The sequence below is a fragment of the Dendrobium catenatum genome, unplaced genomic scaffold (assembly GCF_001605985.2).
Source record: "Dendrobium catenatum unplaced genomic scaffold, ASM160598v2 fragScaff_scaffold_879, whole genome shotgun sequence".
NCBI lineage: Eukaryota > Viridiplantae > Streptophyta > Magnoliopsida > Asparagales > Orchidaceae > Dendrobium > Dendrobium catenatum.
This window is the reverse complement of record NW_021319341.1, coordinates 153,265-225,353: the sequence shown is the minus strand read 5'-3', so window position 1 is coordinate 225,353 and position 72,089 is coordinate 153,265. Positions and strand designations below refer to the sequence as shown.

At 33.2% G+C, this 72,089-nt stretch overlaps 3 protein-coding genes and 1 long non-coding RNA gene across 7 annotated transcripts; 1 reads left to right on the top strand and 3 right to left on the bottom strand.

The window, feature by feature from the left end:
* Nucleotides 1-11,881: 11,881 nt before the first annotated feature.
* Nucleotides 11,882-19,644, bottom strand: LOC110111666 (dCTP pyrophosphatase 1). The gene is made up of 2 exons (XM_028697120.1): nt 19,467-19,644; nt 11,882-12,268 (listed from the first exon to the last, which is right to left on the bottom strand). Exons 1-2 carry the CDS (start codon nt 19,605-19,607, stop codon nt 12,044-12,046), a joined length of 366 nt encoding a protein of 121 aa, XP_028552953.1. The 5' UTR covers nt 19,608-19,644; the 3' UTR covers nt 11,882-12,043.
* Nucleotides 19,645-23,764: 4,120 nt separating this feature from the next.
* On the top strand, nt 23,765-30,818 carry LOC110111657 (probable 60S ribosomal protein L14). The gene is made up of 5 exons (XM_020843633.2): nt 23,765-23,919; nt 24,031-24,132; nt 30,043-30,172; nt 30,391-30,503; nt 30,596-30,818. Exons 1-5 carry the CDS (start codon nt 23,917-23,919, stop codon nt 30,650-30,652), a joined length of 405 nt encoding a protein of 134 aa, XP_020699292.1. The 5' UTR covers nt 23,765-23,916; the 3' UTR covers nt 30,653-30,818.
* Nucleotides 30,819-32,340: 1,522 nt separating this feature from the next.
* Nucleotides 32,341-44,865, bottom strand: LOC110111646 (COP1-interacting protein 7). Of its 4 annotated transcripts, XM_028697122.1 has the most exons (12): nt 44,581-44,865; nt 43,854-44,033; nt 43,609-43,729; nt 43,482-43,518; nt 42,634-42,686; nt 42,489-42,550; nt 41,887-42,039; nt 41,308-41,549; nt 39,759-40,867; nt 39,054-39,524; nt 37,973-38,839; nt 32,341-32,826 (listed from the first exon to the last, which is right to left on the bottom strand). In XM_028697122.1, exons 1-12 carry the CDS (start codon nt 44,637-44,639, stop codon nt 32,521-32,523), a joined length of 3,660 nt encoding a protein of 1,219 aa, XP_028552955.1. In that variant the 5' UTR covers nt 44,640-44,865; the 3' UTR covers nt 32,341-32,520. The 4 variants fall into 4 exon arrangements, with proteins under 4 accessions (XP_028552955.1, XP_028552954.1, XP_020699270.2 ...); XM_028697121.1 differs by having other exon boundaries at nt 39,054-40,867; XM_020843611.2 differs by having other exon boundaries at nt 32,341-32,814; nt 39,054-40,867; nt 44,581-44,864.
* A 6,805-nt stretch (nt 44,866-51,670) lies between these two features.
* LOC114580240 lies at nt 51,671-59,328 on the bottom strand. The gene is made up of 2 exons (XR_003701571.1): nt 58,622-59,328; nt 51,671-52,103 (listed from the first exon to the last, which is right to left on the bottom strand). It is a non-coding gene; the product is annotated as an uncharacterized LOC114580240 (long non-coding RNA).
* Nucleotides 59,329-72,089: the final 12,761 nt, after the last annotated feature.

The following is a 72,089-nucleotide window of genomic DNA, read 5'->3' as shown; positions in this document are numbered from 1 at the left end:
AAATTCTTTTTAAAATTACTGCCAATGGTAAGTTTAGCTTCAAAAGGCTTTGGGAGCTCCTTAGAGATAAAGAGGAGATTAATCATATTTATAAAGCTTTTTGGCATAACACTATTCATGTTTCTTATTCTTTACTTACTTGGAGATGCCTTAAGGGGTATTTGCCTGTGGATACTAGATTATGGAACAAGGGTTTTTATATTGCTTCTAAATGTCAGTGTTGTGCTAACATTGAGAGTATTTATCACATTTTTATCAATAGTTTGATTGATCGGAAAGTGTGGACTCACTTCAGCACTTTGGCTGGGGTGGCTGTGAATGCTAATCACGGTGACTTAAAGGAGATGCTTGCTTTATGGTTTACTAAAGGTAAGGGCCATATTCTGAATCTTTTACCCATCTTGATTATTTGGTATTTGTGGAAAGCTAGAAATGAGTCCAAGCATGAGGGGATCAAAATGGATGAAAACCAGATTATTGCTAATATTAGGAACAAATTGTTACAGTTAATTTCTGTTAATCTGATTTCTTGCAAGAATTTTAAACATTGTAATGTTTTAGCTGATTATCTGGGGTTAAATGCTGCTGTTAATGTTGAGGTGAGGAGAGTTCGTATTGTTAATTGGGTGAAACCCAATTTCCCCTTTGTGAAGTTAAATACTGATGCTTCGGTTGGGATCAATTGTGTGGGTATTGGGGGAATTATTCGAGATCATCTTGGTAATCCTCTTGATTTGTTTTATGGGCCTTTGGCTGTTTGCTCTGTTATGTCTGCTGAGCTCCTGAGTTTGAGTTATGGGCTTGAAAGATGTTTAAATCTGGGGTTTTATCATGTTAATATTGAAGTTGATGCAACTTCTGTTATTAATGTTATTTCTGAGAGTAAGGAGGGAAACCCTCACAATTTCTACACTATTAGAAAAATTAAGTTAATGATGAGTGATCTCTCCTGTGTTATTTCTCATATTTACCATGAAGGGAACGCTTGTGCTGATTGGTTAGCTAAGTATGGGGATCAAAGTTCAATTTTTCAGAACCTGTCTGTCATTAATCTGCCTTCTCCTCTTAAGGGCATGATTCAGTTAGATAAAGTTGGTTTTCCTTATATTCGGCATGGTTAAGTTGCAGTTTTTGGTGCCTGGGGCGCAGTTTTTTCTAGTCTAGATGCATTTTTTCTGGGACTGGGTTTTCGGCCCTGAGATGGTTATTGGTAGCATTCTGTTTCAGGAGTTTCAGGACTTTTTTGGTTCTTCTTATTTTTCCTGTTAGACTTTCGGTAATGATATGATTTTCTGGGGGAATTTTAAGACCTGCAATGGTAAGGTGGACATGTTTTTGGTAAACAACTGGGCTACGGATGTTTTTTTGGCTAAGGTGTTTTTGAGTAATATGGATATCCTGATGTCCAGGGGGCAACTTTTCATGGTTCTTGTTGTTTCTTCTTATGTTTTTTATTGTGCTTCTAAGAACATTTTTTGGAGAGTTTTTTGCAGGTGCTTTTCTTCAGTGCTCCAAATCGTCCACAACTGCAATCTACTCTCGGTTAGAATTTTTTTGTGCACTTTAAATTTTGTTATTCTGTTTTGCAGGAAGTGTACGCTGAACGAGAAAACTTTTCACTTCCGGTTTTTGGGTTCTGCTGACTTGCAGACCAGCTTTTTATTTTGCATATATTGTAATGGTAGAAAAAGGAACCACTGGCTCGTAGGACTTATTTTTCCTTTTGATTGTAGCTCGTATGAGCGTAGAGAGCTGGAGGATCCTTCTAAGGACCTTGTAACTGTTTTTTATATTAACACGTAGGCCCGCTAGTGGGTTTCAACTAATATATATATATATATATATATATATATATGTATTATTTATCAAACATCACCATCTTAAGCAATTTGTTATAAAAATAAAATAAAAACAATTATTTAGAATATTAAACATATTTTTATTTTATATTAAAATATAAATAAAATAAAATAAAAATATTAAACATAATAATAAAGTGATCCCAAACAACCTCTAAGCTAATAATAGACCGTTGGACGACATCAAAGCCATTGTATTTGGTCCCATTTCTCGACCAGCAAATGAACCATCAAATGAGAAAAAATTACTATGAATATTTCTCTTGTAATGATGCTTAGAGATGTAAACCAATTTAGGATGCCACAAACAAATATCACGCGCGTTTAGCATTCTTAGTAATATCTAAAAATAATAATAAAATGTTGAAGAAGAAAACATAAGGAACATATTCAAAATATCTATAGTAACAACACATAGAAATCATTTTAATTGTCATGACTTGCAAAATTGTATCTATTAAAATAAAATCATTAAGGATAATTTGGCTTTTTTTGGAGTGTTTTTTAGCAAAGGTGTTATAGCCTAAGGAGGTATTCATGAGGATTAGTTAATGGTCTTTGAAATTTAATCTTGCTTTATGAATATCAAATTGTTTTTATTGGGACATCATTTTCAAGTAGGGTGTAAAAAAAGAATAATAGTTTGGATTCTGATCCAATCGAAATTGACCTGATCTAACCCAATTGATCTGAGTCCATTTAATAAATCGGTCAAAAAAAAAGCATCTAAACCCAACCAACCGACAACCTAAATCACTTGAACCCAACTTGATAACTATTTTTTATTTAAAAAAAAAAATTGCAACTTGTTAATTATACAGTTTAGGTTAATTGAACAAAAGTAAAAAGAGCTTGCCAACAAGCAAAAAATTTTATGAAAAAAAATAACTAATTAGGTCAATATCAAGTCATAATTAGGTCTCTATCTAGTTTGTGGGTCAACATGAATCTAACCCACTAATTAACATAATAGGATCATGAATTTCGGATCTAAACATGACATGCTTATTAAATGGGTCAAACTAAACTCAGATTTTTTTGGGTCAGAGCTGGACCAGATTATAATCAAATCATTTATTAACTCCTCTATACTAAAGCTTCTCTTGGTTTATTCAAACCATCCAATGTATTTTGTACTCTTTGTCATTTATTTGGGCATAAAGACTCCTTATGTACATGTGTAAGAAGTCACTTTCATAGAAATATCATTGATCATATAGATACCCTCCTCTGTCTCAAAGTCATCGATCCTCATTTAGGGACTCAATCTTTAATTCAACATAATCAAAGTGATTATAGTGACATTGCATACCATGAGATATCTACCCAATTCCTTATACTAACTCATAAGATGCCTAATTTTTCAAACCCTATTGAATCAACCTTTTGTGATTGTATTTTTCCATTAATAGATGTTGATCTCTCATCTCCCTTGCCACCTTCATCCAAAGCATGTCATAATCCTATTATTGACCACCAATAGTCTCATTCAAGAAATCTTCTTGCATTTAATGACTCTATAGCTCAAGAAAATTAAAATTTTTATCATAGAAAATACCAATGATTAAGATTATTATGACCCCTTAATTTCATTATCAATTATAAGAAATCATCATCAAAATGATTAGAGCTTTTATTAAATTTTTGGATGCTATCTTGACCCTAATCATTGCATTTAATCAATGAGCCACGAATCTTTTCACTTTTTTTTATTTTATTTTTTTTCATATATTTTTTTCATATTTTTATTTATTTTCCTTTGAGTAGGTTACCTATTTTTATATTTGTAATCTTAAAAATAAAAGTAATCTTCTTTTTCACATATAAATAAGTTAGCAAGGGCCCCCTAATGACCAATCTACTTACTTGTAACTATTAATTTTTTTAACATATATCTATCATGGCTTCCAATGTAAGGGCATCCTTAACCGAGCTGTAATCGTCCGTTTGAAGCTACCACAAGTCTCCACCCGAATCATAAAAAAAAAGGAGAAATTATTATGTGTGGACACCGAATGCCGTCCGGAGACCAATCAAAATGAGCCACGTCAATACCGCTCGGTACCGCGTTCAGTATTGCTGACGTGGTCATTCTGGTTGGTCTCCGGATGTAGAGCTGCGTTCGGCGTCCGCACAGAATAATCTCCTAAAGAGAAAAAAACGCATTTTTGAGGCTGTGAACAGTGCAACGCCCTCACAAAAACCCTTTTTTTATAAATATGAAGATGATAAAGAATTTGTATGGAATATTCTTTTTTAGTGTTAGGAATAGAGTTCCCTTGGAGATGAATTATTGTTTGATATGATTGTTATTAACTTATTGTATTTTTAAGTGAAAAATGAGGAGTTCGATTGGAGATAGCTCTAACAATGCTCAGAATAAAAAAGAAAACAGTTTATTCAGCCTTATATGTTGCTATTGTATTGTATTTTTCTTCATACGTTACTGTTAGGATGAAGCAGCAAAAAAAGAAATCAAGCCAAATCTATTTGACTGTGCTCCAACTCAGTGTAGGCTCTCTGTTCTCCAGTGGAGTTGCTTGAGAATGATAAAGCTGACGCCGGAAGATGATAAAGCAGCCATTGTTGAAATAAAAGTAATGACTGTTGACTTTGCTATTGTAAGAATAATTGGCTCGGAAGAAGACGAAGGAATCATGGCAAAGCTGCATTTACTGTTCATTTTTCGTATTCTCATCAGTTTTCATTATTTCTTATTACTATAGATCACTTTTGCTTGGATTTGTCGAAGCTTTTTGATGATTTTTAGGCTAAAAAAATAGCCATCAACAAAAACTTCATAAATCGGACAACTTACTTTGTTTTCTTTTTTCTTTTCAAAAATTATATTTTTACATAGATTACTTGGGGTATTTACATATTTAACACTTAAACTTCATCAGCCGGCCAACTCTTTGCTCGATCTGCCGGTTGTTCCACCCAGTTCTCCCTTCTCGAACAACTTATCCACCATGTCGTCGCTCTTTCCCCTCCTTCACATGTTGTTGGTCTTGTGAATCCTCTCTCGACAAGATCCCATCCCTACTTTTCTGTATGTTCTTTGTTCAGTATATATAAGTCTCATTAATACCCTTCCTAAAGAGCCCAACAAGATTCCGTATTGACTTCGGCTTTGTTTGGGACGGCTTTCTTACTGGTTCATGTTTCTAGTACAAAAATTAAAATTTTTAAAATTTTTGTACTAAAACGTTACTTTAAGAAGAAGAAAGAAAGTCGTCTCAAACGAAACCTTCATCTCTCAGGTTTCGAACAATGAAATGAACCAAATTCTCTATCAAAGAACTGCAAATACTCATTAAACGAGTAGGGTAGATGAGAGGTCAGCATCATTTTGCTGGTTCAGAACTATGAATAGATTAGTATGGACAAGGATCACTAATTCAGACAACTAAGAAACTATAGAAAGTCATTATAACTTGAGCCAGCAGCCTGTTGTGCAGGTTGGATCATTTGTAAGATCTTGGAATTGAAAATCTAAGTAGTTAGAAAAAGATGGTGGGCCTAATTTTAATTTTGGAAGCAATGACAAACTAGAAGCTAAGAAGCAACAAATGAGAAAGATACATATTGATTTTTTTTGTCTAGTAATATTGAAGAAAGCCTCTTCATATGTCTATAGGTTGTTGCAAGGGATGTTATGAATTTGGAATAATTGATAATTTTGGCTTCATTTGGGACAGCTTTTGATCACTTTTTTTTCATTTCTTTTAAAAAAATATTTACTAAAAAGTTTTGAAGAAAGTGGTCTTAATCTCCTAATTTGCAATATTCAAATTTTATAGGAATTAATGCCTAAGTTATGAATATGTGAATCAATTTTTCATTCTCCATTGAGCTACAAACTATTTTTTCTAGCAAAAATAAGCTCTCCTTAGCTTCCCCAAATTTGATATTTTACTATAATTTTTCAATCAATCGCATCACCAATTGATGTTGAACTCAACAAAACATAGAATCCAATAATTATACACTTAAGAATATTCAATTTTTCTTTATAATGATGCATTTTCTTACTCTTGCTGTAAAAAATAGCAACATCACCACGTTTTCATCAATTGCTGATTGTTAGAACCTCTAATTATCATGCATAAACTCCATTTCTCGTATATATAAAGTCGCCAAAATTTGGCTCATAGATATATTCATCTTCAAATTTCACTTCCTTATATTTATTATATGTTTATTGTGCTCTTTTTCTGGAGTCTAAGCAATTTCTTTTTTACTATTATTTCTTCTTACATTCAAAACAAATATATATATATTTTAATTTATCATAAAACTTGCCCTTTCCATGATTAATTGAAGGGGACACTGGCTCATTGGATCTCCCCTTAGCCTATAATAAAACTTTAGTTGTTTTATCATCTCTCTTCAGCTTAGCAATCACATGCTTTGAAATCCATGATTTTTTTACTTTCATATAACATTGTGTCCTAGAAGTTCTCATAATCCAGAGGGAGGTAAATAGCACAATATTAACAATATTTGATCCTCAACATTAGCAATCAAATCATTTTTATTAAGTCTCAGATTATAGAATTGAACTCATTCATTTGTAATTTGATTATCATCTCATCTTTTATGCAAAGTGAATATAATCCTTGCTTCTGATATAATTCATTGGAGAGAGTCTACATCATGTACAAAATTTGAAAAATTTATGTGATTTGTGAGATTGACCTACATCCACAACCACATATATAGAAAAAAAAATATCCTACTTAGCTTCAAGAAAGATTACATGAAAGATTTCTTTTTATTTTGAAAAATAATTTGATGTTATTGTTTTGATGAATATGGAGAACGAAAGACAGTTCTCCTTAGTGTTACCAAAAGTCAAGAAAAAAAATGTAATCATTTGTTCACTATTGGAAAAACATCATTTTGCAGAGGACCATTTATGTCGGAAAATGAACAAAATCTATCGATAATTTATATTTCCAGCGGATTTCTGACGAAAAATTTACCAACTGTAATTCACGCATCGGAAAATAAAGACCGTCAAAAAAATTCCGCCTGTGTCAACAAAACAAGCTTCCCTTTGGACTTTTAATCTTGAGGCAATCAAACAGTTTCATAGATCGCGATTCACGTCCTCCCTCTCTCTTCTTTTACTTTATAAGTAATTTTTTCTCCATATATCATATAATAGACGCCATCTCAAATTTTGAGAAACCAAATGAAAGCCTAAACTCTAATAAGATATGTTATTATTCTTGATTAAGTGCAAAATCATATATAACTATTATCATTTGCACACATTTAAGAGATTCTCAAAACATTTAAATTTACAAAAGAAAGAAAGCATTTTAGAGTGAAGCTCATATAAATAAAAACCAATCTCTAAAGTTTATTGATCATTTATTTAATTAAACTCATGCAACAAATCATTCATTTAAGACTAATGTCCATATGATAACAATCATAACATACAAACTTTTGTATGCCATTATGGCATTAAAGCTTTTGAACACAATTAGTCAATAAATGATTATTTTGCAAAAATAAAAAAATTTGATTCAATGTATTTGAAAATGAATATTAATATTAAACTCTATAAATATATTCAAAAACTTTCAAAGATAATAATAATTTTATTTTCACAAACAAAATAAATTAATGAAAAATAAATTTCTTCTCTATAACATAATTTCTATTTACAATCAACCAAATGAGCTATTAATCAAATAAACCATCAAAGAAGGCTATGGTCTACTATTATCTAATTGTGAAAAATATGAGAAATAGATGTTCATCTTCAACTCTTACAATAATTTACAAATATTATATATAAATAAAATATCAATTGTATTTATTAATAAGTTCACTATCTTTGATGGGATGGCATCAAAATAACATTGAAAGTTATAGATTTGACATAAGATGTAAAATATATCATTGTGGCATATTGATTAATTAGATAGTACAAAAAATAAAGACATGACATTATGTTTTAAATTTTATTATAAAATGGTTATAACAAAATTATTTATTTATTTTTTTGAGCTGTCATATATAGTAATCTTTGTTTTATTTTTTCTAACAAAAATTAAACAATATTTTTCTTATAATTGTTTTAAAACCGCTGTAATTACATTATGATCACAAAATATTTAAGAAAATTAATAAAATAATTATAACCAAATAAAAATATTACAGAGTTTTATAAAATAAATGGTTGAGAATTGCCAAAAATAATCCTAAAAAACAAAGTATGCATGATAGGTCAGTTACAATGATAAATAATATACTTTCTGAGAGAATTTCTGTCAAAGATAATTAAGGCTGTATTTTGAACAGTTTTCTTCTTGCTTTTTAAGACATCTTTTTAGTAAATAATTTTCTTGAACTAAAAATTTTGCACTAAAAACCGTTGTATAAAACAGTAAGAAAGCTGTCTAAACGAAGCCTAAATAAAGGCTCTTTGCCCACCTCTTTAATTTGGACTTAGGCACTGATTTACGAAGTAGTTTCTTAGTACAAAAATTATTTGAATTTTAAAAAACTTTGTACTATAAAGTTGGTTCATAAAGAAATAAAAAAACTGTCCCAAATGAAGCTTTAAAATTTAAGGTTTCTTTTAGGATAATTTTCTTACTGCTTTTTATTTTATTTTTTTAACATAAAAATTTCTTTAAAATAATTAAAAAATAATAATAAAAAACTATCCCAAATGAAACTTTAATTTCTAGCTTTTATGATTCATCAAATCAATTTCAAAGATACAAACATGCAGCATTTGAATAATAAAATATATAATTGTTAAACTGTAAGATTGGCTTCAGAAAGAACAAAAAAAAAATAAATGATGACAGTGGATGAATCAAAAGATTGATGAGTTGAATCACAGTTGTTTGACTATCAGAAAGAACAGCACCATTGGTGTACCTAATTCAAGCTGGAAAGGATCACTATCAATTGAATTCCATAGCGAAAACAATCTCATACAATTAGGCTAACTTACAATTAGGATAATTATCAATTCGTGGCGAATCACTGCGACCACTCAAATGATAGGTTAGGGCTTTCCAAAGGGAAAGCAACAAGCCATTATAAAGGGAACCAGCAAGAACCCGCCAGTGATGGTTGCCAACAAGACGTACCATCAGATAGCTCGCAAGCTCGCCGCATCATTGCCCATTCTAAAAATCTCGCCCACACCCACCAGGCTAACGAAAAACATGCGCAAATCGACATCCATAGCAACCAAACAGAGGAAGCCCAAAAAAGCTTATTTGGATTTCTGGCGACTATGATTTCTAACCAAGGCAAAATCATCATCCTTCGCCTGCACCTTATACGAATCCTGACCACCCTCAAAAGTGCTAGCAAAAACCAATGGTGTTGTTCCTTGAACTAGAAATTTTTGTACTATAAATCTGCTTTTAGAAAGTAGTAGGACGGCTATCCCAAATGAAGCCTAAATCTCTAGCAATTTGAGGAGATTTTTCATGATGTTCATTTTAGCTTCTATCTCTATGAATCATAAATTAAACACTGTCGTTGATAGGTCTCAAGTCCTAGATGAGAAAAGTGAAGGATTATGTTACGTAGCCAACATCCAGTATAAGACTTGTAGAATAATTATTAGAGACAGAATACGAAACATGTATATTCGTGAAAAGGTTGTGCGTAGTAGCTCCAATGGAAGATAAGATTAGATAGAGTCGTCTTAGATAGTTTGATCACATAAAACGTCGGCCTTCAAATGACCTGGTTATGAGAGTAGATCTTATGTTAAGAAAGATACAGATAGACCAAAAAAGACTTTAGAAAATTTTAGAATGACCTTTCTTTATTAAAATTAAATGAGACACAATGGAGAAAAATTATTCATATAGCCGATCTCATGTAGTGGGATAAATATTTGATATTGTTGTTGTTGTAGTATTAGAATTGTAGTCAATCAATAATTCTCTCTCTCTCTCTCTCTTCTTAAATATAAACATCCAAGTAATGATGTAATTGCTAATAAACTGGCCTCTATAGCCCCGATTTACAACCTGGCCCACCGGATCCATTGAATTAGGAACTTTCCACTCCCGGCCCAAAACCGCTGGGCGAAGCCTCAGGCCTTCTTCTTCCTCCAGAAGCTTGCCGCCATTAATCTTTGCAACACTTATAAAGCTGAAATTCTTGACTGATTAGCTTACTATATTTATCAATTTTAATATAATACTACACTTTTATCCTTCCATCATTATGAACCAACCATGATATGTTGAGCTGGAATGCTATGAATGTTGGATTGGTTGAGAATGATTCTGATCTAGTTCACAATCTCTTACTATTCTTAATATTAGAAGTAGAAGGCGCTCTGGCTCTAGCGAGATCGGCCTCACATACAGAAAAAATCTTGCAGTCAATTTGATGATAATCGAGTGACATTACTTCTTCGATTTGAACCAAGGAATCAATTAGATATGATGCAAAATGGATCTTGTTCCGTCGTTGATCATAAGAGATTTCTATACAAAAAATACGAATTGGAGTGAGGAAGGAGAAGGGGCCCTCCATCTGCAACAAATAGAGGAAGATTTCTTCAATCACTTAATTTGGGCTCCAAGAATATGGCGCTCTTGTGGCAATCTATTTGATTGTATCGAAAGGCCCACGGAATTGGGATTTTCCTATTAGATTGGGTCATTCGGGGCAAATGAATCATTTATCATGTAGAAGATGTGCTTAAAGATAATGATTAGAGTTCTTGCAGAGTGGAAACATGCAGTATCATACACGAGATAGATCTTCTAAAGAACAACATAGTAGAAATATTATGGATTTGAAGGCCCAAGATAGGGTGTAACCATGTAAGTGAGTCAACTTAACTCATGAGGCGGCTCGAGCTTAGCTTTATAATAGCTTATGAGCTAACGAGTTAAGGTTGAGTTAGTCTTGACTCGACCTGTTTTCTCACGAGCTAGCTCTTTTAAAAATATTACTATAAAATATACTTAAAATATATTAGAATTTAGTAGTTCAACTATAAACATATTTAAAGTATTTAAAAATCACATCATATTTTCTTAAATCAAGTGAATATTTATTATCTATTTCTAATTTCTCTTTTTTTTATATAATTTTATTGTAATAATTGTTAAAATCACAATAAGTTTCTCTTTTGTTATAAACGAATATGTTCAAACTCGTAGAATTAAACTTCAGCTTGAGCTCGAATTTAATTAATTAATCAAGCTTAAGCTAAAATCAGGGATGACTTGAGCTCAGTCGGCTCAAGGGTGAAGGCTCATCTAAAACTTCTGGAGAATCAATAGATCCTACAATTCGACCTTGAAGCACCATAGAAAAGCACAATGAAAATGGTTTTGAATTATCAGTTGTGCAATCATCTAAAACTTCAGGAGAATCAACTGGTTTATTTTAAATTATGCAAATTATAGATGTAACTATGATGAAAATATCAAATAAATATTATAGATAAGTAGATTTATATTTTTCTTACTAATATTTTAATTCGTCAAACAGCTTCAATAACATCTAATAAATTATGTCAAATTTAATAAAAATCTATAAATCCAATTGTGTCAATATATATTAAAAGTATTAGCATCAAACAAATAAATAATTAAATGACTTTCTTGCTGCTTCTTAAAGCAGCTTTATAATACAAAAACTTTAATTTTTGTTAGAAACTACTTTAAGAAGCAACAAAAAAGTCATCCAAAAGGAAGCCTAAAGCTTAATTCCAATTAGAACTCAATTATAAAACTAATAAGCAAGCTTAAGCAAGATTTTAAGACTTAGGTTTTGTTTTGGACGGCTTTTTTACTGATTCTCAAAGCAGTTTTTTAGAATAAAAATTTTAATTTTTAAACTAAAAATTTATATTAACAAGCAATAAAAAAGTCATCTCAAACAAAACTTTAGTTCATCTTCAATCTCAATTTGAACTTAATAAGAAACTAAATGAGCTGCTTTAACAATGAAGTAAATAATTGCATTGAAAAAATGCCAATTTCCCAAAGATTAAAGCACCAACATACTAAATATTACTTCATTATATACTAAGCATCATGTCCAAGCAACTTCCTCTCATTCAGCATACATAATACATTAGATAATCATAGTAAAACAGCAAAGCAAGGCTTGAAAAGAAGGTGAGAGCTGAGAAGAGCAATATATAAGCATCAAATGAGTGAAATTTATGCAGTCTTGGAAGGATATTTGATAGCATTTTTGACAATCTTTTTGGTTGCTGCATCTGCAAGATCAATTCCACATATATCTGCAAGCCTAATGAGATAGAGCAATACATCTGATAGTTCTTCACCTAGATGCTGCTTGTCTGATTCCTTCCAGTTTGGCAATCCCTTTGCCACTTCTCCTCTCCACATGAAAATTTCGGATAGCTCCCCTACTTCACCAACCTTCACAAATCCAAGCAGATCACAAGCAAAATTTTCTTAAGAGTTCATCAGCATCTTCAGTTAATTAAAGCATTAAAGATCATTATTATAAGCAGAAATCAGACAAGCATGGTTGTATATCATGTGCAGTAACTAAAAGTATTATTTTGTTGTCAGAAGCATCAGATTCCATGCACCATTATTTTAATGGCAATGAGCCTTTAGGTTGCTAAGGTCATACGGGGATTTATTAGGTCTCATAGCCCTGAAGCTACTTCAATGAAGAGGGTAATCGATTGATTTTGGCAGACTTGTTATCATTTTCCTTTTTTTTCATGTAATTTTGTTTACTAATAGTTTTCTTGTACTTTTTAAGGATAATTTTTGTGATAATGTTTGTGTAATGAGAGTACATTCCTTTTTGAAATTATGAATGTTTTGTATTTACGAATGGTTGATTTCTGGTTTTTATTATTTCTTATTCTTATGATGGTTCTAGAGGGCCGGGCCAAATTCTCACATCGAGAAGTTATTAAGTGTGAAGACTTCTTGAGAGCATGTATTCCTAAATCAATTTGTCGAAGTGTCAATATCATCATGCCATGCATTCCTAAATCAATATAGATAGTGACTTCACTAAGTGAATGTTGTGCCTCTTTTAAGGGCTAGGGGATTACCCTATAGAGGAGTCTGTGCATTAATTAGGCTTTTCTACAAACAGGATGACTTCTTAAGAGCCATTAGCACACCCTGAGAAGAGATTTTTCACTTTCGATTGAATGACTTCTCTTTTTTACTGTTATAATCCATGTGCTCTAACTAGTGTATATAGAGAAAACACATGTCACTTCTTGGTCTGTATTTGACAAAATGTCCTCTAACTAGTCTGCAAGTGGCCAAAGATACATAGAGAGCCTAATAAGGATAGTTGCGCTAGCTAACTCAGGACATTTAAAGTTCAAGGTGCAAGTTGAAAGTTGAGAGAGGTAATTGGTGGTTAAGAGCACATCATCAATCAATAATAACAAGGTGGTTTCAACTAACCAAACAACATATTTGTAGAAAGATGGGTTAACAAGGCAAATGCCAATCGAGTTGTTTATTAATCAAGTTTAATGATTTCCTCTAAATGATTGATCTATGTGGATAGCTCGTATGGCTTCAGTTACGGTGGTGATGGAAGAGCCATGTAAGGTTGACTTTTGTCAAGTATCCTTCATGAATTGATCAGGAGGGCTATTAATTGACTTTGGTCCAATTGTGTGATCGATCCGAACAAAAATCTCTTTTAAAGACGTTGGCTCATTTATATTATTATTTCTCACACATATGGCTCATATTTGGTACAGAAAAATAAGTCATAATACTTTTCCCCTTCATTTTGAACTCTATGAATATAGGCATTAAAATGGTAGTCATGCCCAATTGCCAATGGGTATTCCTAACTAGTGAGGCTCTATAAAGACAATTTGATGTGAGAGATGAATTGAATCATTTCTAACAAAAATTGTCATTATGTGTGTTTTTTTATAATTTTCCTTATTTGTATGGTCATTTTATATTATCGATGACTTTATCATCAATAGTTATTGGATGGAATATACCTTATCCATAAGTCAAAAGGTAATGATAACATGTTTTTACTCTCCATATTCTCATCATGATTAGCAAGTTAACGAGTTGTTAAAGGTGATGCATTCAACTCGTTCAATTCAACTCATTACTCAAACTCCTTATTCCATTGAAAAATATTTGTGATCCTCAATAGTTTATAGAATAATATGCAATTGCAACTAAACTTGGAGATAAGTATTTTAGCCCCACAATGCACCCAATGAACATAGTATCTTCTTCATTGTTCAAGGATAATGCATCCTTATCATTACTTTTTTTTTCTTTATCATTATCTTAATTTTATTGAAGCTAAGCTTTAGGCCTTGAAAGGTGAGAAGGAAGCCATTGAAACCTTTAAAATCTACTACAAATGTGCAATTGCTAATAAAGTGATCAACAAAAACTTCAATCTTATAACATTTTTTGTCCTTAAAAATTGTCCAACTTGCACTACTAAGTCACAATTTAGCTTTAACGACTTGACTTATAATAGTATAACTCATATTGCATTATGAAAGTTATCTTATGTGAGAACCCTTGGATTTTTTTTTTTTTTTTTTTTTTTTTTGTGCAGTTAGTCTGTACGAACTGAACAAGTGCAGGTTAGTTTGTACGAACCGTCAGTACAAATAGAACAAATTGGAGGTTCGTCTGTAAGAACCGGAATTCGTTTGTACGAACTGAACAAAAAATTTTGACAGAGCCCTTCGTCCAGGGACGAAAATCAATTATCGTCTGTATGATTTGTGTACAGAGTAGTTCATCCAGGGACGAATGGAAAACATCGTCCGTATGAATGTAAATATCTTTTCTCTATTTATGGACCGTTTGACATGTTTTGAAGAGAGAGAAAAGAGGAGAGAGAAAGAGAAGGAAAGAGAAAGGAAAAAAGTTTGATTTCGGAGGCCGCGGAGCTATTTTCATCTGTCGACGCAGTTGGAAGAATTGTTCGTCTCGCAGTAAGGAATCCATGTCCTATTTCTGATTTTGAAGATTTTGTATTTTGATATTTTTCTACTCATATTTGTATTTTTTGTTACCGAAAAACGTGCATATCTTTGTATTGACGAAACTTTTACCACGTAACTTTTTGTATGTTATAGAGAATATGATTTTGCACATTTTAAATATTTTCTGGAAAGTTTTCACCAGGTATTCTGAATTCTGAAGTATTTTTATCAAATAAAAAATTATCTGGATGTTGAAAAATATTGCTTCAGTTCAATAAAAGCTTTGAAATGATGTTTTATACGATCTTTGGTAATTTGGTAATTTTCTGAAATTGTGCATTTTACAACGACAACATCTGTCTATTGTACGATATTTTAAGAGTTTTCTAAATTTGAGCTAAATTATGTCTGTTTGATGCAATGCATTGATAAGATATAAATGAATGTGGATATATGACTAAAAGTATTGTTACATTACCGTGATATTACTGTGTGTGTGTGAAAGATAAGAAAAGACTAGTCGAACTGTTGGTATGAGACTGATTGATTTGTACAGGATGATGGGCCGACGGGCTTTCCTTTAAATATGGTTTGGTATTATCCTCTACTGATTCGCGTGATACTGATTGGGAGTTATAAGAAGATGATTATTGTGTCTACAGACAAAGAGTGACAACTCTGATTAATGAGCCAACGAATAATGATATAAGATACTAATACTGATAAAAGACTGAAAAACAACATAATAGCCAGGGCTTTTACTTGTTGAGAGTGATAACTGTAAAACATGCATTTCATCATTATTTTTATTACTGTACGAATTTATTACTACTGTATGGATTTATTGATATTGTACGAATTTGTCGTTACTGTACGATTTCACAGTTATAGCATACTGCTCATGTCACTAGATTATTACTGATATTGATACAGGCACTGATATTACTGATTTACTGTACTGACATTATGCATATGATATACTGAGCAAGTGACATGTGATTCACTGAACACGTGATATAGATTACTGTATTGCATGTGATACACTAAGCATGTAATATTGAATAACCGAATTTGCAAGTGTACATTTTGATACGACTTTACTACATTAGTTTGATTTCAACAGTCACGTACGATAGTATTGATTTGATATTTTATACCGACTGATATTATTAATACAATGATTTATTAACTGATTTGATTGCTATTACTGACACGATACTTTCTCTAGCAATTTGATTGAGGTCATAGATACAATGGTTCAAATAGAGATTTGATGTATGTACCAGATTATGGATTTAATTGATGTTATGAAAATGATGATTTTTGTGTACTGTTTATTGATTCTATTATTGTCGATTGTAGACTGTACTGTTTACGCATTGATTACTATTTATGCACGATTTATGAATCTGTATTGACTTAATGATCATGTGAAAGTGATTGTTATTATTTGATTGATTAACATGCATATTATTTCTGTACCGTGTTTTGATTTCAGTTGTAGGTATTTGATGACCTGCTGGGATTTTTAAGCTCATTATATGTGGTTAATAAATTCAGGTCAGGGCAAGGGAGCAGGAGTGTGAGATTGATAAGGAATCTTTTTTGTTCCTTTTGTTATAGTTATTCTTTTGTACTCAGGATTGAATTGATATGCGATCATTGTTGAAGATCCTGAATATTATAAATGACTTTTGGGTATTGAATAGAAATGTTTACATGATGTTTTAAATTATAGACTATGTTATATTGTTTATTACTGATGGATGATCATAGATAACTCTGGTAGTTGATTTTATAAATGATTAAAAGAATAATTCTTCCAAGTTAGATCTAGCGTCACATCTTAGTTCTATCCTTCATATGCATCACAAATTAATGGTAATTATCAAAAGTGTCAAAAAGAGCATGATTAGATAACTATTAAAGAATCAATAAAGCCATCAATTTGATGAAATGAGTAAATAACCTTAAAATATACTTGGTTCAAATTGGTGAAGTAATTATTGATTATATATTTGATATTCAAAATTTTTGTTGAATGATATTCGAGATTTAGTATGTATGTTGGACTTCCCTTTCAAGATAAAGACAACTTGACCTTTGTATTATTTGATCAAATGGGTCACCGTGCTAGTTAATGTTGATTTGGTGGCAGACAATATCAATGTTGACTCCATTCATATTAATTATCAACCACACAAAGAAATCAACATTTAATTGGAGACAATCAAAAGGCTATGCTTGTTGCACCTTTCCAAAATAGATGCTTATACATACTAATTGCTTTGGATTTTCATTGGAGACAATTGCATTAGCCATAGCTTCATTGGTTGTAAAACATAAGCCACTTGATCTCTAGTTGAAAGAATTGTCTTTCATGGGTAGCATTAGGATGTCTGGCTAGCGAGATACAACTCACAGAGTGCTCTCTCTCTCTCTCTCTCTCTCTCTCTCTCTCTCTCTCTCTCTCTCTCTCTCTCTCTCATTTCACATTGTTGCTTGGACTCCAAACTATGGTTGATTGTCGTAGGTGAAACATATACACCATGATTCAAGGCATATGCAAAACAACCTAATTACTTCTCTTCCATCCATCCTTAACTTTCTCACATTTTACTAATTTTCTTCTAGAATAATCTCACTAGCATGCTCCAATTGCCTAACTATGTTGAAGCATCAAGGGCATAAATATAGCATGCAAGAAAAGATGAAAACAATTTCCATAGTGCATGCCAAGTAACCATGCATTTTCTTAGTGATGAAAGCCTTATTTCATCCTCCATAATGATAACATTTTTAATTAAGCATCTCATTATCATATTTATGGAAAAAAAACACTAAAAGAAGACACTTATTATGTCCTAGTGGGTTTAATTCTCCTCTTCATTAATTTCTCACCTAACCCATTAATAGACAGCCTTAGAGCTTCCATCTTAGCTGTTCCACATAAAGGTTTCAATTTTTCCCAATAAAGGGAATCATCACTCAAAAGGCCAATGAGATGTGCATATTCTTTTGTGCACACCATTTATTGTTCTTTTGTTGTAAGAAAAACAGCCACACAAATTTTGTATTTATTATTTTATTAGCTGAAAAAAGGACTTTTTTTCTATTTTTCTAAAATTTATTATTTTGAAAAGCAAAATAGAAATTTTGATTATGAAAATTAGTTTTTAGAAATTTTAACAATAAATAAATAAATATATTTATTTATCATACAACATGCCTTTCATTTTGATTGATGTTGCATATCTTTTCTGACTAGACATAGGCTTCATATGGAATACTTTTCTTACTATTTTTTAAATGAGTTTCTTAATACAAACAATTTTAATTCTAAAACAGTTTTATTATTATTTTCTAAATTTTAGAAACTTTAGAAAAAAGTAAGAAAATTGTCACAAACAACATCTTAGGCTTGATTTGGGACAACTTTTTAAAAACTGTGGCTAAAAGCTGTCTCAAAGGAAGCCTTAAGAGAAGATTCTTTGCTTCAATATTGTTGCTTTGTCATTAATCATTACAAAATAATTATCTTTTCACATATAAAATTTATTGATTTTTTATTTTTTTATACAAATATGCAATTTAAATTGAGTTTGTGTGCCATAAACTAATATATATAGAGGCAAAGGGCAAAGCAACAACTAATGCATGCTCTAAAGGAGTAATTGAATTGACAAAATAATAATGTTTCAAATAAAATATAAAAACAGATTTTACTATTTTTTTTATTAATATATAAAGAAAAAATTATTTTTGTTGATATATAAATTATAAAATTTACAAATATAATCATGCAATTTCTTCAAATTTTTTATATAGCACCTCTAATTTTAAAATTTTATATTATATGACTTTTGTAATAAACTTTAGCAAAATATTAGTTAATTTATTTTATTTTTTATTTTAGCTATTAGAAAGATAGCTAGATGCAGACATAAAAAATTGATTAGAAAATATTAAAAAAGATCTTTCTTTTTCTTCTCCCTAATAAATATTTTATATGACATTATTTTTTTTTATTTTTTTTTCATAAGTTTTTTAGGTCTACCTCTATCTTTCTAATAGCTAATGTCATATAAAATCAAACAAATTATTAAAAATGATCTTTCTTTCTCTTCTCCCTAATAAAATATTTTATATGACATTATTTGTTTGATTTTTTTTTTCATTTTAAAATAATAAATTTGTATTTTAATCATCATATATATTTTATATTGTGTATTTTTCTTTAAAATTAATAACTTTAACCAAATATATATATATATTTGTGTATTTTCTTTAAAATTATATTGTGTATTTTTCTTATATATATATATATAATATAATATATAATATTAATCCAAACAGAAAATAAGAAATCAAATTTATTATTTTTTTTATAAGAAAACAAAATTTTCAGATGTATGATTGACCAAAGCTCTTAGAACTTCCAGTTAGGCTTCATTTGAGACATTTTTTACTTCTTTTTAAAATTATTTTCTAGTCCACTTAGGCTGTTTTAAGAAGCAGTAAGAAATCTGTCTCATACGAAGTTTTAATTTTATTAAATATAAGAAAAATTTTAACCATATTATTTAATAGCAAAATATTACCAAAACAAATGGAGAAAAAAAATCAGAAAGTTCAAAGAAGGAAGAGAAACACACCATAGCAAGAAGCAGATTCCTTGGACTGTGATATTGCTCCCAATCCCTCTCCTCTGCAAATTCCTGAAGCTTCTTTGAAAGCTCTTTGAGTCCCAAATCTTTCTTCTCCAAAGTCTCCATCTTCTCTTCTCCATCTCCCATTCTCTCTCTCTCTCTCTCTCTCTCTCTCTCTCTCTCTCTCTCTCTCTCTCTCTCTCTCTCTCTCTTCTTGGATTACAGATTGGAGGAGAAGAAGCACCTATTCTGCTGCGTTATAATTAAGGTGGAAGGTGTTTTTTATAGCAATTTAATCAAACAAGTCATGCAGAATAAGAACTATTTTAAGAGTAATTAAAAATGACAGACAAAGTTTGTTGGGGGAGGATACCACCAATGAAATGGCAAAGGGAGACATTTTAGAATATTTTTAATTAAAATAAGCGCATATGGCATGGATTAAAGGTTACTAATATGCCTTGTTTTTTTTTAGAAACTTATAATTTAAATAGTAAAATTAGATTTTATGATAAATATTTATAATGCTTGAGTGCTAGAAAATTCATAATTATAACAAAAAATTTTAAATTGTAATAATATACGAAGAACTTGTATACAAATAGATAAAACAAGAGTTGTAAGTGACACTAATGTTTTTACGTGGAATATTAAAAAGGGAAAAATCATAGGATTTGGCTCAGTCAAAATGATTATATTATGATATGACATTGATTATAAATGAGATTATTCCTTGTAATTGAGGAAGCGTTAATATAATGTACAAGACATTGTTTATAGTGAATTTATTCCATCGTGAGGGTTGTAAGCACCTCTATGCATTGGAGCTATCTTCAATAGGTTATTTATTATATGTTCGATCATTTGCCTTTGAGAAGAGAAGACCAAAAACTAGGAAGTCCAATACAAATTTTGGCAATAATGTAGAAGGAGTCAACGTTCATGCCAACGATGCATGGATCATATAGATAGTGGTGAGTGTCAATGTTGGTGGCGACGAAGGGCAACAAAGTTAATGCACTCATATAATCGGGTGACTATGGTCAGGATATCTTAGATGGGCAACATTAATCATGAGATTGTAGTATGATAATGATAGTTGGAAGATATTAGTCAAATGAGAGATTGGTATGGAGATTATATTTAAGCAACACTAGTTGGAAGATCATTATCAAGCAACGGTGGTCAGGAGATCATAATTAGGTGATGGTGGTTGAGATCATAGTTGTTTGATAGTGGTTGGGTGATCGTATTTGGGTAATGGTAATTGAGAGATTGTAGTAAGAATATTCATGACATTAGAGAGATAAAAAGTTTAACATATTAACTTTACATCAAGATGTAGTATACACATGAATAAGAGAGGGGTATAAGAATTCTAAAGACGCATGAGTTCTATAAGAAAAATGCCATACGGAGAAAGTGTTTACATCAATCAAGCATGATACCTTTCCTTGGAGGAAGGCATTGATATAATGCAAAGAACATATTAATTACCTGGTTTAAGTTTGAAGTAACATGTGGCACATGATCTATCTTTAAGAGATCATTTGCTTATTTGATTGGTTGTACTCATTTGAGAAGAGAATACCATAGACAAAAAATATCCAGTGTAAATCCCATTGTTGGCCTTGGTAGTCAAAGCTAATATCAATGATGTACATTGATCTCATAGGTAACAATGTGCTTTATCATTATTAGCAATGGTAGGTGACGTAGTCGTTAACAATCATTAGAGTAGCTAGGTGATAATGGTCAAAAGATTATGATGATGCTTTGAAGAGTTATAGTTGGGCAACAAAATGTAATAATCTGAAAATATGAAAAAGCATCTTAAAATGATAATCTGAAATTACTTTTGAACTGGAGCTCTTCAACGCTATGCTTGATAACGTTGCGGCGCTAGGCTGCTAACAAAATATTTATATACATTTTATTTTAAATACTAAGCACTAAAGCACCCCAACGCCCTCACCCCTCATTTTGGTTGGCTTGCCCTAGAAGAAAAGAGGGAAGAGAGAGAAAGGTAGATTTTAGTCATTTTCATATATTGCATAAGTTAAGAAAAACCTTATGATCATTGTAAGTAACCTGATCTCATTTTGGTCTTCAATAATTTTGAGTTTAATGAATTTAATATCTCTAGAATCGATAAAAATGTATTTTCACTTGATTTATCACATTTCTAGATTTATATGAACTTTATAGACATTTTAGCTGTAATATCATTGAATATTACATGTTAAAATTGAATTTATGACTTTCTAAAATTATAAATTAATATAAAGATTTTATTTTGTAATTAATAGATATAAATTTAGGGTTTTAATGCATGCACTTCAAAAGGAAATCTCTAAACAGTCCCTACATTCAAATTTCCCTTCTAAACTTCTCCCAAAACCTTCCTAATATGCTCTTCTTGTTCCGTTCGGTTTAATCGGCATGTAGGAGGCGGACTCTTCCACCTCTGTTGTTCGTAAGCCAGTCCAATATGGACTGGCTGGATCGATCTAACAGAAAATATTAATGAAACTACTTTGGTAGTTGCTCATTCCCTTATGTTGCATTTCATACATGAAAGAGATATTAATACAACTAGTATAAGAAAAATATGACATTTATATAAAAGTAAGGAATGTTGGCAGTTAATACTATAATTAATGTGAATTTAATGCTAAAATATATTACACTGCGTAAGTGGGTGGTCCGACAAATTTTTCTTTAAAGATGATTTGTGATGTTATAAATATTGTATCTTGTAACTGATAACTGATTAAATTGACGGGCAGATGATGATGAGTCTTAATGATTTATTGAAAGCCATATGTAATAATAATAATAATGATAAAGTAATGATACTGACATTGATAATGATGATGAAATAATGATACAATGAATACAGGTGAAAGAATGAAAATATAACATCAAAGTTGGATATCTTGCCTTATTGGATTATATATTGATACATACAAATATTAATAGCATTAATAGATGAATTATATATTGATACATAATTACATACATACATACATTAATAACATTAATAGATATATTAGTAATGTATATGCACATATATCATAGGAATGGTATCTTTAACTGATTTCATGTAATATATAATTGATTAGATGAACAAAACTGACGATATTGACACCTATATATATGTTCATGATCTGTACTTCTAATTTTTTTTTATCATTGATTTATTGATTACCGATGTATTTATGTTCTCGCACATGTTATTGATTTATAAATTTAAGCATGTTGATCTTTACCTTTTATTATTGATGATCATATCGAATCGTACAATTGATAATATTGAATGTTATTGATTTTATTAATTGAGAAGAGCATACATATTGATTCATTAAATCTTATATTGAAAGTTTTATTGAATTTGGAATTTTTGAAAGATTTTGTAAGCTCATTACATGATTTTAAAGATTTTAAGTAAGAAAAGTGGTCATAACTTTGTCTTGTGAGGTGGATTAAGATCTTCAGGTTTTCTCTTTTATTTTATTTTTTTTTATTCTATTGTAGTCAGAAGTCATTAATAGATTTATTAATTATTAACGATCTCCTAGTTATTATAAATGTGATTTTGATGAATACATATAGAGAAATATTATAATGTTTATGGTATTGCAATTGCTTTTACTGCATAGAATGGTTAATAATGATGGTTTATAGAAGCTCTAATAGGTTATTTAAAAAGATAGATTAGAAAAATTTTCCAATTTGATCTTGGGGTAGACATAAGTCAGAGGATCATAATTAGGATTATAATGGTTTGGGAATTGTCCTCAGGCGAGGATGATGTAAAGATCATATTTAGGCAATGAAGGTTAGAAGATCAAATTCACGTGATGGTGGTCGGAGGACCATAACATGCCACACAAAATATAATACAAAATCCTAAGTATTAGGAAATAGCCCAACATTATAAAAGCTCCATACATTGCATGACTTAATATCTCTTCAATAATATAATCAAATAAGAAAATATATGACAAAAAAAATATAATCATAAATAGTCGCAAACAAAAACTATCGTTGTGATCAGAAAGACAAAATAGTAAGAAATCTATTTTTGTTTTAATAATTATTAATATATATATTATATTATAAATTAAAGTTTTAATAAAAAAGTTATTATTTTAAACTAAATTAATAATATTAGAGGCAGAAACTGTTATGGAGAAATCAATTAATGTAATTTCTTTTATTGTTTTGAACTTTTGATCATTAGATGATCAAAAAATAAAATTTTGAATTAAGAAATTACGCTGTCACGAACGGTGGAGTTTTCTCCCAATGCGAAGATCTGACGGTCCAAAACGCGAAGCAAACCCCACGTTCCTATAAAGACGATAAAGCCTCGCGCCTCCAGCCGGCGAGACGTTCGTAACCCTAGCACAGTTGCTCCATTCTCAGTTCCTTCTACGAGGTCGCAGCAGCCATGGTGATTGCTAGCCCTTTTTGTATTTTTCGGCATCGCTTCGTTCTCCTTTATTTATGCGTTTTTCTTTTTTTATTTTTTCTTTGATTCATGTGTTCTTGTTTGTTGTTGTAGCCTTTCCAGAGGTACGTGGAGATCGGTAGGGTAGCCCTCGTCAACTATGGGAAGGAGTACGGGAGGCTTGTTGTTATCGTCGATGTCATCGATCAGAACCGGGTGCGGATCTCCTTATTTTTGTTTGTAGTTTTGGGATTGGGAATTAAAATTTTGTAGTTATATGATCTGCTTGGTTGAAATTTTGTGTTTTTTTATTAGAGTCTCGGATCTTTTTAACATTCATCATTTTTTTGCTTTGCACGCATTGCTATACTTAGCAGATTCTTTTTCTTAAGGAAATTGCTTGCTTGTAGATTATTTTGTGCTTTGGCATCATTTGATATTATCCGCGATGATGGTTTTTCTTCTTACCTTGATGTTCTCAAGAAAAGCGTGTTTTCTGTTGATGCTCTTGGTGGTATGTGCTTCTGAAATTAGCCATCTTTTTGTTTATATTTAGATTTTTAAAAAGTAAATAGAAGGCTTTTTTATGATCATACTACTGTAAAGCGTGAATCTTTTATCATTATGCCATCTTAAATTATGCTACTTGTTTTTACTATGATGGTCATTGGGCTTTCTTGCGGATAAGAAAACCTAATTACTTACCTACTTGCTGCTATGATTTATATAACTCTAAGGATTATATTTAGTAAGGACAAAAAGTGCAGATCTATACAGTTTTATTTAGTTTGGTTAGGATGATCTGACTGTGCTCGTATAGGTGTCATAAGTTGCAACAATGATTGAAGTCATTGAGCTTAATATTAACCTACATTGCGGGTATTTATTTGAAGGAGGTTACTGCTGATGCAACTTTGCAAGATGCCTAGAGGCATTGGTTGGGTGATTTTATATTTAGCTTAGTAGGCTTGGTTGGATCATTATCATAATCAACAACATTATCCCAACACTATTGGGGACTGGGTTTATGAATATTCATTTTTTATTTGTTTCTTTTTAGTGCTACTCAGGATTTTAAGTCTACTTCACGGATATCCATTTAGATAATTTCTATCAATATTGCCTCTGTGATGCCTATTCCTCTTTTAATCCTTTTTATATTAAGTTTATCGACTTAGCTTATTGGCGTATACTTTACTCTGTTGTATATTCCCGCTCCTCTAACTCTATTTTTCGCTATATTATAATCAAAATGTGCTAACTCTCTTAGTCCCTCTTATTTTAATGTCTCATCTATCCTTCCTAACTTTGCGCTCTCAAATTGTGCCAAATCTACTTAGCATTTTCATTCTGATGCACTCAAAAAAGCCATCTACTTCTTTTTTTGCTCAATTGAACAACACTTGAGACCTTATTACAAGCAATCTAAGTTTATTTTAATAAAATATACCCAAGTATAAACTCAATGATATGTTTTATCACATGGAAATCTTGATGTATTTCTCCATTCAGCAATCCATAATGTGCTCTAAAAGTCTTAACTTTAGAAGTTATATCCACATCTACATTCTCATTCTCTTGTGTAATAGATCCAATATACTTAAACTTATGGTATTTAGCTATCACTTGATCTTTTAGTAATATTAACTTATAATTATAAATTTCAAGCCACTAAAATTGTAGGTCGGACAATCAACTTTTATTTCACTAATTATAAGCCTCTTATCTTCTAAGCATTTTCTCTATTGTTTTAAATTTTACTTATTTAATAAATTTCTTGTCTATTAGCACTGTCATCCATTGATAGTATGCACCATATGAATATTTTGTACAAGCCTTGCTATGACCACTATAACAATATATTAGCTTAATGTTAATCTTTGGTAGAATATTTGTGATTGGAATCTATTTGATCATTCTACAAGTGGTTCTCTTTCAAGTCAATGTTGTCATATATTTTTAATAACTTCAGCTTACCATTTTCCTTGATGTTTAGAAAATTAGTTCCTATGATAATAAATCATATGATTTGTTAAGATCAATATAATCAATAAAATTTGATGGATATTTGTTATTTGTTATGTATGTTTTTTTCTCTTATTTTCCTTGGCTAAAAATTGCTTTCATATTATATCATCTTGGCATGAATGATAATTCAAATAAATTCTTTGATGCCAACTTAATTTTTCAAGTTTATATTCCATTACCCTCTCCTATAATCTATTGTACAACACATAAGTTGTATTCTATTATAAATATGACAATATTGAAAATGTTTTTTTGTTATTAAATATTCATACCACAATTATTTTTCCCCAATCATTTTTCATCTCCATAGTTTTAACATTCCGATGAAAATATTTGCTAACAGACTACCCCAATATCTTCTGACTTTTGAAATAACTCACTTTAGTATTACCTTTATGTATTCAAGGCTAAATCAACTTCATTGTTTTCAGTTATCTATTTGATTGTGTATGGATTTATCCATTTTTACAATTTATTTAGCATTATCAAAATCTTTAAATTTTTTATCCCTTAGCGATTTTATAAATATTATTTTCTCGTTCCTTAGTGTTAGGGTGTTATATAAACCTTTAAAAGTTATAAAATTAGTTTTACTAAGTATTCTCTTTGCAAGATTTTTAACTTTCTTTGCTATAATTATTGTAAACCTCAAATTATTATATATTTTATATATAATATATATATATATATATATATAACCTAAATCCTAATTAAAATGATTGAGATCACAACGGAATTCTTGGGCGAATATAATATGTGGAGTGTAGGATGCACATGACAGATTATATTATAGTCAAAAGAGGACTACAACCTTACTCACCCAAGACAAAAATCTAAGCAAAGGAATAATAAAAAAGATAAAGACCTACTAGTGTTTGATAAAATCAAGATTTTTACGAGTCTCCAAGGATCATTGTAAAGTTTAACCAACCCAAAATAAGGAGAGAACTTGATTAAAACTCAAATAACATAAGTAGATTACTAATTAGTGAGTTATTAGAGATTATTAATACTTTAGAACTTTTAATGACCTCCACTTCTTCGTAGAATCTTCCCTTTTATGCGTATTCTTCTTTTTTGATCTTCTTGAATATCAGTCTTCTCTGCTCTTGTTGATTCTGAGAGGAGTTGGGGGAGAGATCTCTTGGTTTTAGAAGAGAAATAGGAGATTCTTAGGCAAAGAGAGTAAGAGAGAAGAGAGAGAGAGAGAGAAATTTAGCTTGATTGATAATAGCCATATGTAAGTTATAGAATAAAACAAAACAAATCTATATAAAATGTAATTGATAACTTATTATATGAGTGATTTAACTTATATGATAATCAATCTTATGTAATCCCCAAATACATTAAAAATAGCTTTTGACTTGTCTTAAAATTTCTTTGGATCATGCCCTTGGATAGCCATACTTTTAGGGGATGGAAATCTTTATCTCTTACTCTGTGCAACCATTGCTCTTTTTCATTCAAATTGATTGTAGTTTTGACTCATTCAAACTTAGTTTACATGATTCTATTGACCCTTGCTTTTGTTGTTGATTGTGCACTTTGTAAATATGTTAACTTTAACTTATTAAACTTCATAAATGTCTTCACTAGTTCTGGAATCCTTAATGTGCTTGTCTTGATCCTTATCCTGAATCTTGTATTGAAATTAGGTTAAGTTGACATTGATGTAGGAGACTCCAAGATCAAATTTAACCACTTTTTAACTGTGTATTTTTTTCTTAATAAACTTATATAGTTTCTCACTCCATCTAGTCTCCTTATGTATGTTTTATTTATATTTTCTTAAAATTATTATTTCATTCTTCTTAATGCACTCAAATAACCTATGTTTTCCTATATCAAGTTTAGTTCAGCTTTATAATTTCAACTTTCCTACTTAAGTGACTTATCTTAAAAAATTAGCAACTTCTTCCTTTCAAATTTAACTGCCTTATCCTAAGTCTATTGTTTTGTTTGAATATTTATTTATGCAAGTAAGACTGATAATCTTATTCAAAACTAAAAATTTATTTGATAATTGTTAGAATTCTAATCAACTTAATTTGAAATTGATTTGCTTCAACTTGAGATTGGATTGGTTGAAATTAGTTCGATTCAATTGAAAATCAACTTGATGCATGCAAAATACATATGTGCGTGTCTTCATACATATTTATACAAAAATATAGATATCATAAGCATACTATTATTTATACTTCATATATACATGTACACTTTTATTTAACTTTGTTAAAAAGTTTTGTATAAATTTGTGTACTTAAACCCATTTAAGAATTGGTAAAGAAAAACTTTTAATGTAGAGGTTTTTGCCCAACTCAACTTGAAAATCGACTTGGAATCGATCATTTCAACTTTGACTTAAACTTAGCTTGTGTCGAAATAAATATTTTAATTTCAAGCTATGACCAGGTCGCTTGGAAATCGATTAAATACAATTCTCACTTTTAAGATTTATATCCATAACTGTTAATCTATGTTTTATGGTTACAACTTTATCTTGTCATCTTGTTATGGTTTTTGCAAAAATAAATGTCTTCCTTAAAAATTTACGAAAGTATATATTTGATTTGGTAGCTTCATTTTTGAAATAACACTTTATTCTTGTTCCATAAAGTACATATTTGCTATTGTTAGTTCATATACTATTGCAAAATCAAACATATATTCAATTATCACATTTGTATCTATTAATTTGTACCCATCATGAATTCTCTCATACCCACCCTACTAAAATGTACGTCTATTTAAGTGATTACCAATAGTTATCCTCTTCTTTAGTTATGCTTTGTGCATCCATCTTTTTTTTCGAAAATGATTTTTCAAGCCTCTTAATTTAACGTGAGAGGCATAAGCACCGGTCATATTATAATGTTTTCATTGATAATTACTTAACAACAATCAGTAGGTCATTAATCTTATTCACTCGTTATTTACTATTATTTTTATCCAATTCTTTATTTTAATCCAATATTAAATGGCCTTTAAAATCTACTTATTTCTTTTACTATTTCTCTTTCCATTTGGTTTCTTACAACGTTGGGATTCTCTTTTTTACTGTTACAAGCTCTTCGGTCTTCCCATTTAATGACCATAATTACATAGAATAATTTTAAATTTAATTTTGTACATAATTAGAACAATGTTTATTCTTGCACACGTTTAAACACAAGTGGGTCATGGTTCATTATTACGGGTAACTTCTAGCCAAGCTTTGCTTTTTTCTCATACTGATATTTGTTTTTTTCCAAATAATTTATTAATAATAAATAGAAAATTTTTAATGAATTTTTTGATTGACTTAATTTTTAACGTTGTTTTGTTTGTCTTTGGAATGATGCCATAGTGTTTATAGAGGCTGTAAACCGGATCATGGTTGGGGTTCAGCCCACTGTTTTCCATCTATCCTACGGTAGCAGCATGACCTGGATTTGGGTTCTCATTCTGCTTTGTTGTATAGGAGATTTGTAATAAGATTGTTATTCTTGTTCAAGCAAGGCCTTAGCTTTTTTTAGACCGGTCCATTGGATCAATCTAGCCAGTCCACATGGGACCAGCTTTAGACGGAACAGAGGTGGAGTCTTCCACCTCTCCTTTACGCCGATCGGACCGCAGGAGCCACTGAACAAGTTTAGGAAGGTTTTTTGAGGGAGTTAGGAGGGAAATTTGAATGGAGGGACTTTAGAGATTTCATTTTGGATTGTATGCATTAAATAGTTTGTTTTCCTAAGGTTAGAGAATTATGAATTTGGCTGAATTTTGAGATCTCTTAGGTTTTTTTTAGGCTCCAGCAGCGTCTAGAGATTTGGGAGAGAGAGATTCTCCTCTCGAATAGAGGATCAGTTGTATCTTGTTATTTCCTTCCGTTAGTTTTATTATTGCAAATCTACTATTTTTCTGATTTCATTGAAGTTTGGAAAGAGTTTTTTCGCAGTTTTGTTTGAAATTGATAGGATTTATTTGAAATCTTCAAGTGTTTCCTATCACTTTTCTAAAGATTCTAGATACCATTTTCTCAGCGCCAATCTTGTTTGGTACACCATTAGGATTTTTACTATAGCTAACATCTGTTCTTGGTTATTATTATCTCAGGCTTTAGTTGATGCTCCAGACATGGTTCGTGGTCAAATGAACTTCAAGAGGCTCTCCCTGACTGATTTCAAGATCGACATTCCTAGAATTCCGAAGAAGAGCAAATTGATTGCTGCCATGGATGCAGCTGGTCAGAGCACCAGTGAAACTTCTTGAACCTGTGTTTGGATTCTGGGAATTTGAGTGAAAAGAAATGAAAAAAAATATTGAAAACCAATTGCTGTAGATTCATTATTTAGATTTCATTTCATTTCTTTCTTTTTTCCAACAATCCAAACAAGGCTTTTTTTAATTTTTTTTTTTATTTTGTCCTGCGGAATAGGTGATTTTATGAATATTTCACTGCAGATGTGAAGAATAAGTGGGAGAAAAGCTCTTGGGGAAGGAAACTTATCGTGCAAAAGAAGAGAGCTGAGCTGAATGATTTTGATAGATTCAAGGTTATGTTGGCCAAGATCAAGGTCAGTCTTTTCATTATCATTATTTCCTAACCCTTAAAAATGGTAAACACAAACTCTTAATATTATTCTTCTGTTTGTTTCTATATCTTCAGAGAGGGCATTCTATCCGACGTGAGCTTACAAAACTAAAGAAGAGTGCTTCAAAGTGAGGTCCTATAGAATTACCGGTTAATGGTTGTTTTTTTCGGCTAGTGTTTGCTGTCATGTTCTTGAATTTCCATTATTTTACCTTTAGGACAAATGTAGTTTGGTCAATGCTATGAACACTGGATTCTTAAACTTTTGATATGAGCACTTTGTTTTATTTTTTTTGAATGATTTTGTAGCTGTGCTTTATGATTTAAATGAACTTGAGACTTAAGCTTCGTTTCAGACGGTTTTCTTATTGCTTCTTTAAACAGCTTTTTAGTTAAAAAATTAAAATTTTTGTATTAGAAAGCTACTTTAAGAAGCAATAAAAGCCGTCCCAAACAAAATCTTAAAGACTCGTGATCTCCTTGCTCTCTTAGCACTTCATCCCAACAGAACAGCAATATGTGAATGAAACCAGTTTGTGTGAATATGTGTAGGTTCTTAGAGAATATAGAAATGGAGAGAGAATTATGTGCGGAGTCTGGTTGTAGCTTTTCATTCGAACTCCAATGATGTGTTTACACGTTTATTTTCTCTTCTGCACACATCCTGCCTACAAGAGAATTTTTTTTTTTTTTTTGTAAATACGTGATTGGTGATTGGAGTTCTGATGCCGTCCGGACTCGCTCAATAATTTTTCCTAAAAATGAGCTTTTGATAGCTCAATGTTAAACTAGACAAGCTGGAAATTTCTGAAATTCCCCCAATGTCTTATTGAATTGATCTCTGGTTTGGTTTATAACTTCACATGGGATCTGTAACTAGGGTTTTGTGGTAATCCCAAATCAATGGGTTGGAGACAGTTTATCTAAATGAAATCAGTTGAAAGTATTGTCTTGTTAAAGTTTATTTATTAATTTGGTGATAGTGAAGTTTTGATTTTTTTTTTAATGATTTACTTGTTAATTTTTTATCTTAGCTGTGCTTAATTGAGGTTAAGTGATATGTTCAATATTAATAATGTAAACATTAAATATTATTGAAATTATAAATTTAATATCATTCAAATTATTTGATGAAATTTTAAATTTTAAATTTTTATTTATGATCTTTCAATTATTTAAATAAATATCAAGCAATTGCACTAATTTATGTATGGGGTGTTTTGGTTTGAAATAAAATCAGTATAAAATATTTAAATTGTGTGAGTTTTATTGATATTTGGTTTACAATAAAATATGCAATTTAAAATTTTAGTGCATTTAAAATATATCCTATAATATAAATTTGATGTATTTAAAAATAAATAGATTTAGATGATTTTAAAATATATTCTAATTCATTGTCATTTCTATTATCTTATATTGTTAGTTGACCCCCATTAATATCAACTACGAACATTGAATTGGTATCGCCGCCATCCACCACTACCGTTGCTGCCTACTCGTTCCTTCTACCGGTGTTGCTATCTATCACCCCTTCTACAAGAACTGCCATCATCGATAGCCATCAGCCACTGATCACAATTGTCTTTTAATTTTACATTATATTCATTTTACTTTAACAAAAAAAAAATGTCACTTATATTTATTTTATAAAATATTTCAAAAATAGTTCATTCTTTTTATATTATTTTTCTTTTTTTTTAGCCAACCAAACAGCTTTAATGAAAGCCCAAAAGGTTGAGATTCTGGAGATGCATCAAATTGGTCTGTTACTAAAAAAAACTCTAATAATACATACAAACGCAAACACTACATCCGAATTCACGTTGTAAGCTACTTAAATTCTCAATTTATGAAAGTTTATTTCTCTGTCTCACCAAATTGCAGATGAAAACAGTTGTACATGAGCTATAATTTTTATAAACAAATGAATTCAAGCAAATACACAACTTCCATAAATTCTCAACTTACACAAAAAAGAATCTTACTGTCATTTGGAGTCACGACGATGTCATTAGCTGAGAGTTGTGGCCCTTTCTGCCGAATTTCCATAACTTTCTGAGACCTTTTTGATTTTGCGGCTTCTCCACAGTTTCTGTCGTTTGGGGTAAGGGTAAAGAGCTTAAATATGAGGCCTTGATAGTCTCTGTAGTAATCATAGTCGTTTCAGGATTGGAATCATGGGGTGTTTCAGCATATTGAAGGATATCAGTAGCAGCTTCTTCTTCCAAGGATGATGCTCTTGCAAATGGAGCCTGATAAGGCTTCTCAGTGACAGCAGGTTCCAGCAACTTCTGAGAATTAACCTTCGAGAAATCAATAACAATCAAGACAAAAATATTCACCTATATATATATATATATATAGGTATACATATATATATATATAGAGAGAGATTCCATATATATATAGAGAGAGATTCCAATATATCAACAACAATAACAATAAATCTTTATCCCACAAGTGGGGTCAACAACCAACGTGAATGCATCAATCTTTTACTGAGGTTCTAATGCATCAACAACCAAAAATACGAAGAGGTGGCAAGCCGTCAGAAGTTCAGTTGAAGACAGAGGCGGAGCCACGCACGGGAGTCGATCGGCAAAGAGGCAGCAAGCTGGAGGGAGTTCGGTCGAAGATAGAGGCGGCAATCAGCGGCGGGTAAGGGGCTTCGGTTCCTTGCGGTTGTGGTCACCGGGCTTGGCGTCGCATGAAGGAGGTCGAAGTCGGAGGAGTTGGGTCAACGACCAAAGGCAGCAGCTGGTCGGAGTAGGAGGGAGAGGCAGGCTCTGTTCGGCAGGTATCAGGCGTCGATAAAGTCGGCTAAGGCAAATGGTGAAGGCAGCAGCCATTGCAATCGGGTCTAGGGCAAGGCGGAGGGCGGCTGGAGTCGATCGGCATGGTCGGCGTCTGGCGTCAGAGACAGAGGCGGGCGGCTGGAGGAGGTCAGAGATTGGCCAGGCCGGAGCGGGAGAAAGCAAGCGTCCGAGAGATCGAGAGGTAAGTTCCCTTTACTTCGATTCTCAAAGCGTGAGAGTGCAAAATAGGACAAGCAAGTGTTTTCTTTAGTGTGAGATCGTGAAGAGCGACGGTTGGAGGTCGTGGGATCATGGATACCGATTGTTTGAGTCGTGGGAGCCGTCCAATGGTTTCAGGCTTTAGGTCAACAAGGACCTCAGTTACTTAAGTGAGAGAGATTGTGAAACTCTTTAATTAAAAGAAAGTTAAACTCTTAAACATCGATGCGCCTTTTGGTGTAATTATTGAAATTTCTATAAGAAACTCCGTAATTAACTGCGCTCATCCTGGAATAATTTTGGGATGGTGTTGACCTCTACACTGAATAAAACAAAAAAGAGAGGATCAAGTCTTCGTACCTAGACACCGCTTCGCACAATCTCGAAATTGCGCAGATCTCACAGCCTAGGCGTCCTACGCCATCTTCGCACGTCCAGCGTCACCTCAAACACGACCTACCTTGTTGTTAAAACGAGAACGAGGCTAGAGGATTAGCCTCCTCTTCCAAAACCCCCATCTTTCCTTCTTCGCCTCTTCTAGCAAACCCCACGTCACCACCTTCCGAGCTCACGACCCCCATAGTGAAAAACCTCCATCCCCGCCTAGTAGCTCACGTCTCTACCTCTTCTTTCACTATGCCGCAAGACCTAGCGGAAGCTCTGATCTTACCTCCCTGTAGGCCGACCCCAGAGCCCCTTTGTCCGATTCTTTCAGCCAGTCGAACCTGGGCCTCAACTCCTAGCGTCCATCCCTCTTAAACCCAACATGATCTCCACTTTCCTACCTTGCCGAACGATCTCCTCTAGATCTAGAGCCATCCGACCTCCCCTCTTCAAAGCCAAATCCAGTCGAGATCCCCACGAACCAAAACCGAACTCCCCAGTGGAGATGCCAGAAATTTGTGGGCTTCGAAAATTTGGCCCGGCATCCCCTGTTGCTTTCTTCAGGGGAGTTTTAATGGAATAAGTTTTGGGGCCGAATTTTCGGAGCTCATAGATTTCTGGCGACTCCGCTGTGGATTGGTTTCTCTTTTCATCTTTCGCTAGTCGTCTAAATGTTATAGTAGCAGTAAAAAAATTAATGATAATAATGAGCTCTTTACATTGAACATCAGGATGTGACATCTGGTCCCTATATTCAAAAAGCAGTTACTGAAAGGTCCCGATAGAGGTAAAAGCAACCATCTGCTATGATGGTAAATCAAATAAATGATCAAGATATATACGGTGAGTATCGAGGTGAGACACTTGGATGCATATCAAAGAATCTATCGCTGAAAGGTCCCGACATAATAGAAAACAAATATGGAGACTAACTTCTCTTGAATATATATATATATACACAAAAGAATGGTGTGACATCTAGTGTGTATCCTTAGAGATCCTCCATTAAAAAAATTCATCAAAAGTCGGTCCCAAAGAGGACCCCTACAGATAATGTTCTCAATGGTCGACATCTTGGAGATTTCTCCAAAAAATTCCATCGCTTTTCAACTTTATCCTCTCAAACTGAAGAGGATTCTTGCCCAACCTTCATCAGTGCACTTCTGTCCGAAGAGCAAGTGGAGGAAATAAAGGAGCCCCCCCTGTGAATCCAGGGATTGCTTTGCTTAGACATACCCTGAGATGTCCGGCTTATCCCCTGATATAACAGTTTGTATATTAGCCATAAAGTCGGATGCAACGTATGTCAAATAAACTCCAAGTAGAATGGAATTGGAGATTGAGGAACAAGTGATTGCCAAAACCAAGAAGCTCATTGAGACAAGCTTCATTGGTGAAGAAAAATATGCTGATTAGATCGCAAATATCGTCCCTGTCAAAAAGAAGAACAACCAGATTCGTATTCGTATCGATTTTCAGGACCTCAACAAGGCGTGCCCAAAAGATAACTTTCCGTTCCCTATATCAGAACTACTAGTAGATAACACGTCCAACTACGACATGTTCTAATTTATAGATGGATCGTCGGGTTACAACCAGATCAAGATGACACATGAAGATGAAAAGCACACCTTATTGAGGTCCCAAAAATTTATCAGAGATCTACAACCATGATCGTACCGATGTACTTTTAAGTTATCATATGTATTTGTATTTTATTTATTTATGTTTGTATTTGCTTTAGTTGTTTTCCCTTTTTACCCCTTACTTAACGGTGGTCATGTGTAAGCCCAAGAGCGGCGTCATCTTTTATTTTTGAGTCCACTATATGAGATTATATATAGCCCTTATGTTCTATTTTGATGGTTAATGAATGAATAATAAATTTTTTCTATGTTTTAAATTCTTGCGACAGTGTGAGAGGTTTGGAGAGAGATCTCTTGGAGAGGGAAGAGTAACACCACCAACCTTGGAAGAGTCCGGATTGGTGGTTAGTCGTATCTTTTCTTTTATTTTTGAGTCCACTATATGAGGTTATATATAGCCCTTATGTTCTATTTTGATGGTTAACAAATGAATAATAAATTTTTTTCTATGTTTTAAATTCTTGCGACAGTGTGAGAGGTTTGGAGAGAGATCTCTTGGAGAGGAAAGAGTAACACCCACCAACCTTGGAAAAGTCCGAATTCGTGGTTAGTCGTATCTTCCCACGGTTCCTTAGCTCCACTGCCAGCCCTCCCCACTTCCCCCACCGTCCTACCCTTAGGTTCATCCCACCACCACCACCTCAACATCCACTCTCCCTACACAGACGTCGCCCCCCTCACCCCTACGCCTAGCCCAACCGCCGGCATCCAAAATCCTAGCTAAAGCCGCCGGCCCCTTTGGGCTTGTCCTCTATCAATGCTTGCAATTACTTCCTTCCTAATTGGGTTTTAATATTTTAGCTAACTCAATTACTTTGCAAGTTCAAATCTATTTGAATTTGAAATTGTTACTTAAAATACAAATCCTATTTTTGGAAATTTGCCAAATTTCAACCCTTTGAATTTTAAAATTAATTGGGAATTAATTAAGCCATTCCTAATTTAATAATCAATTTAAAGAAGGCTTGATTCTATTTCCCAAAACCCCCTCTCTCTTTTTCCATGCCGCCGGCCCCTCCTTGGGTCCCCACCTCCTAATTACTTTCCAACTTCAAACTATTATCCTTTGGAAGATTTTCAAATCCTCTTTCCTCCCTCTTAGCCGCCTCTCCCCTCACCCCTTTCCTCTTTAATTATTTCCAAAGTTAAGGATTAATTATAGGAGATAAATCTTCAAATTTCCCTCCAACCGAAATCCAAAATCTGAACCTAATATTTCCCTAAGCCTCCCTCATTGGGCCGGCCACTTCCCCTCCCTATTCACCACCTCACTTCGTGATAGAAACTTCTTTCTCTCTAGACGAGCCTTCAAGGGAAGCCACGACGAACGTCTTCAAACATTTCAACTCTTTTGAACCAATGAATGGTCGATCCCGATCTTAATTCCAGATTCATTTACAACGAGCAAGGAGACGTCAACATTCTCCGGTCAACCTTTTTCGACGTCAACTCAGAAGTCGATAGCTCCGCCGAATAATAATTGGACCGCATCATCTTCACACTATTTGAAGCAATCAAAGAACAACTTGTCAACGTTCAATGGCAAATTGTTTTTGGACCTCGACAAGGGTGAACTTCTCTATATTCATTTATCTTCTTAATCCACTAATCTTGTAGGTGGTGATTTAATTGCAAGGATTCGTGCTTCACCCTCTGTCTTTGCTTAGTAATCGTAGGTTTCGAGTTTACTTTCTATGTTTCTAATCTCAATGTTAATTTAGGGATTTTATTGAATGACTACTTAATTTGCATCTTGTTGAATTTCTAAATTAATTTGGTGATTCAAGTGCCTAGCTTGTGATTTGGCCTAAGCGTAGCTACCCCTCCGTTTTCTATCATCGTTTAGTGGCTAACAATTTTACTTATTATTTGTTCTTGCTTAAATCGTGCAAGTTCTTATCGCATTTATCTAAAACATACTTAATTCTGCATCAATTGGTCTCCTCGATTCCTTCCACATAATCTAATTTTATATGGAAGATCTGCTAAATTGTCTGGAAAGAGATGCCACCCCAAAAATGCACCAATTTAAGGAACATCATAGCAACAAAATTTGGCCGAACAATTTTATACGAACAGACAACTGCCCCGTTTATCTGAAACCAATTTGTTCATAAAGCTTAAACTAAACCCATCCTTAAATTTAATGTGATAAATTCCATTAAAGCACTAGCGGTTTAAGAAAAGAATCTAAAATATAACTCAGAAAGGCAAAAGAAAAAAGAGCCAATAGCAAAGATATCAGGTAGTTTCCTTTTGCTTAACACAGAGCGCATACCGACTCGATAGGCATTGTAGATCAGTTAATTAATCTAGTCAAATCAGTTAATTAATCTAGTCAAAGACTATAATGGTTGTTTTTTCACAGGGCATAAGTTAAAATGCTGCTAAATTTTTAACTTTACCTCAAAAGAGTTGATTGGATCATTCTGGTTTTCTTCAGTTTGATTTTCCCTTTCTACTCTACCAATGGGTGAAGAAGCACAGATAGCAGCATACCCAACATCTATGGTAGCACTCTCCATTTTGGTACCCCTGGGTGACTCAACTACTGCATCTATCCTCCCTTCGGATGTCTGAGCATGAAGAGCAGGGACAACTTCATTTTCAAGTATCACTACAGTCTTCTCAATCAAAGGATACTCGTCAGTGTGGCTAAGCTTTGGGTTCTTCTCTGGATTTGTTTCAGTGCAGTGACTTTCCGAAATCATAGAAATTCCACCTCCATTCACTCTCTGTTGCATGCTGCTTGACTTGTTCTGAAGTACCTCTGAATAGCTGCTATCTGCTGCTATCATTAGCTCTGGCATGGTTTCTGAGTTTTTTTTGTCTAGCTGTATCATTTTTGATCTAGGATCCTCATCTAATGCCTTCTTTATCACTTGACTAGAACTTGCTGATTTAGCTGGAACACCATGAACTCTGCTGCCTTTGGGTTCTGAAAGTCTTCTAATTCTTGCAGAAACTGAATACCCCTCTTGTTTCTCACTCTCTTTCAACTCCGCCAATGATAATACTCCATGATTCAATTTATTTGATGTAATGGTTTTAATATCTTTGTTAGAAACAATGGACCCTACTGAACCAGATATTGGCAACTTTTGCAGAGGCAAATTTGATCCAATTTCTGAGTCTCTAACTTTGGAGCTTTTTTCAAGGTTGGATTGTTGCGTGTTAGTTGATGATTGAAAAGCTCTTGGACCATTTCTTGAAGATATCCTTTTCTGTCGTTCTCTTTTCAAAGATTCCAATCTTCTTCTCTCTTCCTCTTCCTGGAAAAAATGAAAAAAAAACATATTAAAATACTTTAGATATGGAAAATTCCAGCAGCACAAACTATGCTCATTTTTGGGATACATGAATTGCTAATTTGTATTATATATTCCAGATCAATTACTTGAAACTTACAGCTCTATTTTTCTATTTAGCAACCAACAATAAATTAATGATGAAAAGCTATATTAAAGTGGATGGTTAACAATATACCTGTTCTTTCTTCAGCTTTTGAAGATCAGATTTATAGTTTCTTAACTTCTCTGCTCTCTTCTGTGCTTCAATCAGTGTGGTAGGCCTCAATGATGTCATCTTCCTCATACTTGTATCCTTTCTTTTCTTCTCCAATTCACTCTGAAGAGACTTTAGCTTTACTTCATCACTTTTAATGAAGGCCTCATTGGTGCTTGCTAAGACATCATCTTCTTCCTTCTTGCTTACTTGCATGGCAATAAGAGGAACCTGAATGTCATAATCTACTGTTTGATTATAGCCAACTAATTCACTCTCTCTTGTATGTTCAAGAATCAAGGTTAAGTCATCTGGCTCATAGCTGACCATACTTATAGCCTTGCTCAAAAAATCCTTTTCTTTCTGTGGAGCTGATCGGAACTCAGAATCCATGTCAATAGCAAATCTTGTGCCTACTCCAATCTGATCTTGGGTTCCCAACCTACAAGGAACCACAAAAGACTCATCAATGACAATTGGTGGGGAACTCTTATCAAATTTATTTCCTTTCTCATGTTCAAAATCCACTAGAGGATCTGAAAAAATCTTGTTGGGCATCTGCTTCTCCAGTCCATACATGATGAAATCATCACTTATAACTTTTCTGTATCCACCAACTCCAACATCTATTTCTTTGAACTCAGCATCTGCTTGACTGTTAAAGTGAACTCTACCTTCAGTAGGAACCACAAAAGACTCATCAATGACATTTGGTGGGGAACTCTTATCAAATTTATTTCCTTTCTCATGTTCAAAATCCACTAGAGGATCTGAAAAAATCTTGTTGGGCATTTGCTTCTCCAGTCCATACATGATGAAATCATCACTTATAACTTTTCTGTATCCACCAACTCCAACATCTATTTCTTTAAACTGCGCATCTGCCTGACTGTTCAAGTGAACTCTACCTTCAGTTGATACTAAAAATTCATCAGTAGAAACTGCCTGCTTGGTTCGGCTTCCCTTGTTACTAAATGAATCGTACTCCATGATACTTTCTTCCTGATAATTACCAGAATCCCTTGTAGAAAGGAGGATAGGATCAGGACCATCTTTATTATGAGCCTTTTTTAATGGAGGTTCCTTCTCACCAGCAAATATGCCTCCATCAATAGCACTGGTCACTTTCTCTTCAGCCTCCAGTAAAAAACTCTGGAATGCTTGCCAGTTTCCAGCTTCTGCTTCTTGTATATAAAGCTCTTCATTCTTGCCATGTGCATTTGAGGACTCAGTAGTTTCTTGGTGATTATTTTCTCTTTTTAAAGATTCTGACGACTTCTGTTCCCTCCCTCCATGGTCAAAAAACATTTCTATAATGTTGTCAGTTTCAGAGTCGGAAGTAGATTCTGATTTGTTTCCCAATACCTCATTTCTCTTAGCTGGAATATAATTTAAGTTCTGAATAACCACTACACCCTTTTTCTTTCCAGAATGACCAGCCTTTTGGTCTGATCTGCGAACTCTTGAAGGCTCTTCCTCATACTCTGATGTATTTTGACCTGTACCATCATCCGAGTAGGAACTACCATCTTTGCTATACTTAGAATGTTGCTTCTTTCCCTTGCTTTGATGAATATTTAACTTAGGATCTTCCATTGGAGGATATAGCGAATGGAGGAATTGACCATCCATTGGATAATTCTGATAGAAGGGCATAGCTTGCATTGGATATGGTTGAAAGAAATATGGATTTGGCTGAGAATGCGAAGGCCATTGTGAGAATGGTGGGTGCTGAATCTGTCCTTCATACGCAGGCTGTTTATGGGGCGCCTGAGGCTCTGAAAAAAGCTTTTTATCTGGAAATTAAAACTGCAATTGTCAGAGTTTCCAAATTTTATTCTCGCTATTAACTAGATACATATAATACAAAAATGTTTGTGGTGCAGACTGTAGAGTGTACAAAATGGGTCAATTTTACAAGTTGTATAGGTTAATGGTAGAAAAACAAAAGAAACCCCAAAGTATGTAAATGGCTTATACATCAGAAGAGGGGGCAGACAAGAACCCGAAGCAGTAAAAGCTTTGGTTTATTTATCTAAAACCAAACCATATAAACAAATACCAAAACTAGGCATTGCATGTGAAATAAACAAAATTTTTAACGAAGAGCACAAGATAAACAATGCAAAGGAAATGCTTAAAAAGATAAAATCTGAGTTTTGTATTTAAGTGCAATCGAGACATTTCATTTAAACTGCAAGAAAATTAAGTAAAAGAAAATATTGGTCCTTCTTGCCTCTATCATTGTCCAGGCTTGTTGCATTTCCATTGTTTTCCATGCTCACATCTCTGCCAGATGCAGACCATGCATCAATGAACACTTTTTGTTTCATGACATCCTCGGAAAAAACAATTCCAGCCGCATTCAATGGAGGAAACTCAGATCTATAGGACAATGCTTCTGCGGCTTCAACTTCAATCCATTGTCCACTGTCATGTTTTACCTCCCATAACAGCATATAGCGAGAGCATGCCTCCCTGTTTTAAGGGCGCAAGATCAGAGGATAGAAATTAAAGAGGATGAAAGTTGAATTATACAGATTAGCTCATAATAGAAGACCCGTAATGTGCGTCACTAGTAAATTTGTTCGCCAAGACACATTATTTATCAAGAGTTTATCAAATCTGACCAATATGAAGACCCAGCTTATGTATAAGATCATGTAACTCTTTCACAATTTAGTTATGCAGCATTCCTTTGTTGTTTGATTTTTGACCGTTGAATGAATCCCACATTTCAATGTTGTATCATTTAAATAAAGTGGAAGTATTCATTGAGAACAACCTACATCTTATTATCAGTTGAACCACTTACCTCAATCGGAAAGCACCAAAAGACTCAGCAAATGACATTAAATGGGCTATGTTTTCCATTTCAAAGCCAGCTGCTGCAGTACGTGCAAAGGCCATTGCCTGTTCCTTTTGCAAAACTTGTTTGCGGCTCTCAAGAACTCTTACAAGCTGAACTCTGCAGAAAATTTAAACAATGAATGACAATCTTAATTATAGAACTCAAAGAAGGGCTCCAACTGCAAGAATTCAAAAAGGGTTCAAACAAAGATTTTCCATTGTAGCATCAGAAAAGGAATAATGATGCCATGAGATGCTAATTGCATTAATTTTCAGTATGTAATGATTTTAAGCTTTACTCTTATAAATGTGATATGATAATTCATCCACTAGAATGTTAGTTGGAGAAAATTTTAGCACTTGTTCCATGCTCGTACTTTGTTTATGCAACCAACAAGTTACAAAAGAAAGTCTTCTTAGATACTGATTTAGGCTTCGTTTGGGACAGATTTCTTCCCGCTTCTTGAAAGCCGCTTTAAGAAGCAGTAAGTAAGCCGTCCCAAACGAAACCTTAATGAATATAAAGTATTCAAAAGAAAACATCTGCAGTGGACAACTTGGACATACTTAGAGTTCTCCTCATGCACTTTGGATTCATTAGTCACTGCTGGGTTTGAATGAGATCCAGTCTGCAAAAAATCACAAAGAATTTCCTTCAATTCAAATTCATAAATAAGACCACTTTTCTCAAAATGAAGATTTTTTCCACTACCTTAAAAAGAACTATCGCTTTTTCATTATCCACACCATTCATCTGCATGTTACCTAAAGGAACATTTCAACACAAACATCATTCCATAATCCACAAAAGAAGGGAATAGAGGAAATAGTGCCAAAATCACTGAGAATTAAGCACATATCAGACTGCATGAAGACGTGTTGATGCTATGGAAAACTATGACGAAATGCAAACATGAAACTCGATGTCTTTTCTTTTTTTTGTACTATAAAATCCCTCAACTTTTCTAGGTTGCACTGAAGGTCGTCTAAAATATGATACACACAAATAGAACATAGAAAAATTAGTCAAAAGAAACATTTAACTGTAACTTGAGAGCCAAAAAGGAAGATCAGAAGAAAAGAAGCCATAAGCAGGCTCAGTCACAGATTTCCCTGTATTTCTAAGTAGTTTCATAAAGGATGTTTTGAGAATTCTTCTATGGTTTCTTCAACCACCGTAGTAGGGAAGGCAAAATGGAATGGTATCTGAGATATTAGAGCTTAAAAATAAACTCCGAAATCAAAATCATAATGAAATCTATAGTAGGTCTTAACTGAGTGAAAGTGTATAAAATTTTTAATTTGACTGTGTTTATCTTCTTTCCATTGCTTTTGCTCTCAATAATAGAATTAGGCCTCATTTAATTCCCCAACAATAGCCATCAATCTTTCTAGTATTTGTGATAATTATCTGAATAGACTATCAATCTGTGCCTTTAAATGGAAGAGGTTGGAGTAAGTAGATAGAATGGAAGAGTAAACATTCACTAAAGTCATTACAGAAGTATAACAAAGCTGAACAACAATTTCTGCATGGAATTAAGAAATACTTAAAAGTACCTCCACTGCCTCCAAATGATCTTGGCTGTTCTTCCAACTGCCAAATCAGAAAGGGCAAATTGTCATCACAAATTATCACGAACTTAGCTTCATATAGGCCGCATGAACATTTACGTTCATTACTTACAGTGCTAAGCCCAAGATTATCATTCTCTTGACTTGAGATTGCCTCCTCGATCTGTAAAATTTCAGATTCTATGGTATTAACTCTTTCCAAGACCTCTGGTGTGCTCACAAAACGAACAAACCTAGGAATTATAAGAACATCAAAGTAAAGAACCTCCGCATGGTCGTTGTTAATCAACATAGAGAGCTCAAGCAAGATTCTTAAAAAAATCAAGCTGTGTTAGTGAATAAAAGAGGAGCATTAACCTCTCTACCGTGCCCTTCGTAAACCATGCCGCGTCACTATATGGATCTGGTTCAAGTTTGATAGAGTATCCACCTTTTCGAATTTGATCCTGAGCGGTCTTCAGATGGGAAACAAAAGGATTCAATAAACCAGATGCAATCTTCTCTGTTTTCCCATTAGCTATAACCACCAAATCACACCTGGTGAAAACAGGAAGGTTAATCCCCCAACAAAAACAGCTAGAACATTTCTACCGGCAATCGTCAATTGAAATTGCATGTTGAGATTTATAGATAGTTAAAGAAATGCTCAAAACCATTAATTAAACTCGAGAAATTAAGCTGGGAAAAAAAATAACATGTAAAAAGAACCGAAAAGAAGTTCAAGGTAAGAAAAATCCAACCATAAAAATGAAGCCCAATCATCCAAAAAAAATCTCTTTTCTTCTAAAAATCATTCAAATTAAATCAAAATCACTATACGTGGAGCAGCTGGAAGTAATCTACAGACTACCGACATAAAAAAACAGATTTAAAATCGGTAAATCACATACAAGACAAATTGAATCAAACAATCGCACAACATGCCAAAATTTCCAGCAGATGAACAAGTGATAGCTTCCTTCACTTAAAACTGTCAAAACAATCGAAAAGGAATCCGGCAATAACTCCAAACTGATCAACATTGTAAGACAAAAAACTTGAACAAGAAGATAGCTTTAAACTCGGCAAGGATCTTGAATTCGACCTAGTCCGAGTCGGCGTGAGTTGGAAGACCGCCGAATCCAGCCGCACCTCCGACCTCATTGCAAGAAACAATGGCCGCTTTCTCTCTCAACTTAAGCGAGGGACGGAGCGGAGCAGCCAATCAAAATCTTTACTGCCTCATCTGCGCAAGGTGCTCAAGACGCAGAAAGGAGGGTAGCTTCAAGGAGTTTAATGGCGGATAATATACATTTGGGAGGAGAAACGAATAAAAAGAGCAGGACGAAAGAAGCTTTGGCGAAGAAGAGAGAGAGAGAGAGGAGTTAGAAAAGGAAAGTGGCGGAGTCGTTGGTTAAAATTTTATTAAAAAATATTTAATTTCTTTTAGATTAATATATATACATTTTAAAGTAATTTTATTAATTCTTATTTTTATTTAAATTAAATTTTAATTAAAATATTTGACTCAAATATTTTATATATTAAACGGTTAGTTAATAAATTATTTGTTATATTAGTATAATATTTAGATGTATAAACTATTAAAAACTTTGTCCTATATTTTAATAAAGAATTCCATATTTTTTAGCTTCCAAATATATATCTTGGCTTAATTAAGAACGAACTTCATAACAAATATTATAAGGGATTTATAATTTTTGTATTGAGAAATAAACATCATAAAATTTCAAATAATATTTAATTAAATTTAAATATGTAAATTATTTTTGTTTTAGCTAGAAATTATTTTTTAACATAGGCCGAAATAATTATTTTGCCTTTAAATGTTTCCACTATACTAACATTTTAATTTTAATTAAAATTTGATAGTTTAACTATTTGATAACATGAAGTTTAATTCTTTAAAATTATGATATTTTTAAAATTTAAAAATTGGTGAAAAATCAATATGTTAAAATCAAGCAAATAGTTTTAAAATCCAATAAAATAAACAAATGCTCCTTCTCTATCATACAATGTATTATTAAATGTAATATAATATATTAGTTGCATGATAATTAGTGAATAAGATATAATAGCATTTATATTAAAATTTATATTATTATGTATGATAAGCATTTCAATGAAAGTAAACATTTGATGAAAATGTATTAATTCTAAATAGATTTTAAAGGAAATGTTCTTATAAAGGCTAAAGGGTTCCACTTAGTGCAAAAATATTATAATTATAAGGACAAAAAATCAATTTGTCATGCTTTACTCAATGAATTGATTAGAAAAATTTACTATCATTTTGTTAGATATTTTAATATAAGTCTAAGACTTTGTTTTGGACAGCTTTCTTACTGATTTTTAAAATAATGTTTTAGTATTATAATTAAAAATTTTATACTAAAAAATTGCTTTAAGCAGTAAGAAAGTAGTTCCAAATGAGGCCTAAATGACAATGGTAATATCAATTCGTTGTATTCAAAATGATATTTTCATAGAATAAAATATAAAATGATTTATAGAAAAAAATTACTATTGAAGACAGAGAAACAACAATTCTACAAGAAACTGACTGTAGAAACTTAGGGTTCGTTTGAGACGGTTTTTTTATTGCTTTCTAAAACGGAGTTTTAGTACAATTTTTTTTATTTTTGTACTAAAACTTCGTTTTAAAAAGCAATAAAAAAGCCGTTCCAAACGAAGCCTTAGTCTCCGACGAAAAAGGTAAATGCATTTTTGAAGAAAATGTATAATCATATTGATAATTTGGTCCAGTAATTAAAAAAATCTTAATTTGTAAATGAATAAATAAAAAAGTTATAAATTGTTATTATAGAATAATTAAATTTTTAAAAAATGAGAAAGAATATATACAATTTTTTATGCTAAAAATGAAATTATATTTAAGATGAATTACTATATTTGATGTGATTGTTAATATATTTTGAAGTGAGAAATGAGTTGATCGGTTGAAGATGGCCTTAATTTTAGGAACAATTATTAGGTCCAGTGACCGGACATAGCTCTACGTGCGGTCACCACTGAGATTGCGCCACGTGCTCTTACTCTTTACCGCGTGGTCCGACGACTTGATCTGGACTGAAACCCGGGAATGCTATGTTCGTGTATTGCTAGGTATTACTCGATATTTGGTCGGTATTATTAGGTATTGCTTGACAATAACGAGAAATACCGCTCTGTGAAGACCAATACCGAGTAATACCTAGAAAAACTCGGTATTGCTCGGTATTTGTCTTCACATAGTGGTATTTATCGTTATTGCTGAGCAAAATCGACAAATACCTAGCAATACCGAGCAATAACTAGCAATATTGGGTTGTCATGGATTTAAAAAAAGCACGTGCTACATACCCACTATTCGCCGGGTCGGGTTTGCGGTTTTGTGCTTGCTATGTGGTGTGTTCTTAGTGCTCGCCAAACATAGCTCTACGTCCGGTCACCGGACCAAATAAATATTAGAGTAGGGTTATCCAGCAAATTGGCATTTTTGTAATATCTATGATTAGCTGTTGTCTAATGACGAAATTACCTCAAAGTGGTAATGGTGGTTGTAGCGTTGCTCTGTGGACAAGCTGTCGTCGAACTGGCTTTGAGTTGACTGACGTTCAGGCGCACCTTCTCAAAAAGAGAAAGTGGGCCCCGCTATGTATGGAGACAGAATCCAAGCTGGCAGAAAAATTGCTCCGAGATTACCAACTTATTTACTAAATTGCCATCACCGTCGACGGATGTGCGCCGCACACGCAGTCCCAAACGGCATGAGCTCCTCACGTTGGGCTTTTTAAATAAATAAACAAAGTTAATAATGTAGATAATATTATTAGAGAATTATTAAAAGCTTATTAAGCCAAAATTGATTTCCTTTAGATCTAATTTGATTGCATAAAGGTTTCATTTTTATTATTTTCTAATATAAACATTTCTTACTCTAAAAAATTTTATATTGAAAAGCTTTTTAAAAACAATATAAAGAATGTTCCAAACAAGCCTAAGGCTTATTTGGGATGGCTTTTATATTGATTCTTAAAATAACTTTTTAATAAAAAATTAAGAGTGCATTTGAGATAACTGTAATTATAGATAAAGCAGATTGTGAAATTGTTATCCAGAAAGCTATTTTCTAAAATTGTTGTATAGAAATCTATAAATTTTGTTTGGATAATATAATTGCCGAATTGCTATACCGCTGCTATAAGACAACAAATTGCCTTGATTTTCTTACATATATGAAGAGAATAAAATTTGTTCAAATATAATATTTTTTTAATCTTTATGTTAATAGAAAAGCACCCCTCAAACTTAAGGGAAAATTCTATAAGATGGTAGTGAGGCCTGCAATGCTTTATGTTGCTGAATGTTGGCCATTAAAAGAGAAACATAATATTAAGTGTGGCAGATATGAGGATGCTCAGGTGGATGAGTGGCTTTACCCTTAAAGATAGGATACGAAATGAGCATATACGTGAAAAGGTTGGAGTAGATCCAATAGAAGATAAGATTAGAGAGAGTCGCCTTAGATGGTTTGGTCACATAAAACGGCGGCCTTCCAATGACTCGGTTAGAAGATTAGAGGTATTAGATTTGACTTATGTTAAGAAAGGTAGATGCAGACCTAAAAGACCTGGTTAGAAAATATTAGGAATGACCTTTCTTTATTAGATTTAAACGAGAATTTGACATTTAATAGGACACAATAGAAAAAAAAGGATTCATGTAACCGACCCCACGTAGTGGGATAACGGCTTGTTGTTGTTGTTGTATGTTAACAAACTAACAATTTTGAATTAAAATCAAATTATTTTATCAAAATTTTTATATAAGTTTTTATGTATAAATACTATAAATTTTTATTGATATTGTACTATCATACTTCAAAATAATTTATTAAAACTTTAAATTTTCTAATATAACTTTATAATAAAACATTTTCTCGTAATAATACAAATATATTTTGATTGATATTTTTTGAGAAATTATATCAACAAATTGCTTGAAGAGATAATTTTGGGGCATCAAATTTTTTTTTTTCACTTAACTATGTACAACATATTAAATATCTGAAATCTAATTTACTTTGAGGCATCAGATTATTTGGATAGAACAAACCTGACAAGCTGGCAACTTGTTGAAGCAGTAAAATGTATAATTAGAATTCTTTCAATTAGCTGATTTCATATTCACCACTAGCCTGGACTTCCTTGACATGCTTCTCTTTCTCTTCTACTTCCTCTTCCTCTTCCTCTTCCTCTTGTAATAGATTGCCTGTGCTATTTCAATCAAATCCTTTGGCAAGTTCTTCAAGAACCATAAATTGGATAACAACATTGGAAGAGCTTCTTTTCATTCTGAAGTAAAAAGTGGTTCAACTCCAGGTCACATGGCACGATGGTTGGTACAGAGAACATGTGATTTAAACATGGTTGTAAAAATCGGACCGAACAACGAACCAGAAGAAGGAGAGGTTCAACCGGTTGAACCGGGGTCAAACTGGATGACGTAATAAATAATAATATTATTAAAAATTATAAAATAAATGATAAACTTTCCTCTAATAAATTCGCTGTACATTCCATTTTATAATTTATATCAAACTATTCATAAAGATAATGAAGTCAGAGGAAGATGAGTGTTTGCAACTCCACAGCTCTCATGCATTTGCTGGTTTAGAGAATCCTAAAGATTATAAGAAAAATTAAGATCCATTGCAACAGAGTTAAAAGCTTTCACGATCTCCACTGGCAACAAAGATCATTAAACAAATTTTCTGGAGCCAAATATATTCTTCATTGAAAGTGATGGCCATGAATCATTCCATTTTGTTTAAACAAAGATAGTCATTAAACATGGCATCTTCAGTTCCTATCATTCAACAAGATAGCATTACATAACAAAGGCAAAATAGAAACGAGAAAGAAATTACAAAGCATGATCTTGCAAGCTTATATGGAAGACGATGAATAAATGATTAAAAGTTTAAAAAAAAATGGAGAGAATCAGAGAATAGAAATCTCAAACACATACTTCAGATGCAAGTCCGAAATCCCAAACAAAGGCTGCGATTGTCCAACTAAAATGAGAGAATCAGAGAAAAGAACAAGAAATGAGAAATCAAGAGGACTCACCAAATGACGACGTGTGCACGAAAGAAAGCGTCGTTCGTCTCTCGGTCTCTCCTCTCCACTACGCCTCGTTCGCCGTTCGTTCGACTTCGGAGCTCCTAGGGCTTGTGAGAACAACTGAAAGAGAAGAGGTAAAAAAATGGGGTTTCGGGCTTTCGACACAGAGCTTATTCGCGAAACCTATTTCTGCAGTCCTTGGATGTGCGATCAGCGGCTCAAATCAAGCTTTTTGGAAACCGGCCGGTTCATTTAAAAGCGTCCAGTCAAGCGGTTCAACGGTTCAACCGGTAATTTAATAGGTTTTTAGGCGGTTTGATTGCAAGCTGGTTCTAAGAGTTGCATCGGACCGGCCGCTCGACCGGTTCGAAGTTCAACCAGTTGAACCGACCGGTCCGATCCGGTTTTTAAACCGCTGGATTTAAATACTTTTCCATACCTTATTAACAGTGAAAAATAAAACACATCCATTTTAATTAATCATTCAAAAGAAAGATTACATAAAGGAGAAATCTCTGTCTATACTTTTCATTTGTTTGTATTTGTGCTTTTAAGATTGTCATAAAGCCACATAAAACAAGTTGTTAACGTCAACTAAAGAACGGAACATACAAAGTATTCTTATAAATGGATCATCTCCTCAGCACTTTCACCATCTCTCAAATCATTATTTGTTACATTTTTATCATTATCTATTAATGAATGTCCAATTCGACACTCGTATGCTTCTTCAGGTATATATGATTGATCAATATCACAAATATTAAATTCTGAATCGACTCAAGAAGGATGACAACATATGTAATTGTGTAATGTCATCCTAGCCACCACTATGTTCACTTGCTTATTAAATGAATAAGTTGACATATCATGCAATATGACCCATTTCTTCTTCTACACACCAAAAGATCTTTCAATTACACCTCGTAATGACGAATGTTGCTTATTAAATATTTCTTTCCTCCCACGAATTAATTGATTACCTTTTCAAAATCTAGAATATGATAACTTGTTTTTGAAAATGACTTTAAAAACCCATGTTGCATCAGATATAGTGTGCACAAGATAATATTTACCTGTTTGAAAGTGTACATCAATTTGATAAATTTCATTCAACAATATGAAGCTTTTAAATATCAACAATTAACTTGCAGATAGAAAAGGAAAATTATGATCATGATTATGCAAAACAAATTTGAATACACAACTGTCATGTGCACTAACCTCCAAGCTTGCCATTATAAATGTGAAACACATATTGAAATCACAAGCTGCCATAATATTTTGTGTCGTTGAACTGCATTATTCTATATATACCACATTCTCATTATTTAAAACACGTGCATGTACATGTATTCCATCAATTGCTCCAATGCAATCGTGATTGAGAAATCCTTCTTAAATATTATATAAATATATAAGCATAATTCTATTGCTCAACATACTTACCTTGAAATATTGCATATAACAATTATCATATTGTATCTCTCCGTGTATTTCAAAGCATGAGATCTATTGTCTTGATAACTTTACGTGATAAACTCACTAATGAGTTCAACCCAATTGAGAAATATTAACTAATTGTCTCTATTGAATGTTGAAATCGTTCACAGGTTGACCTTATCGATTCGTTATGTGACAATATGTACAAGGTGATCACTAATAATTCTCTCGATGTAGTCCTTGACGAACCGTGAAAGCCATGACCAGTTTCTATGTAAAAGATCCATAAATACTAATCGAGATATACGAAACATATTATAAAAACTATCACGATGACCAGATAATAGTTCAACAATCCATTTATCTCCACTATATGATGAGGTCATACATGAAGTTTTCTAAATATATATTTCATAATATTCATTTATGAGACATATAGCCGCTATAGCTATTGTCCTGCGCCGATCATTTAGTAACAAATCATTTCCATACACATTACCAGTAATACCTGGACAAAATACAACAAAGACAGTAACTACTCATAGTTAAAAAAAAAAAAAAAAAATTAAAAAAAAAAAAAAAAAAAAAAATTGAAGGAAATTTATAAAACAGATATATTTTCACAAGCTACATCACACCGCTATAACACAGCCACCAATTTGAACTTCTGTATAAATAACAAGCTGCATATTGGTAGCTCATCGTTACCTGCATATCTTCAAGAGATCCAACACAGTAACACTTTGATTACAGGTTCACGAAAAATACACGTGATGCATACGTATTTGTGCAAGTAACAGTATAAGAAAAACTGATTGAAATGATATTTATGAAACATATAGAGATGAGAAAGACTGGAGCTATCTAATTGAAAATGGAGTGATGCTAAGGTATATTTTCCGTGTACCTGTAATCAGAATGTTACTGTGTTGGATCTCTTGGCCAAATTCAGCTAACGGTGAGCTAAGTAGATGCTGCATAAATATCTTTTGAAATATTCAGCCTTGAACCCCACCAGAGAGGGAATCCCCGCCTTTTTCAAAACCCAACAGACCACGTTACCATGAAATTCAATATGCACTTAAATCTTTATAAAGTATAATTTTCCATTTCCATTTAAAACAAATAAACATCAGAAAAGAACAATAAATGAAGCAAACTTCACAATCTGTTGCAGCAAATTATGTCTGATATCGTTACTTTGTAATAATGTCATCTTAATACAAATCACTTTCACTATAAATGAATCTACAGGAAATGATGCGACTTCATTTGATTGTCAATTAACAAAACAGAGACGCAGAAGTGCAAGTTTGAAACAAATAAAGGACTTTAAAAAATATAGGTTATATATTTTTTTATTTTGTAGAGAAATAAAAGATTTAAACCATTGCTTTCAATCAACTTATCTTTGCCCAATTACCTCATGTGATAAGCATTATGACAATAATTATTTCCACCACACAGTACAAAGGTGGAAATGATTTAATGGTTCTTTATTTGGAGTACAACTGTTCAATCTAAACGAAACAACATGTTTAAGTAAAAAAAGTAGTCTGGATGAAGTAAGAAATTGCATTAAAGAGCTTAGTAATCATATGTGAAATTGATAAACTATGCATCCCGATTTTCATAACAATAATGAAGATAATGAATTCTTCGCTCAAGCAACATAGACATGATCTAATCAAGCAGTTTACTTGCATCAGAAAGTAACGGAGAGTAGGTTGTTGAGAGCGATACATTTGATACTGCCCCAATATTTGTGCATGCACTTACAAGTTCGGTAATTTGATTTAGTAGGAAACCTGATCCTTTTTTTTTCTTATGAATTGTATAAATTGAAGTTGCTTGACGTTTTGAGTGGTTGCAATCAGTAAAATCATATATTTTTTATAAATGATCTTCAGAATAATCAATAACATTCTCTAATTGTTAAGAAACTCCCCCAACAATATAATACCCAAAAATGTTCAATTATGTAAGTAAAAAAATTCCCTATAGCACTTAATTTGACTTTTAATTTGGAGTCTCATTGAGTATTATAAAAAAAAATTATTATAGGATAATAATATGCCGGTAGAAATCATTAATTAAAAGTCATTATTGCATTTTACTGTAGATATTCCACTTAGCCACCCATGCAAGCGTTGGATGGAGATCAAGTGGCTGAAATGATAATGGAAGTTTAGCGGAATGTTAGTGGAAAATGCACTACCTTTATAATGATATTTTATTACATTTTAAAACACTAGGATAATATATTTTCCTTTCATTTCTTCCACTGTCGGATAAACAACAGTTAAGCAAATTGGATGAGGCATAGGGTTCGGCTGCTGGAAGGCTAAGAAGTTCTGATTGCATAGGTTGGGAGGATCTAACTGTTAACTGTTGGCTGCTGCTGGCTGCTGGAAGCTGAAACCATTTGTTGAATCAGTTTTTCTTAGGAGAAACAGGGAAGGGGGGAGAAGCTAGGACTTGTTGGTGGTGAGAGAGCAGGGAACTGAAGGTGGCGGACTATAGTGTGGGGGGTAAACTACAGTTTAAGTGCTGATTTGCACAGGTAATAAATCTGAAAGAAACATTAGTTGTTTATATGGTATTTTGTGGAATAGTGTGTGAAATCAAGAAGGAAAGAAATGAAAGAAAAGCTGAAATTTAGTCATAGTGTGTGAAATCAAGAAGGAAAAAAATGAAAGAAAAGCTGAAATTTAGTAATAATTGTTGTTATTATTATGGCTGCTATATTGCCGGCTAAATATTTGCTGACAAATGCTAGGGAAAGATTTTGGTGAATGAAGAAACATACATTTGAGACTGTTTACAAAAGGAAAGAAAGGTAGAATATTATAGGAGAACCAATTGACGATGAGGTGAGATACCCAAACAAAATTATAAGAATTAGTAAATGTTTTATTATTGCACTTCTTCTTGATTATGTTTATGATCACATGTATTCTAGTTGATTTTGGTTATTTTGTATGAATATGATTGTATATTTATGAAATTGTTTATGTAAAGGGTAATCTTTAGCAATGTGAATGATTTCGTAAGCATAAAAGGGTACATATTCATAAACTAGTAAAGTGTACCAAAAGCAACCCTAAAGGGCACAAAGCGCACCTAAAGTGCACTAAAAGCGCACACAAAGTGCACCAAAAGCGCACCTAAAGAGCACAAATCACACCTAAAGCGCACTTAAAGGGCAGTAAAAGGGCACTTAAAGAATACCTAAATGACAGTTAAAGGGCAACAAAAGAGCAGCTAAAGCACAACTCTGTCATGAAAAGCATATGTCATTAGGGCTAAAAAGGATGAATATATGAAAAGTGAAATAAGTTATATATGGGGGATAGACCCGCACAAGTAAAGGCGAAAGACCTGATGAGGTAAGCCTACACTCTTAATTCTAGAAGTTGAGAAATTTGACTCAACCCTGAATGAGAGAACAACTTCCATTCTAAAAGTTGAAAAATTAGACCCAACCTTGAATTGGAAAGTTGAATGGTGCAAAAGCTTATAGCCATTCTATAACTTATTTAAAGATGTGGAATAGTTTTGAAAAGATGAATAATACTGTTAGGCACTTTCAGGCTCAATATAACATTTCAATATGTGTTTTAATTATGTTAGCATAGCTATGATATTTCTTAATGGTTCATTATTATTTCTTATAAATTGCTTATGTATTTCATTGAGCCCTAGATCATTAGCAGTGGTTATACTGTAGGTAAGGGAAATGAGCCCGTAGGGAACTAGGCGAGAAAGAGGTGATCATTCGTTTTTGGTGTAAATATGTTTTGGTGTACGAAGATATCTTAGAGGAGATCTTAAGGTTAGCTGTATAAACCTTTTGGTATGTAAGTAAATTTCGAAAGTTTTAGTAGAGCTCTGTATTTGTTTTAATTATGTTTGATGTTCAGTAAGATATGTTACATGTTTCCTATTATTAAGTGTGGAGTTTGATATGTTGTAGTCCTTCTCTGTTATACTCCAATTTATGTTAGAGGGTGAGCCAAACTGGGGTGTGACAAACAGTATGCTGTTTAACATCTTCGCTAGGAGCTCATGCATGAGCACCAGTAGAAACCATCCCATGATCATCATGTCGAGCTTATCCTCAAGTTCGGGATCTACACCATAATATATGATTTTTTTTTGCATTTGTAATGACCTATAAAGCGTAGTTAATTGTATATGTTAGAAATTGAAAAAATGAATTTGAGGATAAGATACATATTTAAATATATAATAATTTTATGATCACCTGTAATTTTTCTTTCTACCATTTATCTGGGGCATCAATAGTCTTCCTTCTAGGATCCCAACCCAATCTAGTTGATCTTTGCTTCAACTCCTTCCATAATTTCCAATCATTTTTTAGTTGATCCCATTTATTTTTCAATTGTGTTTTGACATACTCTCTACTTGTTTTCTCTTGAAAAAATTTCATTAAATTCATCCAACCATCCCTATTAAAATGCGTGGTTTAATCTCCTTCAAACATAAATCGCAAAAAATCAATTTAACATCACGCTCCCAAGTTGTAGAAGCTCCCCCATCCTTAGATTTACCCATTGTATGACCTTATTATTAAAAAATAAAAAAGAGAATCAATAAGTGGATTCAATAAAATGAAACCCGAATAACCAGAATTTTTACATGTAAAAAAAAAAGAATGCAACAACATCAACAAAATGACTTTTGTATTCAATGAAGGCCACATATTGAAGTGTAGAAATATAAAACTACACCACTGCAGTTGAACGTGTTTTGAAATGCTTTTGCATTGAATAGACCAAGATGGGATAAGGTAACAGAGGTAATTAGCAAACAAATTCAAAACATTATGTTTAGTCCTGTTTGATTGAGAGACTTAAGGGGTGAAAAATCAGTGAAAAAAAAATCATAATGGTGTTAGTTTCTTTTACTCGGAGGGCTTTGAGACATCTTTAGGACTGTGATGGTATATATGATTCAAATGAACAATAACTATAAAACTTCTATTGATTGTTCATCCTAGCTCAAAAAACAACATTAAAAGTTATGCGTAATGGTTAATTGTATTAAAACTCCTGCAGGTTAAATGATTAGTTTCATGGCAATAGGGATGGGAAGGAATGGCAATTGTTTGGATAAATGTTAGGGTATTTACTGTAGTTGTATGAAAAAAGAGCTACTAAATTAATCTCTCATTGTAATTCCACATATAAATGAAGAGAAAAAAAATTTAACCTACCGATTGAAGAATGTAATTTTCAGGAAAAAAAAAAATAAAAGGAAAGAAAATTAAGCGAGAGCTGAGCTTACTAGCAGTGCAAAAATGCTACGGAGTACTTATCGTAGGTAGGAGTTGGAGAAAATCGAGCAACTTCTAATCTAACAGAAATTTGAGGTTCGACTTATGGAAGTGGTGAGATGGGCCACAAGGAAGGAAAAATGGAGGAGTGGGCTGATACGACCGAACTTGGCGAAGAGGTAGAAGACGACGAGGTATTTCACACATAACAATAAGGGCATTTAAGTCTTCATCTTAGGATGGAACAACGGGAAGTAGGCGAACGTGGGAAACTTCCTTCGGACAGGAAAAGCAACTGAGGGACGCAAAACTTTTAGGAACGGAGCTTGACCTCGTTGCCCAAACAAAATCTCTGTTGAATTTTCTAACGTACAACAGCAAAAACGTTGTCCAAACACGCCTTAAATTTTTTGTACCATAAAACTGCTTTAAGAATCAATAAGAAAGTCGTCTCAAACTAAGCCTACGTATTTATTTAAAAATTTCATAAATCATTTTGAAGTTATTTGTATTTTGATTTTAATTTTTAGTTGAGATAATATATTTTAATGAGATGAATTTAATAAGATAAAAAGCATCTATATTATAGCTTAAATAAAGCACTAAGAAATATAATAAAAATTTATCAAGTACATACAAGGATAATCTACCATTGAATCATAGGCACTTCAAGTCAAATCAAGCATCTAATGAGATGAATTTAGTAAGTTACATAACAAGCAATTCTAAGAGTTTTGAAACATTACTGTAAAAAAAAAGTTGAAAATATATAAGGGGTAATTGGATCATTGGTTAGGTGTCCAAAATTATAATACAAATAATTATGGTGCCACTCGTGAAATTAATAAATGTCTTTTTTCAACTTATTTGAATGATTAACATAGATAAAACACGAATTCATATAGTTCAAAGCTCTACCACTTATCGCCAGATTTTTTATGTTCCATGTCAACCATATGATGATTGACGACGATTGATATCCAACATCTATTATGCCACATACCATAATCTAATCTAAAAGAATTGTCTCTTTTAAATATTCTAATTTACTACCAAAGACACTAATAAGCATCTATGTATGCATACGGAACACAATGAAAACAAATTTCATTTCATTTATCATTAAAACATATATATTTCAATTTCAAACGAAACATATACACTATCCATGAATACGTCCTTCAAATCATTATACCTCTTATACATTCATGGCTACAGAAAAAAAAAAAATAAATATAGACCAACAATCTTGATCAATATCACACTATCGGGTCTTTATCCTCCTTGAAATTATATAAACCACATAATGAGCAAAAGCCAAGTAGATTATTAAACCTACATTGAATCTAATACACAAAAATGTAGAATAATATGTATTTAATCATTCAAATCATATCACTATCATCAATTCATGTAAGCTAAAATATATCAATATGAACAATGGAATAACAAAGTATAATAATGTGATGGATTAGTGATCATTGACTCAATTATATTATGGGGTATTAAAAAAAACGTTATAGGAAAGCTATCATATGCATAAATAAATTAATACAATTTGTATATTAGATCTATCAATTATCAGGTAGTGTATCATGTTGAAGTTTATCAATACCCATGCCTACACATGTGTATTACGTATATTTACCTATATCAGTGACATTACATATCATGTTCATAGACAATAATGACTTATCTATATTTGTGTTATCATATGGAATCATGTCAAGCATGCATTTAATGTCATATTTATATTAAGAGTAAAAGCTCAAGATAATCCCTTAATTATTGATAAATATCCAATTTAGTCTCAGAATTTCATATTGCCCCAATTTAGCCACTCAACTACTAAAGTTGAGTCAATTTAATCCCAATGTTTAAAATAAGAGTTAAAGTTAACTCCAAAATTAAATATAAAGAATATTTTTGAGATTACAACCGTATATAAGATTACATTGCTTATATTACTCACGAAGTCTCCAAGTAGACACTACCATAGCTAAGCTAACAATTTTTTTATTTTAAGTTTAAATGTTTTATATAACTTGTATGATAAGATAAAATTTCAAGAGAAGTGCTCTAGAGAGTTCTAGAAAGAAAAGATTTAATAATGCTTATATTCAACTTATTATGGATATGTATGAGAAAGACCATCAGGTTTTGCTAAGAAAGTATTCAGCTCCAAGCAACTCTCCAGTTGGTATTACAACATTAGCACAAAAATACTGCAAATTCCATAAATTTTGTCCTACCTATTTAAGAAGGATTGCATAAAAGCTTGCTTCGGTGCTTCCGGTGACCTTACAAATGCAGTCCTAATGAAGTCAGGTCCTCAAAAAGGTCAAATGCCAGCCTCCATCCATAGTAGAACTTAAATTGGTGTAAACCTGAAACTTAAATCAACCTAGAGAAATAATCCAGAGTTCTACAAAACTAGTATGATTACCACCAAAATTTAAGTTCTTTTCAGTCATAGAAAGCCAACCATTCAGTCGCATTCTGGATTATAGAAAACTAATCACTGCAGTAAAAATGATGAATATGAAACTCGATAACTGGACATTCTGGATTCTTTCCTCAAGTAGAACATTTGTTGTGATGAATTAAAATAAAATAAAAACAGCAAAGGCCAAAAAATGCTTTCTGGTGATAAAATAAACCAGAATTGAAGGTTTACTTCCTACACTACCATACACGATGAAACCTTTCTTACATTCAGTTAAAAACCTCCTACAATAATCAACAAAAAAAGTGAGAGCTAGCTGATTGTTCATCAAATAGCCGAAACTCACTTCACATCAGAACACTGCAGAGCAGTTTTACAGGCCAAACCAATATAGGTATGCATATTTGTGTTTTTCTTGGATATATTATAGAATGATTCTTGAATGCAAATGAGTAATAGTTAATGCCATGAGCTTGCTATATGATAGACAAGCCAATCAATTGTTTTTTATAAACAAATATAGAGTTATTATAAATAGTAGGGAGAATAATGAAAAAATTTATATAGATAAAAAATGATGCAAGTTTTTCATAGAGAAAACGAGGGAAGATATTTTTATATGATGGCTAGATAAATAGTGTTACAATAATAAATCTTCTTTCTAAATAATCCAAAATGCCCTACCCTAAATTAAGCACTCCTTGCTCTTTCCTATGTCATCTCAATTTGATTGGTCAATGTTAAAAAAAGCTGTTTGTTTCTTCTAAAATAATGAAGTCATTAGTCATATGATGTGAAATAAAATATTTTTCAATGAATAAGAAGAGAAGGCATGTGGCATAAACATAATGACCAAACATACCAAAAAAAATTTTGTGAATGCAACTATCTAACTAAGAACAACTATACCAGAGAATTCCAACGCCTTAATTAGCCTAGATGCCAAATCATCAAGGCATCATGAAGTGACTCTTTTTAAAAAGAGTTCAAGAAAATGTAACAGAGAAAATTGAATATGCGCTTTCACATCACAATGCACAATGCACAATGCACAATGCACCAAGTAACCCATAAGACAAGCTCAAAACGGTCGTAGGCCTTTACGCTCTACGCAAGCAGGCCAATTGAACAACAAATGAAATTATGCATATAATTATCCATGGAGAATAGTGGCTTTCACCTACACATTTTGATGGATAATAATATGCATAACTTGATAGTCACGAGATTTCCCCTCATTCAATATATCAACATTCAACTTGAATGGGGTTAATTTGATGTGGGTGTTAGTTCCCCACGGGTGCAAGCCCCTGTAGTTAATTACATCTTATACTTCGAACCAAGAATACTCTCGGTTAAGGATACTATATAATTCTCTTCTTAGTTCGGTGCATAATAGGGGTTCCTAGGATCTAATAAAAAAGGAATAACCTCTTCTCTTCATATTCAATGAGAATCAAGTCTTTTAAATGTATGAAGACTAGATTAAAAATTTAAGTTTAAAAATCAAAGATTAATTTACCATCTTAGGAGAAACGACATATTCAGAATTTATCAGAAGTTAAAAGAGACATACTGAGGGTGCATAATCTAGGCTTATGCTTGCCTGGAGTGAGCTATCAGTTAATTATATAAGCACAATCAATCGTCCTATATATGCAAGATAAAGCTCTATCATAAAGAATCAAGAATTTTGGTTCAAAGATTTAAATTAGGGATACACAAAATATGCAAATAAATTTACCTAGCATGATAAGATCTTTTATTCATTTATTTGGAACATAAATACAATCTCGGGTATGCTAAAAAGTAAGGTGGCTAAGCTCCAACATGACATGCTTTGATTTCTACTCTTATGAAACATATATTTAAATATATTTGTTTATCATCTTTTAGCTCCGGATCTTCTATAAGATTCCAAAAGAGAACACCCTAAAAAGAAGAAATTATCTTTTGTAGCCCTATATGTATGTGTATAAGCAATTTTTTTCAAACCCTTTACAGCATAATGACGCTTTACAACTCAATCTATATATACAATCTAGATACTTTAAATTTACATTTGACTCTTGCACATATATTTGCATCTAGGTACATTCTAATTTGAATCTTCTTTTACAAGCATCCTAGGAACATTCTATTTTGCTCTTCTTTTTGCATTAAAGAAAATAACATAAAAAAGTGCATATGTAATGAATGTATAATATGACATCCAGAGTGTGTAAAATAAATAAACAAAGATACCGTTCAGAAAAAGATATCCGCATCACACCAAAACACACTACGGCTTAGCCTAACATTAGAGTCAGTGGCCGAAGCAAATAAATTCTAGTGTGTGAAAAATTTCATGTTCTGGATATGTTCTAATTGGTACATTGTTTAAGTTATTTAAATTTGAAGTTATTTGTTAGTTGTAGGCCAAGTGAGATGTTGGTTTGAATTTAAATTTTGATAAGAGAAAATGTTATTAATATTTTTAAAACTTATTAATGATTTATTAAGTATTCTAAGATACATGCCTTATGAATCAAATACATATATGCTCTCTAAAAGGAATCAAGCATGACATATGAAGGCTTTAAAGTATTTTTTTTATTACTGATTTGAATGACTATTTATTTAAATTGAACAGTAATCAACTTTGTTAAAAAATGGCTATGAGATTTATTTCACTTAGGTTACCAAATAATTACCTTGATTAATTATATTTGATTATCTGTTAAATACATTGAATTAATTATTTATCGAAGGACTTTAGAATCTAATGCACTTATGTCTTCAAAAATTGAGGCAAACATAGCACATGAAAACCCGATTAATGATTTAGAGGTCCTCTAATCGAATGCATGTATCCTCCAAATTCAATTAAATATAATGCATAAGAGACTTCTTGTTATTTAAAATTGTTAAGGATCTTTTAAATTCAATGCTAATGTGCTCTCAAAATGAATAAAATATAAAGCATGAACGTCCTTTAGTTATTCATATAATTTTTTAGTTAATGGATTCATAAAATTAGATCAAGTTTAAAAATTTATTATTGTTCGCTAAAAAAAATAGCACAAAGGCATGAATCTCGTTTTACAGCAGTGGGATTCCATTTTCTTTAAGTCATATTGCAATTAACCAGATTTTTTCTGAGGGTAATGACAGGGTTTAATTAGATTTGAGATCCTTACTTCCCATGAGTGCAAGCACTCATAGTTAATTACCCATCTTAACACATAAGAGAGAACTCTCGATTAAGGATGAATTTTTTTTTAGGTAGTTTAGTCTCAATTGTGAGGAAAATGGAGGTAAACGATATCAAGATTCCATGGTTCCGTCGTCCCAGGTATACCATAGTTCTAGTCTACCAACACTAACAATCATTGGCCGTAGTGTCCAGGGAATCTGATTAACAATCATGGGTTGCCTCCTCTCAGGGATCCCGAGTAGACTGAAGTGGTTAGATATGATTTTTTTTAGTTTTAATTTTGTTGGGTGTTTTGGGGTTTACATCTATTAGAATACCCATAAATTGATTTATTTTGAGATTTATGACTTCCTTTAGAAGTAACCAAGGAGTTTGGATTTGAGAGGGACTTATGGCTTCTTTAGGAAGTAGCCAAGGTATTTAGATTTAGGTTGGAACTTACGGCTTTCGTAAAAAGTAGCTCTGAAATTTAAATTTAAGTTAGGACTTATGACTTTTTAGATTTAGGTTGGGACTTACAACTTTTGTAAAAAATAGCCCATGTATTTGATTTGGAATGGGGTTTACTACTCTATTTGTGAGTTGCCCAAATATGGATCTTACAACCTAACTCTACAGCACGGTTACCCAGGGATTTTGTTTGGATTTGAGATATGTCTTATTATTTCCCTTAAGAAGTTGCTTGAAAGCGAGTCTTACAACTTAATGCTTTAGACTAAGATGCCCATAGGTTTGAATTGGATTATTTGGGATTTAGGATCATTGCTATTTATTTAGTAATTTTCCTAAAACGTAGGTCTTATGACTTCACTTAGAAGTTTCCCCGATAACAGGCCTTATAAACTAAACCTATAGACTAGGATGCCCATGAATTTATGTGTTTTTATAGAAGATCTTACAATAGAAATTCCACATGCTTTTAGCATAGGATTAGTATCATAATTACTATATTTCAAAGTATTATTTAAAGGTGAAATTCTCTCTTGAGACTTTTGCCTTGATTTTTTTAACAAGAGTTGTCTGTATAATTAGATTTGGATAGGGACTTATGACTTTCATTAGAAAGTAGCCCAGGTTAGTGTGACTTACGACCTTTACTAAAGGTAGACCGAAGGTTTTAGTTGGGTAAGTCTTATTGCTTCCTTAGGAGTTGCCTTATGATGGGTCTTACAACCTAGCCCGGTAAGCTAAGTGGTCCGAGTGATGGGTCTTACAACTAAGCCCTATAGACTAGGATGCCCAAGTGAGAGGGCTAGGGTTGTATTATCAGTTAAAAATTTTCCTCTGAGGTCGGACTTACAACTTCTATTAGAAGTGGTCAGTGTTTTAATTGGGGGTTAGGGATTACGTCAATTTTACCTAAAACTTTCTCCTAAGGTCGGGGCCGTCGGGCTTACGTCTTTCCTTTGAAAGTTGCCTGGTAATGGGTCTTACAACCAAGTTCTTATAAACAAGGCTGCCCATTGATTTGAATTTCATTGTGTTTATTGAGATAATGTTATTTATTTAAGATTTGTTACTTGGAGAGTTTGAAAGGTTTGTGAATTGGTTTGAATTTGTGATTTTGACACTTCGGAATTTTGACACTAGCGTCAATGTTTTAGTTGTTCTGTGCTCGTACTTTTTTCTACTACAGTGGTCCACTACTCTACTCATTTTCTAGCACTGTTACTTTACTAATTTTTTAGTACTTAGCTTTCCTTACTTTTCCAGTATTTTGTTTTACCTACAATAACTAGATTTATTATTTTCCAACATTGATTTAATTTATTTATGATGCACTGATTCTTGTTTACTTGTTTGCAGGTAAGTGATTCCTGCAGCTGTTCAGGGAGCTCACAGATAGTTGTAGGAGACACTGTTGAGTTGAAGCTTTGTTCAGGAACACTGGAGAGCTTATGATCATTGAATTGACGAGGAGTTGTTGAGCAATGTTTGAGAGTAGGAGAGCTGTTGTTGAGAGCATTTGATAACAATTGTATATGTTGATTAGTGAAAAACATATTTTATTACATTTTTTTTATTTTTATAATTGCTCAATTCATTAATAAATTAATTAAATCATTTAAATTTCAAAGCTTTTGAAATATTTTTTTAACTCTCAAATTTTAAATGCTCTCAAATTTTAAATTTGCTTTTTGGATTTTAAATTTGTTTCTCAGTTTTTTTTGTTTAAATTAATCAATTAATTAATTTCAATTAATTTTAATTAATTTATTTTAATCAATTAATTATTTATATTAACCAATTAATTAATTCAAATTCAAATTGATTTACTTTCCAATTATTTCAAAAAAATGAAATTTCAATAATTTTAATAAAATTTTGGCAGCCCATCGATGTCCCCTCTCTGCCTAGGGAGTGGATATCGGTTTTAAATTTGCTTTTTGGATTTTAAATTTGTTTCTCAGTTTTTTTGTTTAAATTAATCAATTAATTAATTTTAATTAATTTTAATTAATTATTAACCATCAATTAATTTAAATTCAATTGTTTCTATTCCAATATTTCAAAAAAAGAATTATCAATTTTCAATAAAATTTTGGCAGCCCACCGATGTCCCCTCTCTGCCTATGGAGAAATCGAGATGGCATCTGCCGTAATTTCTTCCTACTCAGACCTAAGGTCGACAGCGTAGGGTCTTCAATTTGGAACCATACTAGCCGGATCTAAGATATGACGGTCCAAAGTCTTCAAATTTAACCATTATACCAGGATTAAAAATTGACGGGGTACGGTCTTTGAATTGGAAATCTTCCTACCCGGATCAAATATCGATGGCATAGGACCTTCAATTTAAAAATCATCTGTCCGGATCTAAGATCAATAAGACGGGTCTTCAATTTAAACATTTCTGGCTGGACCTAATGTCAACGACACATGTCTTCAACACTTGTTTGAAAGTCTTTTCTCTCTTCTTTTTTTATTATTATTTCTCTCTTATTATTATTATTATTAATAATAACGTATATAATATTATATATAAATAATACCACTACAGGAAAAATGGCTATTATCGGCGGTTCTAACCGGAGGTTCATGGACCGCCCGGTAACAACCGCGGCGGTTTTAGCCGGCGGTAAACCGCCGTGCTGTTAACGGCGGTCCTGCGGTGTTTTTAATACGTTTACCGCGGTCAAACAACCGTCGCAAACCGCCGGATTCTAATATTCACCGGCGGTTTAGCGGCGGTCTGGACCACCGTTGATAAGTGATTGTACCGGCGGTTTGGACCGCCGGAAAACCGCCAGTTAGTGCCCTAAAACGACCAGGCCCGCAACTCACATTTTCATTCTTTCTCGTTCTTTCTCTCTCGTTTCCCTCGCCTCCGCTAGCCTCTGCTCGCGCACACCCGCGACCAGACGAACGTTCTCTGACCTCGCCGACGAGACTTCTTTCTTCCGACCGCTGACCAGATCCGACCGGCACTCCGACGTCCGACCTCGCTGACCCAGTCCGACCCCAAACCGCCGGGCCGACTTCAAGTTTTCAACCCTAGATTTCTATTTTAAGGTATATTTTATGTTTTTCTTTGATTCCTTTTTCCTCAACTAGACATAAGCAAGTGTTAGAGTATTTTGGAATGATTTAGATAGTAAATGTTGTATATAATTTTGGTAGATCTAATTTTTTTTTAGGTAGAACGAAATTGTTGTTTGATACTAACTTTAAAATGAATCAACATAATATCTAAGTGTTAAATTTGGGTATTAAATTAATATCGATGGCGTTCATTGATCTTATAAGTGATGGACGTGTTTGCACTTAATAGCGATGATTCATTGATCAAAGATGTAACACAAATCACTTCCAATTATATTTCTAGACTTTGAAAGCAATAAATTGAGCTAAAAATATGCAATTTAATGGTTTCAACCTGAAAACAACATTGACATCTAGAAACAATATTAAAACCTTTTCATAGAAGTCTTTAGTCAACTGGAAGGAAACTGTTAAGAAGCTACCATGTGAAAACTGAATAAACAGTGGGAGTATTAATGTTCCAATTTTTTTCAAAAACTATGGATTACAAATTTAACTCTTTATGGTATTCCAGACATCTTTAGGGGAAAAATCCATATATTTAGAAGTGCCTTAAAAATCATAATGTCAGGGATGTTATCTCCAAATAAATATTCAAAATCCTTCAGCCACTGGAATAGGAGAGACCTCAATCAAACTGTTATAAAACCAGTTCCCATTACTAAGTAAATTCAAAAAATTTCAAATTGGAAACAAAATGAGTGTGTAAAATATCATCTAAAGAACCAAAACCCAACCATTTATCTTGCCAAAAGAAACAGTTCTCCATACCAAGACCATATTGCAAAAGATTCACCTAGCCATTTGAAACTTACACAATCTACTATGCTAAATAGGGGATTTACTATTCTTGAAGAAACAACATGAAGAATGATTCAAGCTGTAATACTTCTTATTCATATAATTAGCCCATAAGTAATTGCTAAATATATAATATTCTCCTATGCTCAATTTTATGGTTTTTGTTTCCTTCTGGTTTCTTATTTCTAATGGTTGCACCAACCAGCGGGGGTTCCCTCTAATAGTTTGGCTACAAAATCATGCAAATCTTATTGATCATGGCTTTTTATCCAATGTTAAAAAAGCCTCATTCCTTCAAAGATGTAGTTTCTAGTTCATCCTTCCACTTTTTCCTTCCCAAATCTGAAGCCAACCACTCACTATGATATGACTTCTTTGTGGATCTTTGAAGATGAAGTGCTTGCTTTGGTGGTTCCATTTCAGTTTGCTCTTTTAGGGAAGTTTATAATTCGCAAACCTAAACTTGACTTGATTCATCAATTTTTTTCATTCTTAAACTTTCTTGAGTGGTTGAATGGGTGGCCTCAAAGAGGTTAGAGAACCACTGGTGAAGGCTTAATGGTCGTGGTCCAATGGTGGCCTTATGGTGCGTGCTTGAGTGGTGCTTTCAATCCTTAGAGCCTCAGTGCTTATTTCAATCTCAAAAAAGAGTTAAATATCCAAGTTCAAGCCCGTTTCTTATCTTTCATGTAGAGAGTGAAGAGCTTATTTATGGTTATTGAGAGTGTTTATAACCCGTAAATATGGAAAAAATTAGAAACACTTCATGGAGACTGCATGTATTTTTTCCTTGATCATAAAGTGCACTCAGGAAAACTGGCTATTACCGCCGTGTTACCGGCGGTTTAGTCTTATCAAGTTTAGATTGACATCCATAATTCAAGTTTACCTTCAACCTCCCCTCTCTAGTCTTATAAACTAGAAGAATACGCATCAAAAAAAGCATACAGATTGTTATATTCTAATAAATATATTTCATAACTATGTAGGGTGAGTTTGCTTCAACGTCCAAATGACTATCCAAGAAGACAGATATTGGATGTATAACAGATTGTTGCCGGTCGAAAAGGATTGACAGTTGAATTTATAGAGGGAGTTGAAACTTTCATTCAAGTTGCATCTTAACTGCCTTCCTTCAGTTTGATAAAATGTTAGATGTCCATATTCGAAGCATAAAAATCTAGCATTCCTCAAGCCCGATGATGTGAAGCTTGATTTATATCGTAGGGGATTTCTTCCAAACTATTGGATTTGGACATCACATGGCGAGTACGAGCCACATAGAGATGCTCATGCCGGTTCATCTACCAGCTTATGAAACATTTGATGAGATCAAATGAGTAGACCCTATGAAGACCTTATTTTTGATGTAGCAGGTCATAATTTAAGTCTGATGTGGAAGAGCCACCAAATGCAAGAGACACAAAATCTTTGAGTTATTACATTCAGCTCAAAAGCCATTGGGAAGTTGCAGTACACATTCAGAATTAATTCCATGAGCAGGATGCTAAGTATTAAAACTGAGTATAATATTCCCCGTGAGTGTTTTAATGACGTTATTGGTCTTATGAAGGAAACTAATCCAGCTGGCAATTACTTATGATTGTGATGAATATAGCGGCGTGTTGCCCAACATATGATTGTGATGAATATAGCGGCGTGTTGCCCAACATATATTACTCTTTTTGCAGGTTTAGACTTTAGGGTGAACCTCCCTCAAATAGAGGGGATGCTGTCAATTTTTTTTTGCAGGTGCTACAGGTTTCCGGCTGCTAACCCGGCGGTTTGGCCGCCGGAAACTACTATACCAGACGGCCAATAATCAGCCGCAGGTAATGGCATTACACCCGTCGGTTTATTACCGGCGGTTACCGACGGCCACCGGCGGTTCTACGGTGGACATCCGGCGGTTCTGAGCGTCGGTAATACCGACGGTTAGACCGCCGGCTATCGCCGGTAAAGTAACCGGCAGTCTACCGGCGAAGGCCGGCGGTTTTAAAAAACAACGACGGCCAACTAAACCGCCGGAGATACGTCGGTAAAAAGAACCGTCAGTAGGATATCCGTCCCGGTCAAATAACCGGCGGCGTCACAGCCGGAAAACCGCCGGTCCAAAATCCGGTTGAAACCGGCGGTCGGAGCCGCCGGAAAACCGCCGGCAACATAAACCGCCGGTAATAGTTTCCTACGCGATTTTTTCCGGCGGTGCAAAAACCGCCGTAAAGCCGCCGGTAGTCAAAAAAACCGCCGGTTAATATAGGCTAACCGCCGGAAAAAACCGCCGGATTTCGACGTTTTTCCTGTAGTGAACAATATGAATATTATATATTATAATATGCATTTAAAAGAGAATTGGAGAAAAGGTTTTAGTCGGGTCTGCTCGGGCACTTGGATCCGGTCAGAGGAGTATAGTCGAACAGTAACAAAGGAACCAAAGAATCCATTCATGTAATATCTATACCTATGATGAGAGTCGAATAGCAACTAAGGGGCGGAAAAAGTGTCTCTTGCAATCTTTATTCCTCTTGCAAAGCAATGAAGTCGGACAGCAACAGAGCGAAAGAAGCATCGCGTGCAATCTCTCCCGTCCCGTGAACCAATGGAGTCGGACAACAACGAAGGAGAGGAAGAAGTGTCGCGTGCAATCTCTCCTCCTGTGAAGCAACGAAGGAGCGACCGTGCAATCTCTTCATCCTGTGAAACAACGATGTCAAACAACAATAACGAAAAAGAGAAGATGGAAGTGAACCCTAGATGTCTCCTAAAGCAACGAAGGTGAACAACGATGTTGGGGACGAAGTAGGACAGTAGTGAACGAGTCGAAGAGGCGACTCGAGCAATCTCTCCGCCTCCTGTAAAGTAACAAAGCCGAACAACAACGAAGAAGTTGAAGGAGGTCGGGACGTAAGAGCGAAGATCGCAAAAGCAACGAAAACATAGTCATGGAATGAACATAAGTCCACCCTTTGTCCATTTTTTTTTCTTTTAAACGACCAAACTACCGAATGGGAGTTACTCTAGCGAAGGAATATGACTCCTGGCTATCAATCGTTTGAGTGGGGTCGACGGAGATAGTTGCTTTTCATCCGTTCAAAATTTCTTTTCTTATCATTTTTGTTCTTTCTTTTGTTAGTCAATAAATTGCCTCCCAAAGAATTTGTTGGGTGATTTTCACACAATGAATTCATTGTAATATCTATGGACATTTAGCATTTATGTTCAACACTATTCTTTTTTCTTTTCTTTCAATCATTTAGACCTTATGGAAGAATATAAAGAAGAAGGAATGAAGGAAATAAATAATGCCATAAATATGGAGGTTGTCTACATGGTGAGACATGTAGACGTTGACAATGAGGATGCCTACTACGACCATGGTGATGGAAATGACCGTTGGCAACCCCATATTATTTGAGCAACTATCGAATTCGTTAGTGCACTATAATCCACTTACAGAAAACAAAAATAGTGCACGACAATCTAACTGTATGAAATGGACAAATAACCATAATACAACGCCTCGCCACCGGATCTGCAACAACCATGCAAGCGGACAGATGACGTTTACAAATATTTCAAGAATGCCCCCGCACATGCACCATAATTTGTATACACATAGGTAGACAAAGGGGTAAATGTAATCAAACACCCACATGGGCCCTGGCGAGCGTGTTTTGGATACACACATGATGTCTAGAGATGTTGTGCGGGTCAATAAATGAACGTAGTTCGAGCCTGATCATTCTATATTAATAGATAGAAGTTGACATGGCTCAAATTATCAAGCAGATATACGGTCAAGATGTCGATCGAAATATCTATTTTATGCGTTCATATAAAGCTTTCAACAAAGAAAACTCACCAATAAAGGTCGGAAGCCTATAAAACCTGACCATCTATCGACAGCTCGATAGAGTCAAAAAGGTTCAACCCATGAATGTAATGACCTCAAAGTCACCCAATGATGGCCTTGTTGAACAGAAAATCTCAACCGGAGGAGTTAATTTCAAATACTCAAAATGCCACTAAAATATCAACAAAATTCAAAATCCCAAGGATCCAAATATATTTAAAAAAGAAATAAACCTATCAATGCTTAAAAAAAAATTCATCCACCATTCGTAACAGTTTGTCGAGATAGACAAATTTGAAAATAACTTTAGCTTACAAAGAGCTAATGCCTAGTCGAAAATATCACTATGATCCATTCTCAAATAATCTCGTGCTAGTAAGGATGTGGTATGTATCCTCTAACTGGCAATTTTGCCACCAAATGACACCGCATAATTGTGGGATCCGAAAATTCGACCCTGGCCTCCCCGCCGCGCATTGTTGATGCTTTTGTTTTTTGGCGAGGGAGTTTTAACGGAATAAGTCCGAGGTAAATTTTGGAAGGCAGATGGATTTGTAGATAAGACACTACCCAGAGATTTCGCCCTCATTTTGGGAGGACTTTATGATATGAGTTCTGGTTTCCTATAGGCGCAAGCCCCTATAGTTAATTACCCCTCCCGGTGATGAGAGAGAACTTTCGATTAAGGCTAGTCGTCGATCAGATACGTTGTGTCCATAGATACGTAGTATCAGGCATATAGTAGCAGTATAGACATTGATATTTGAAAATGTTGTATTTGGAAATTGGTTAGAAGTTGGGAATTTGGGAAGAGTTTGGATGTTTGAAAAATTTGATATTTAAAATAGAAATTTCACCATCTTTCACTTAAAGCGGATGGTGGGGGAATGGATGATGGACCCGATCAAGATCCCATGGTTCAGTCGTCCCAGGCCATCGTGGTCCCTGATCTACTTAGTCAGAGGAGGTAGTCGACCCAACCTTACAGAAGGATCCTTGTCGGCAGCCATGGGTTGCTTCGTCCAAAGGGACCTTGTAGACCTAGGGTGGATATTTACCTAAGGGGACAAATTTGAATCCACCTTAGTTGACAGAGGGCTGTGCCCTATCGATCCTATCCTATTGATTCACATCTCAAGGATTTGATGCCAATAAGGAGCGTATTGGCTCTGGCCATAACCGGTATTTCGCGATGCTATTTGGAGGCAAAATCACTCGGTTCAGAGGGCCCCGGGTCGTCATAGCCGTTTATCCTGCGGTGCCATTTGACGGCAAAACCGCCGGTTAGAGGACACGTACAACGTCCTTATTGGCAGGAGATTGTTTGAGAATGAATCATAGTGATATTTTCAACTATAGACATTTGGCTTTTTGTGAGTTAAAGTAATTTTTAGATTTGTCTACATCGGCAAACTGTTGCGGATGGTGGATGAAGTTTGCTTTGAGTGATTGATGGTTTGATTTCAATTTTAAATATCTTGGAATTTTGGGATTGAGTGGCATTTTTGGAGTTTTGGAATTTGAATGGATCCCTCTGGTTGAGATAAATATTCAACACGGCCATCATCGGGGTGTTTGGGGTCATTTTCCTTTATTGATTGAACCCTGTCAACTCGACCAAGCTGTTACTCGAGGATTTGGTTTCTCGTAGGCTTTATGCCTTTGTTTATGATTTTTCTTGATTATAGGCCTTGAAGGCCTAATATGAATGTATTTAAACAAATACACGGTCGTCATAACCGTATATTTTGTTTGAAGGTTCGAACTCAGTCAACTTCTATTGATTCAAATAGAAGGATCAGGTTTCGTAGGCTTCATGACTTTATTAGTGAATTCTTTTGATTATAGACCTTGAAGACCTAATATGAATGTATTTAAGCA

Bases quoted from the DNA above. Each gene is read 5' to 3' on its own strand.
- LOC110111646 (XM_028697121.1), bottom strand. From the start codon at position 44,639: ATGAGGTCGGAGGTGCGGCTGGATTCGGCGGTCTTCCAACTCACGCCG. The intron at 43,730-43,853 runs GTTAATGCTCCT...TATAATTCCTAG, and splicing joins ACGAAGGGCACGGTAGAGAG to GTTTGTTCGTTTTGTGAGCA. The intron at 42,687-43,481 runs GTACTTTTAAGT...ATGTTCCTTTAG, and splicing joins ATCATTTGGAGGCAGTGGAG to GTAACATGCAGATGAATGGT.
- LOC110111666 (XM_028697120.1), bottom strand. From the start codon at position 19,607: ATGGGAGATGGAGAAGAGAAGATGGAGACTTTGGAGAAGAAAGATTTG. The intron at 12,269-19,466 runs GTGTGTTTCTCT...GGATTTGTGAAG, and splicing joins GGAATCTGCTTCTTGCTATG to GTTGGTGAAGTAGGGGAGCT.
- LOC110111657 (XM_020843633.2), top strand. The intron at 24,133-30,042 runs GTGCGGATCTCC...TTATTATCTCAG, and splicing joins ATGTCATCGATCAGAACCGG to GCTTTAGTTGATGCTCCAGA. The intron at 30,504-30,595 runs GTCAGTCTTTTC...CTATATCTTCAG, and splicing joins TTATGTTGGCCAAGATCAAG to AGAGGGCATTCTATCCGACG.